The sequence below is a fragment of the Oncorhynchus gorbuscha genome, linkage group LG20, assembly GCF_021184085.1.
Source record: "Oncorhynchus gorbuscha isolate QuinsamMale2020 ecotype Even-year linkage group LG20, OgorEven_v1.0, whole genome shotgun sequence".
NCBI classification, from domain to species: Eukaryota; Metazoa; Chordata; class Actinopteri; order Salmoniformes; family Salmonidae; genus Oncorhynchus; species Oncorhynchus gorbuscha.
The window spans coordinates 11,941,770-12,013,858 of record NC_060192.1 but is presented as its reverse complement, the minus strand read 5'-3'; the positions used below and the strand labels follow the sequence as shown (position 1 = coordinate 12,013,858).

General features: G+C 43.1%; 1 protein-coding gene across 1 annotated transcript; it reads right to left on the bottom strand.

Moving 5' to 3' along the window:
* Positions 1-23,291: 23,291 nt before the first annotated feature.
* Positions 23,292-68,687, bottom strand: LOC124007392 (neuropeptide FF receptor 2-like). The gene is made up of 5 exons (XM_046317903.1): positions 68,636-68,687; positions 65,014-65,379; positions 53,957-54,056; positions 53,719-53,839; positions 23,292-24,083 (listed from the first exon to the last, which is right to left on the bottom strand). Exons 2-5 carry the CDS (start codon positions 65,369-65,371, stop codon positions 23,292-23,294), a joined length of 1,371 nt encoding a protein of 456 aa, XP_046173859.1. The 5' UTR covers positions 65,372-65,379; positions 68,636-68,687.
* Between the last annotated feature and the right edge of the window lie 3,402 nt (positions 68,688-72,089).

Here is a 72,089-nt window from a genome sequence, read left to right as displayed (position 1 = left end):
CCATGCTACTTATCCAGCTAATTGTTTCAATGCACCTTCCAAATGAGAAATTATAAGACAAAGCCTCTTACAGTACCTAAAGATGTTCCACAATGTCTTGTTGTGACTGAAGCTAGCTACCAGTGGGCTAGTTCCGTTAGCCAGTAGTGCTAGTCAGTAGTGCCTCTTCATAGCCAGCTAGTTACTAGCTATCTAACCTACCTACTAATAGCTCCTTGTGTCCCTTCCACTGCGATAGAAAAATGAGCCAGCTATTTCAACGGATGTATAACTGTGAAGCATCTGGATGGCGTTTCCACTCACTACTAAATATGTTGATGTGAGGAAGCCCAGAGGCCACCAGTGGAGAAGATGGAGCGAGATGGATTTTGGCTGACATTCTGCTAATTTTCTCATTGATTAAACATTTGAAGTAGAATACAGAGTTCTACCCTTTCCCATTGCTAAAGTTTTAAAAAATGGCGTTGCTTACAAGGAGTGAAGGGCAAATTGAGTTATTGCACACGCGCACTTCACTGAATAGGCATTCCTTAAAACCTCTTGATTCTAGCCATCCCGGATCCGGGATCGTGAATACAGCCTCAAGCTCATTACCATAACGCAATGTTAACTATTCATGAAAATTGCAAATGAAATGAAATAAATATGCTAGTTCTCAAGCTTAGCCTTTTGTTAACAACACTGTCATCTCAGATTTTCAAAATATGCTTTTCAACCATAGCATAACATTCAGCATGAAACTTTTCACAAAAACAAGAAAAGCATTCAAATAAAATAATTTACCTTTGAAGAACTTAAGATGTTTTTCCAAAAAGATTATTTGTTTAGGACAAATCGCTCCGTTTTGTTCATCACGTTTAGATACGAAAAAAACCTGTATCCAGGAGTATAATTATCCCCGCAAGCTCATTAGCATAACACAACGTTAACTATTCATGAAAATCGCAAATGAAATGAAATAAATATATTAGCTCTCAAGCTTAGCCTTTTGTAAACAACACTGTCATCTCAGATTTTCAAAATATGCTTTTCAACCATAGCAAAACAAGCATTTGTGTATGATTATTGATAGCTAGCGTAGCATTTAGCGTAGCATTGAGCGTAGCATTTAGCGTAGCATTCAGCGGGCAACATTTTCACAAAAACAAGAAAAGCATTCAAATAAAATAATTTACCTTTGAAGAACTTCGGATGTTTTCCATGAGGAGACTCTCAGTTAGATAGCAAATGTTCAGGTTTCCTGAAAGATTATTTGTGTAGGAGAAATCGCTCCATTTTGTTCGTCACGTTTGGCTAACAAAAAAAAACGAAAATTCAGTCATCAAAACGCCAAACTTTTTTGCAAATTAACTCCATAATATCGACTGAAACATGGTAAACGTTGTTTAGAATCAATCCTCAAGGTGTTTTTCCCATATCTCTTCGATGATATATTGTTCGTGGAAGTCTGCTCTCTCCTCTGAATCACATGGAAGAATGCTTGCAGCTGGAGATTACGCACCAATTTCGACAAAGGACACCGGGCGGACACCTGGTAAATCAAGTCTCTTATGGCCAATCTTCCAATGATATTATGCCTACAAACACGTCACAATGCTGCAGACACCTTGGGGAAATGGCAGAAGGTGTAGGCTCGTTCAGGACTTATTCACAGCCATATAAGGAGACAATGGAAAACAGCGCCTCAAAAATGTTGCTCATTTCCTTGTTTGAAGTTTCATCTTGGTTTCGCCTGTAGCATCAGTTTTGTGGCACTCACAGATAATATCTTTGCAGTTTTGGAAACGTCAGAGAGGTTTCTTTCCAGAGCTGTCAATTATATGCATATTTTATTTATTTTTTATTTATTTTATTTCACCTTTATTTAACCAGGTAGGCTAGTTGAGAACAAGTTCTCATTTGCAACTGCGACCTGGCCAAGATAAAGCATAGCAGTGTGAACAGACAACACAGAGTTACACATGGAGTAAACAATTAACAAGTCAATAACACAGTAGAAAAAAAGGGGAGTCTATATACATTGTGTGCAAAAGACATGAGAATAATTACAATTTTGCAGATTAACACTGGAGTGATAAATGATCAGATGGTCATGTACAGGTAGAGATATTGGTGTGCAAAAGAGCAGAAAAGTAAATAAATAAAAACAGTATGGGGATGAGGTAGGTGAAAATGGGTGGGCTATTTACCAATAGACTATGTACAGCTGCAGCGATCGGTTAGCTGCTCAGACAGCAGATGTTTGAAGTTGGTGAGGGAGATAAAAGTCTCCAACTTCAGCGATTTTTGCAATTCGTTCCAGTCACAGGCAGCAGAGTACTGGATCGAAAGGCGGCCAAATGAGGTGTTGGCTTTAGGGATGATCAGTGAGATACACCTGCTGGAGCGCGTGCTACGGATGGGTGTTGCCATCGTGACCAGTGAACTGAGATAAGGCGGAGCTTTACCTAGCATGGACTTGTAGATGACCTGGAGCCAGTGGGTCTGGCGACGAATATCTATCGAGGGCCAGCCGACTAGAGCATACAAGTCACAGTGGTGGGTAGAGTGTTGGAAGCAATTTTGTAGATGACATCGCCAAAGTCGAGGATCAGTAGGATAGTCAGTTTTACTAGGGTAAGTTTGGCGGCGTGAGTGAAGGAGGCTTTGTTGCGGAATAGAAAGCCGACTCTTGATTTGATTTTCGATTGGGGATGTTTGATATGAGTCTGGAAGGAGAGTTTACAGTCTAGCCAGACACCTAGGTACTTATAGATGTCCACATATTCAAGGTCGGAACCATCCAGGGTGGTGATGCTGGTCAGGCGTGTGGGTGCAGGCAGCGAACGGTTGAAAAGCATGCATTTGGTTTTACTAGCGTTTAAGAGCAGTTGGAGGCCACGGAAGGAGTGTTGTATGGCATTGACACTCGTTTGGAGGTTAGATAGCACAGTGTCCAAGGACGGCCGGAAGTATATAGAATGGTGTCGTCTGCGTAGAGGTGGATCAGGGAATCGCCCGCAGCAAGAGCAACATCATTGATATATACAGAGAAAAGAGTCGGCCCGAGAATTGAACCCTGTGGCACCCCCATAGAGACTGCCAGAGGACCGGACAGAATGCCCTCTGATTTGACACACTGAACTCTGTCTGCAAAGTAATTGGTGAACCAGGCAAGGCAGTCATCCGAAAAACCGAGGCTACTGAGTCTGCCAATAAGAATATGGTGATTGACAGAGTCGAAAGCCTTGGCAAGGTCGATGAAGACGGCTGCACAGTACTGTCTTTTATCGATGGCGGTTTTGATGTCGTTTAGTACCTTGAGAGTGGCTGAGGTGCACCCGTGACCAGCTCGGAAACCAGATTGCACAGCGGAGAAGGTACGGTGGGATTCGAGATGGTCAGTGACCTGTTTGTTGACTTGGCTTTCGAAGACCTTAGATAGGCAGGGCAGGATGGATATAGGTCTGTAACAGTTTGGGTCCAGGGTGTCTCCCCCCTTTGAAGAGGGGCATGACTGCGGCAGCTTTCCCAATCCTTGGGGATCTCAGACGATATGAAAGAGATGTTGAACAGGCTGGTAATAGGGGTTGCGACAATGGCGGCGGATAGTTTCAGAAATAGAGGGTCCAGATTGTCAAGCCCAGCTGATTTGTACGGGTCCAGGTTTTGCATCTCTTTCAGAACATCTGCTATCTGGATTTGGGTAAAGGAGAACCTGGAGAGGCTTGGGCGAGTAGCTGCGGGGGGGGGGGGGGGCGGAGCTGTTGGCCGAGGTTGGAGTAGCCAGGCGGAAGGCATGGCCAGCCGTTGAGAAATGCTTGTTGAAGTTTTCGATAATCATGGATTTATCGGTGGTGACCGTGTTACCTAGCCTCAGTGCAGTGGGCAGCTGGGAGGAGGTGCTCTTGTTCTCCATGGACTTCACAGTGTCCCAGAACTTTTTGGAGTTGGAGCCACAGGATGCAAACTTCTGCCTGAAGAAGCTGGCCTTAGCTTTCCTCACTGACTGCGTGTATTGGTTCCTGACTTCCCTGAACAGTTGCATATCGCGGGGACTATTCGACGATATTGCAGTCCGCCACAGGATGTTTTTGTGCTGGTCGAGGGCAGTCAGGTCTGGAGTGAACCAAGGGCGGTATCTGTTTTTAGTTCTGCATTTTTTGAACAGAGCATGCCTATATAAAATGGTGAGGAAGTTACTTTTAAAGAATTACCAGGCATCCTCAAATGACAGGATGAGGTCAATGTCCTTCCAGGATACCCGGGCCAGGTCAATTAGAAAGGCCTGCTCACAGAAGTGTTTTAGGGAGTGTTTGACAGTGATGAGGGGTGGTCGTTTGACTGCGGCTCCGTAGCGGATACAGGCAATGAGGCAGTGATCGCTGAGATCCTGGTTGAAGACAGAGGAGGTGTATTTGGAGGGCCAATTGGTCAGGATGACGTCTATGAGGGTGCCCTTGTTTACAGAGTTAGGGTTGTACCTGGTGGGTTCCTTGATGATTTGTGTGAGATTGATGGCATCTAGCTTAGATTGTAGGACTGCTGGGGTGTTAAGCATATCCCAGTTTAGGTCACCTAACAACAAACTCTGAAGCTAGATGGGGGGCGAATGGTGTCCAGGGCACAGCTGGGAGCTGAGGGGGGTCGGTAGAGGCGGCAACAGTGAAAGACTTATTTCTGGCGAGAGTAATTTTCAAGATTAGTAGTTCGAACTGTTTGGGTATGGACCTGGAAAGTATATGACATTACTTTGCAGGCTATCTCTGCAGTAGACTGCAACCCCTCCCCCTTTGGCAGTTCTATCTTGGCGGAAGATGTTATAGTTGGGTATGGAAATCTCAGAATTTTTGGTGGCCTTCCTGAGTCAGGATTCAGACACGGCAAGGACATCAGGGTTAGCAGAGTGTGCTAAAGCAGTGAGTAAAACAAACTTAGGGAGGAGGCTTTTTAATGTTGACATGCATGAAACCAAGGCTTTTTCGATCACAGAAGTCAACAAATGAGGGTGCCTGGGGACATGCAGCAGGGCCTGGGTTTACCTCCACATCACCCGCGGAACAGAGAAGGAGTAGTATGAGGGTGCGGCTAAAGGCTATCAAAACTGGTCGCCTTGAGCGTTGGGGACAGAGAATAAGAGGAGCAGGTTTCTGGGCATGGTAGAATATATTCAGGGCATAATGTGCAGACAGGGGAATGGTGGGGTGCGGGAACAGCGGAGGTAAGCCCAGGCATTGGGTGATGATGGGAGAGGTTGTATCTCTGGACATGCTGGTTATAATGGGTGAGGTCACCGCATGTGTGGATGTGTGCATGTGTGGATGCATCTTTTCGTGACAAAATATCCTGTTTAAAACGGGAATGTTTTTTCATCCAAAAATGAAATACTGCCCCTAGTGTTCCAAGAGGTTAACCTCTTGCTCCTACCTGACACTCAGGCGTCCCATCTAGACATCTGGAAATGCAAATGCGCTACGCTAAATGCTAATAGTACTAGTTAAAACTCAAACGTTCATTAAAATACACATGCAGGGTATTGAATTAAAGCTACACTCGTTGTGAATCCAGTCAACAAGTCAGATTTTTTAAATGCTTTTCGGCGAAAGCATGAGAAGCTATTATCTGATAGCACGTAACACCCCAAAAGACCCGCAGGGGACGTAAACAAAATAATTAGCATAGTCGTCGCTACACAAACCGCACAAATAAAATATAAAACATTCATTACCTTTGACCATCTTCTTTGTTGGCACTCCTAGATGTCCCATAATCACTATTGGGTCTTTTTTTCGATTAAATCGATCCATATATAGCCTAGATATCGATCTATGAAGACTGTGTGATAAACGGAAAAAAATTGCGTCTTATAACGTAACGTCATTTTTTTTTAAATTAAAAAAGTTGACGATAAACTTTCACAAAACACTTCGAAATACTTTTGTAATGCAACTTTAGGTATTAGTACACGTTAATAAGCGACCAAATTGATCACGAGGCGATGTATATTCTTTACCTGTCCGTCTGGAAATAATGTCCGGGTAAATCTCAACCAAAATATCCGGTCGGAGACCTGAATAAATGGCTTGTCTCTTCTTCGTTTGACCAAGAAACAAAGCCTAGGCAAATGACAAGACTGTTGACATCATGTGGAAGCTGTAGGTATTGCAACCTCAGCCCCATTTATTGTGGTTCGCCTTTATCAATGGGTTGAAGTGGCGGATGGATATATATTTCCATTTTCAGTGATCAGATTTTCCTGCGCTTTTCGATGAAACGCACGTTCTGTTATAGTCACAGCCGTGATTTAACCAGTTTTATAAACATCTGAGTGTTTTCTATCCACACATACTAATCTTATGCATATACTATATTCCTGGCATGAGCAGCAGGGCGCTGAAATGTTGCGCGATTTTTAACAGAATGTTCGAAAAAGTAGGGGGTAGGAGTAACAGGTTAACAGAAATATGCAAATAAATGCTAGAACGCGCCAATAGGATCTCGCTAGCTCGTGCTTGGCTCTGCCCACCTCCTTGCTTGTTCTGCCCACTATGATTCATTTGCTCCCTCCCATTGGAAAAGACAGACCAGAGCCTATCTTTAGGTTAGTTATAAAAATCTTTGGATTTATAGTCCTCTCCTGCAAACTCCTCGCACACACACTGGCTGATGGTTCTTCTTATTCTTCTGTGGGGTTTCACACTGGCTGTTGTTGCCAGGACAGTCTAAAAACAGGCCACATCGATACAGCTACGACCTTACGTCACTGTTGCTTTCCAGGATTCTTGGGATGTCCCTACCCATTTGAAGTTGTAATTCAAATGGTTAGGGTTAGGTAAGGGTTATGGTTAAGGTTAGTATAAGGGTTAAGTGTCACGTCCTGACCTTAGTTCCTTTGTTATGTTTCTTGTTTAGGTTGGTCAGGGCGTGAGTTGGGGTGGGCATTCTATGTGTTGTTCTAGTTTTGGTTTTCTATGTGTTTGGCCTGGTATGGTTCTCAATCAGAGGCAGCTGTCAATCGTTGTCTCTGATTGAGAACCATATTTAGGTAGCCTGTTTTCCCACTTGATTTGTGGGTAGTTGTTTTCTGTTTAGTGTATGTCACCTTACAGAACTGTTTCGTTTCATTCACCATTGTTATTTTGTTTAGTGTTCTCTGTTTAATAAATATGAACATGGACACGTACCACGCTGCATATTGGTCCGATCTCTCCTACTCCTCCTCAGACGAGGACGACGTAAAGACGAGGACGACGTCGTCAGCAACATGGGGAAACACCTGGGCCCGGGTGTGTCCCAGAATAAATAGACCTCTTCCACATTCATTGGGAGACTCTCTCCACGCAGACACACTATTGTTTATTTGTATATAGGTTACCTTGGTTAATATATTTTGTTATTCCTTATCTCTACGTTGTCTCCCTTTTTGTTATGAACTTTGAGCCGGTTCATGACACAACCCATTGGGTATATCACCACACCCTTATATGCCAGGTCTTGACATATGCAGATAGATGGATTAAAAGTAACTTACATTGTGAAACTTCTGATAGTCAGCTTTCTAACGCTCCCCATAACTTGTGGACTTTATAGCACTCCCAGAAGGCATGAATTATTGAGTAATTTTTAGATGGAACATTGACTCTGCTATTGTGCTGTAGAATTTGTGAATTGTCTCTTGTATAATAAATTATATACATTAGTTTATACTGGACTAAGCATACAGTACATTTTCGTTAACTCATTGTGTTATGTTCCAACACTCTCTTCATCTTGTGGCAATATCAGTATTTTTTAAGTCTTAGTTCCAATAGTTTATATATTTTTTTATATAAGAGATTGTCAGTTGTATAGGCTCTCTGCAAGGTTCTGTATATCTTATATGAGCATCTTTTTCTGACTCAAATAGGATTCCCTCAACATTGCTCTGATGTCCAAAATCTTTCAGGTCAAAATTTCGAGAAACTTAAATTGCATATATTTGAAAATGTCTACATTGGTCAGTTCAAAATTGTTGTCTTATCTCATGGAACTAATTGTATTTCCAATTACCACATCTTTTACTGTTTCTATGCTTCTAATTTTCCATGCGGGCCAATTTATCGGTGAATTCTGAAAAGCTATCCAGGGATTATTTTATAAGGGTGTGATATTGGTTCATGTACAATCTGTAATTTTCTTCCATACTGTTAGTGTTCTTAACTATTAAGTTGTTAATGCTCTTGGCTTTATCATTTGAAAATAGACACATGAAAAGATTCTGGGGATGAGTACGCGCATCTTCAAAATAAATATATTATATGTTTTTTAGTCTTTTACTTTTGTATATTTTTTTCTATGATCACTTCATTGTTGGGAAAGAGCTCTCAAGGTAAGAATTTCACTGTGCTGACACCTGTTGTATCCTGTGTATGTGGCTAATAAACTTTTAATGCTTTGAAGAAATCATCAGACATTCTAACAATTCTAGGAATCGTTTGAACACTACTCCACTTCTCTGTGGAACATTGTCTTTGTATTTTCAGGGTGAAAAGTCAGGTACCCAGTAAGGAACCAGGCTCCGAGAGGTGGCACGTCCTCTTCTGGATATGCTGGGTGGAGATTATAATACAATTTTATTCATTACATGATTCGTAAACATTATCATGATGTAATAAACAAAACTTGGCTATATACACAGGGTACCAGTACCTGAGTCGATGTGCAGGGGTACAAGGTAGATACAGATAGATACAGTATTTACATATAACTAGGAATAAAGTGAGATAATAAACAGTAGCAGCTTCGTATGTGATGAGTCAAAAAGTTTGTGCAAGAAGGGTCAATGCAGATAGTCCAGGTAGCTATTTGGTTAACTATTTAGCAGTCTTTTGGCTTGGGGGTAGAAGAAGCTGTTCAAAGTCCTGTTAGTTCCAGACTACGCTTTACAAACGTTTGTGATATTTCCGTTACAAAGTTCCAGTGTCTTATCATTTCTTGTCGGACAGTTCACATATTGGTGGAAATTAGTTGCCCAGTATGAATTTAGGAATGTTAGGTGATACACTGTCCAGTTTGGCAACATGGTCAGTTTAGCAATATAAAAATGTGCATTAGGATGGATGTACACCACTATGATGAAGATTGTACCAAACTCTCTGCGAAGATTTAATGGCCTAAGTGTAACGATCTGAGTGTAATGGGTGAGGAGTCAAGCGCAGGAAGCAGAGAGTTCAGGTGAGTGCTATTCTAATGCACCGACAAACGGCGAACATAAGCCAACCCTCACGAACACACAGGGCGTAATGAACACACAAATGCCCCCAAACAGGGGGACTTAAACAGCCTAGGGAAAACCCACAAAATGGGAAAAACACAAAACCCATAGACGTGCACACAAGTGCACTAAAACAGATGGTCACAATACTTAATCCCGCACAAGGAACTCTGCGGGCCGGCTGACTAATAAAGCCTACTACCTAATTCAAAACAGGTGCACTCAATCAACACATAAGGAGGGGGAGGAAATAATCAGTAGCAGCTAGTAGGCCGGCGACGACGACCGCCGAGCGCCACCCGAATGGGAAGGGGAGTGTCCTTCGGTCGGAGTCGTGACACTAAGCGACACGGTCAGTAGTTCTATGTTGTCTACAGAAAGAGAGTCTCTAATGACGTAGTTGTTGCACCAGCCCTCATTGATGTGACACACACCCCTTCCTAGTGATTTCCCCGTGGTTTGCTGATCCCTATCTGTTCTTACCGAACATCCAAAACCCTGAAGTGAGATTGTTGTCCACAGAATCTTTAAGTCAGGTCTCGGTAAAGCATAGCAGGCAACTGTCTGTATTCATATAGACATTTCACACATGACTGGAGTTTGGTGAATTGCTTTGGTAATGAGTGCATGTTTGTTTGCAAGATTGTAGGTAGAGGTGGCCGGTTCTACCTCTCATGGATGCACTGCCATAACCCTCCTTTCTTACCTCATCTGCATCTCATTTTCCTGGTGCACTCCATTGGGAAGATCCAACAAACCACATCTTGGTTAGCAAACATACAGAGTTGTAGAAGATCATTTCACTCGTAGACCAGTACATCCCCGTAGAGTTCTCCCTGGGTTAATGCTTTTACTGGTGCTCCTGCTCCAATGAGAACAGACTCCAGGTATGTTGTATGAGTAGCAGGAGAATCACGACTGTTACCAGCTGTGATCACAAATCAAACCAAATGTTATTTGTTGCATACTTCGTAAAAACAACAGGTGTAGACTAACAGGGAAATGCTTACGTGCCCATCCCAACAATACAGAAACTAAGAAAATAGAGAAATAATGGAAAAGTAATGAGTAAGGATAATTTGGCTATATACACAGGGTACCAGTGTAGAGTCGTTGTGCAAGGATATGAGGTGATTGAAGTAGATACAGTATGTACATATAATTAGGAATAAGGTGAACCAGCTGTGATCTCAAATGAAATGTTATTTGTTACATACTTTGTAAAAACAGGCGTAGACTAACATGGGGTAATTGAGGTAGATACAGTGCCTTGCGAAAGTATTCGGCCCCCTTGAAATTTGCGACCTTTTGACACATTTCAGGCTTCAAACATAAAGATATAAAACTGTATTTTTTTGTGAAGAATCAACAACAAGTGGGACACAATCATGAAGTGGAACGACATTTATGGGATATTTCAAACTTTTTTAACAAATCAAAAACTGAAAAATTGGGCGTGCTGTGCGGTATCAGGGAGAACAGTCCATGACTTGGGTGTCTGGAGTCTTTGACAATTCTTAGGGCTTTCCTCTGACACCGCCTAGTATAGAGGTCCTAGATGTCAGGGAGCTAATACGCACTACCCTCTGTAGCACCTTGCGGTCAGACGCCAAGCAGTTTCCATACCCACCGGTAATGCAGCCAGTCAAGATACTTTCTATCGTGCAGCTGTAGAATCTGAGGGCGCATGCCAAAGCTTTTCAGCCTCCTGAGGGGGATAAGGCATTGTAGTGCCCTCTGTTGGTGTATGAGGACCATGATAGATCCTTAGTGATGTGGACACAGAGGAACTTGAATCTCTCGGCCCTCTCCACTACAGCCCAGTCGAAGTTAATGGAGACGTGCTTGGCCCTCTGTTTCCTGTAGTCCATGATCAGCTCCTTTGTCTTGGGAGAGGTAGTTGTCCTGCCTCCACACTGTCAGGTCTCTGACCATCTATCTATAGCTGTCTCATCATCGTCGTGTCATCAGCAAACTTAATGATGGTGTTGGAGTTGTGTGTGGACACGCAGTCATGTGTGAACAGGGAGTACAGGAGGGGATTAATCACGCACACCTGAGGGTCCCACGTATTGAGGGCCAGCATGGCAGATGTGTTGTTGCCTACCATCACCACCTGCAAGTGGCCCGTTATAAAGTCCAGGATCCAGTTGCAGAGGGAGGTGTTCAGTCCCAGGGTCCTTAGTTTAGTGATGAGCTTGGAGGGCACTATAGTGTTGAATGCTGAGCTGTAGTCAATGAACAGAATTCTCACATAGGTGTTCCTCTTGTCCAGGTGGGAGAGGACAGTGTTGAGTGCAATAGAGATGGCTTAATCTGTGGATCCATTGGGGCGGTATTCGAATTGAAGTGGCTCTAAGGTTTCTGGGATGATGGTGTTGATGTGAATCATGACCAGCCTTTCAAAGCATTTCATGTCGACAGATGTGAGTGCTACAGGGCAATAGTCATTTTGAGACGTTACCTAGATGTTCTTGGGCACAGGGACTATGTTGGTTTTCTTGAAACATTTAGATATTACAAACTCGATCAGGGAGAGGTTGAAAATGTCAGTGAAAACACTTGCCAGCTGGTTAGTGTATGCTCTGAGTACGCATCCTGGTAATCTGTCTGATTGTTAACCTGTTTCAAGATCTTACTCATATCTGCTACAGAAAATATGATCCTGCAGTCATCTGGAACAGCTGGTGTTCTCATGCATGTTTCAGTGTTGCTTGCCTCGAAGCGAGCATAGAAGGCATTTAGCTCGTCTGGTAGGCTCACGTCACTGGGCAAATCGTGGCTGCGATTCCCTTTGTAATCCGTGATCGTTTGCAAGCTCTGCCACATCCAACGAGCGTCAGAGCTTGTGTAGTAGAATTTGATCTTAGTCCTGCATTGACACTTTGCCTGTTTGATGACTCGTCGGTGGTCGTAGCGGGATTTCTTTTAAGCATCCGGATTCTTGTCCCGCTCCTTGAAAGCGGCACATCCTATCCTTTAGCTCAGTTTGGATATTATTAATGCACTTATTAATGAAGCCGTTGACTGATTTGGTAAACTCCTCAATGCCATCAGATGAATTCAGGAACATCTTCCAGTCTGTGCTAGCGAAACAATCCTGTAGCGTTGCATCTGCTTCTGTGTTGAGCGTGTCACTGGTACTTCTTATTTGAGTTTTTATTGTAAGCAGTAATCAGGAGGATAAAGTTATGGCCAGATTTTCCAAATAGAGGGCAAGGGAGAGCTTTGTATTATTTCTGTGTGGAGTAAAGGTGATCCAGAGTTTTGTCTCTTAATTGCACAGGTGACATGCTCGTAGAAAGTAGGCCAAATGGATTTCAGTTTCTCTGCATTAAAATCACTGGCTACTAGGAGCGCTGCCTCTGGATGAGCATTTTCTTGTTTGCTTATGGCCTTATACAGCTCAATGAGTGCGGTCTTAGTGCCAGCATCTGTTTATGGTGGCAAATAGATAGCTACAAAAAAATATGGATGAAAACATTCTTGGTTGACAATATGGTCTACAGTTTATGATGAGGTATTCTAACTCGGGCGAGCAGAAACTTGAGACATTCTTAATAATAATAATAATAATATATGCCATTTAGCAGACGCTTTTATCCAAAGCGACTTACAGTCATGTGTGCATACATTCCACGTATGGGTGGTCCCGGGGATCGAACCCACTACCCTGGCGTTACAAGCGCCATGCTCTACCAACTGAGCTACAGAAACAGCGCACCAGCTGTTGTTAACAAATGCTGCCGTTCGATCCTGCCGATGCACAGACAAAACAGCTAGATGTATTTTATCCATGTCCTTGTTCAGCCACGACTCCAGTAAGCACAGGATATTAGTTATTCAAGTCCCGTTAGTCCCGATAGTCTTGAACAGAGCGTAGAGGGCACTGGAGTACGATGAGGACGGGAACTGCAGGAACAGAGCAAATGGAATGGCATCAAACACATGGAAAACATGTTTTTGATGTAACATGGTACCGTTCCACAAATTCCGCTCCAGCCATTACCATGAGCCATCCTCCCAAATGAAGGTTTCACCAACCTCCTGTGGTAGAGGCGGTTTACTTACTCACCGACGTAGTTTCGTCAGGATGCCTGCATGTCGACCTCAATATCTCTTATTTTTCAGAGTCTCTGGGATTAGGGCTAGGTCCGGGGTGAGCAGTATGTCCTGCACCGATGACTCGCTGAAATAGAAATCTTCATCAAAAAGGGGATTTGAGATTGCTGTTCTAATGTCCAGAACTTTTTACGGTCATAGGAAACGATGCCGGAAACATTATGTACAAAATCAAAAGAAGATCAAAGCAAAAATAGAAGAATTGGTAAGGAGACCATAAAACGGCAGCTATCCATTGCAGCACCATTCTGCTCTCTATACTTGTTTACTTATACATCAAACTGCTACAGAGAAAATATATTCTCCTTCTCCTATGAGCCATTCCGGCTTGCACAAAAGCCAAGGCTCATGCAAGGCTACTTAACCGCACATACCCAAAATGGTAAGGGCTACAACATTTTAATACAGTAATGCTAATTCTCTTGTGGCCAATAATAATGCCTGTGAAATGTGTTGCCAACAACAAGGACAATCTGGTGATGTCCGTCTAAATATGGTGGAGCCCTTGTCTAATATAATATAACTTTATAGATCTCCAAGAGGGCATTAAGATGGACTTACTTTTGAAGTACTTCTGTATTTGCTAAATGACGACTAGCCAACACTCTGAAACTCTGTTTGAGCAAACTGACAAGCATGGCTCTCTAAAAACCAATGGGACTCTATACTCCTCTTTCGTAAGTTTAAAGCACACTCCAAATCTCACTGCAGACTTGTTATACTTCTCACAATCTTTTTCATTTTCAGACATAACCTAACATTAGGTGTCTCGATTTTGTCTCGATTTTGTCCCTGAACAGAACATTGATATATTGAAAAAATTTGATCAAACTCAAGTCTAAATTCATGTTGATTTTGCAAGTCCATCAAAGCATACATTCATTCACAAAGTCAGACTCAACAACTGAGCTTCCATGAAGATTTTTTTAACATGTTTATTTTGAAGCACCACTGTTCTCCTCCATCAGAAATGACAAGCTCACACAGCATTTACATTGTTTACACAGAAGCCCAGTAACACAACATAACATAGTACAGCCTTTGACATCCTCTTAACTAATTATGTATTAGGTTTACTACGCAGAAGAAATATGGTCTTATCTGCTTGTCTGTAACAGTTCAATCTCAGAGGGTGGGTGGACTACTCTTGCACCAATAAGCTGAGGTATGTATTTTTTATGGTGCACATTTCTTGAATGAGACAATCACAACACCGCCATATACACACACACACACATCCAGTAATTTATTGGGTCGGCAATAACTCAATAAATTACTCAGAGTTTATAGACATAGAGTGTCTATAACGACTCTATTTAGTATTTTATAGCTTACAGTTTATTCGCCATTACTCAGCACCTCTATACAAAATAATTTTCTCTGGGTGTTCACCAGCTCATGCTTTTTATTTGAATGATAGACAACCTATAATAACATTTCATGACATTTCATGACTTCAACAGACATGATACAGTTCATAATATATTTACACCGCAAACCGTTTCCTGGAGAGCTGCCGTCCTGTACGCTTTTGCTCCAACCCTAATTTAGCGCACCTGATTCAAAATATTTGCCGGTTGATAAACTGAATCAGGTTAGCTACAACTGGGGTCGGAGCGAAAACCTACAGCAGGGTAACTCTCCAGGAACAGATCCATAAACGCCTGTCAACAGTGTCAGTGGCTGTGGCCGAATAACCATACTAGTGTACTACTGTTCATACTTAAACTGCATACTGTACTCATTGTCGCATCGTCGCGTTTAGTAAAAAAGTATGCAGTATGCCTCGGCCGCAATGCAGTAGGCTGAGTAGGTGGGGCGGGGCTATTTAACCATTTTATTTGAAAACAATCACAGTAAGTCTATAAGACAGAGATAGGCAACCCTGGTCCTGGAGTGCTGTAGGTACTGTATTTAATGTCTTTGATTTAACCGACCTGGAAGACCAGATGTTTTGAATTTAGGCAATCACCAAAATGATCAATTAATTAAGTTTCTCAGTGTGCTGCCTCGTTGGCACACCCTTGCTCTAATAGCTTTGCACACCTAGATTATACAAAATGTGCACATTATTCTTTTTGAAATCGTCAAGCTCTTTCATGTCGGTTTTCAAGATTTTCAAGATTGCCATAGACTGTAACTAGACCGCTCAGGAACATTCAACTCCAGTGTATATTTGGCCTTGTGTTTTAGGTTATTGTCCTGCTGAAAGGTCTATTTGTCGCCCAGTGTCTGTTGGAAAGCAGAATGAAGTTTTCCTCTAGGATTTTGCCTGTGCTTAGCTCTATTCCATTTATTTTTATCCCCCCCCAAAACTCCCTAGTCCTTGCCGATGACAAGCATACCCATAACATGATGCAGCCACCACCATGCTTGAAAATATGAAGAGTGGTACTCAGCGATGTGTTGTGTTGTATTTGCCCCCGACATAATGCTTTGTATTTAGGATAAAAAGCTAATTTCTTTGCAAACCTTTTTGCAGTTTAACTTTATTTAGTACCTCATTGCAAAAAGGATGCATGTTTTGGAAATGTTTAGTCCGTACAGGCTTTGTTCTTTTCACTCTGTCATTTAGGTTAGCATTATAGAGTAACTACAATGTTGTTGATCCATACTCAGTTTTCTCCTATCACAGCCATTAAACTCTGTAACTGTTTAAAAGTCACAATTGGCTTCATGGTGAAATCCCTGAGCAGAAACTGGTTAGGGAGAAAACCTGTATCTTTGTAGTGACTCAGTGTATTGACACATCATCCAAAGTGTAATTAATAACCTCACCATGCTCAAAGGGAGATCCAATGTCTGCTTTTTAATTTTTCCCATCTACCAATAGGTGCCCTTCTTTGCAAGGCATTGGAAAACCTCCCTGGTCTTTGTGGTTTAATCTGTGTTTTAAATTCACTGCTCAACTGAGGGACCTTACAGATAATTGTATGTGTGGGATACAGAGCTGAGGTAGTCATTAAAAAATCATGTTAACCACTGTTATTGCAACTTATCCATGCAACTTATTATGTGACTTGTTAAAGCACATTTTACTTGCCATAACAAAGGGGTTGACTACTTACTGACTCAAGACATATGAGCTTTTCATTTTTTTATTAATTTGTAAACATTTCTAATAACATAATTCCACTTTGACATTATGGGGTATTGTGTATAGGCCACTGACACAAAATCTAAATGTAATCAATTTGAATTCAGGCTGTAACAAAACAAAATGTGGAAAAAGTCAAGGGGTGTGAACTTTCTGCAGGCGCTGTAATTGTTACCCGGACATGATTTGATATTGAGATAAAAACAGCTGCATTGGACCTTTAAGTGTGCAGTAGCAGGAGGCATCACCCAGCCCCGCATGATCTATTGGATTGTTCTGATCTGGTGTCAGTCCCAAGGCAATTGAATAGACTCGGCCTCAGCTCTGAGTGACATCCCATTTGACTGTCATATTGTAATGACACCCCCGGCCAGTATTAAGAAGCTACCAGCATCCTCTCACCCCCATTTTTGGCTTAGTACTCTATTGTCCATCTGTAAGGCTGAACCCACGCATATCATCTGTGACATTCAATACTTATTTAGTGTGAGATGTCCTCCTTAAATGTCACCCGTCAGTAGGGTTGCAAAGCTACCAGTAATTTACTAAAGTAACCGGAATCTTCTGTAATTTTGTTAATTAACAGGTAATCTATGATAATTTATACTTGAATAACTTCATATTATTAATTTCCTATATCTCTGTCCATAGTGTACATTCATTTCTAGTGGATAGACCATATAGTTCAAGAGAAAATAACCTAATTAATGAAAAAGGCAACTAATCAACAATTACATTTTTCTATTAGCAAAACATTTACAACATATTACTATTGACATAGTAAAAAAAGATAAAGTATATTTAATACTGAAACCCTCATATTAAACACCAACATTATTCACTAAGTTGATGGTTTATACAGATTTGTCATTTGATTTAAAAATAAAATAAAATGACATGTATTTTATGTGATAAGGCCACACAGAGGGACAGTGATAATTACAGATCCCTCTGATAATCTGAAATATCCAAAAAGGCCACCAGATGTCACCTGATAAAATTCCACATAAACCTTTAAGCTACCAAAATTCTGATAATTTACGGCTAAATCTTGAACGTTTCCAGTAATATACCCTCACTTTGCAACCCTACATGTAAGTCATGACCCTAAATAGCCATGTGGAAATGGATGTCTATGTGCACGGCTAAAGGAAGGAAGTGCACCTTCCTTTGTGACACTAAGTGTCTCATAGGTCATATAAAATCTGCAGAAGGAAGAGAAAGTTGAAGAACAAGATGTCCTAGACATGGTTTTCAATACAGAACAGGTACGGAATTGAAAGATGATATCTTTGGTTTGCAAGCAAATGGAATGCAATCATTGAGACCTCTTAATTAAATAAAAAAACACATGGATTTCATGTATGATTTTATGTGAAGTTAATGCGATAACATGAGAGCACGTGAGAATGTGATCTCGTGAAATAAACATGATAACGCAACATTTCAGCATGTACTAACATGAAACTACACGTGACATCATGTGAGCACGTTTTTAAAAAAATAATACAATTGCAAACATTTCTAAAAACCTGTTTTTGCTATGTCATTATGGGGTAGAGTGTAGATTGATGAGAAAAAAATATTTAATTCATTTTAGAATAAGGCTTTAACGTAACAAAATGTGGAAAAAGTTAATAGTTTCCGAATGCACTGGCTAAACATATATTGCACTTGCCCTAATGTATATAGAACAACTTGAAGATGTTATGTCTATAAAATCTAATCAAACTTGATTTGTCACATGGGCCGAATAAAATAAGTGTACACCTTACCATGAAATACTTAAAAGGCCCTTTTAACCAACAGTGCAGTTGCAGTATGCTGCTGTATTATAATTTCAATTTGTGTAAAAAATCTGGTACGTTGACCACACTTGGGTTTCAGCCTTAACTGGGATTTGAACTTATAACCTCTGTTACTAGCAACCTGCAATGTCCTGCTACACCACCAGGTCTACGAGCATAAAAAAAGATATGGCCACAGACTTATTGGTAAGAAAACATTTCTGGACTTTGCTAAAAGCTGCCCCGAATCAAGTAAATAATTATAAAATTATCACCACCAACATACCATCCACTTGAAAGTGCTCAAGGATACTTGACATAGACTATACATGAATGCTTTGAGGATTTAAACTGGCATCCTCTTGGTTGAGTGCATTGATGTTTCTGCAGTGCCACCAGGTTCATACTTATTGCTTGCCTTGGAACCTGCATTAACGCCCCAAAAAATAAGGGCATGGTTATGGTACAGTGGAAGCGTTGTATCAGTGTTTGTGTTTAATGGTCATGCCAATGCAAGGTGATTACCACCTTTGACATTGTCTGTTCTATAAACGTTGTAAGAGCATATTATCTGTGGGGGTCTTTCACATGTGAAATCATGTATTTTTGGAACTCTTCACAATTTCCGTTTTACATGTGAAAACATGTGCAAGTGAAATTTCACATATGAAATCATATGCAAATGTGTTTTTGGAACACTTCACATGAGATCACGTTTCCACATGTGCTTACATGTTGTCACATCTTCTCACGTGTAGTTTCATGTTATCACTATGCTTTACATGTTGTCACATTGGTTGCATTCCCTTGCTCAGACATTGCATGCATCAACCAATGATTTCGTGCCACTTCATCGACAGTGTTATTGGGTACCAGACTGCTATAGCATATGATGTGGTTATCTGATAAAATACCTATCCCGGCATTGAAGATCTGGCATGCATCAGACACGCCTGGGCAGAGGAATGCGCCCATTAACTGCACATAAGATTACATGGGATCACTGAAACACGTTATTACGTGAAATTCATGTGGTTTTTCCGTAAGGTTGAGGACCACGTTGGGATGTTTGTAAGATGTTCTCATGATGTTTGTTATCAATCGCCAGGACTTCACATGATGGCCCCAGATGGTCTCAAATCATTCCAAACCATTGTAAGTAAAAGTACTGAAATGTATGGTGGTATGACGGTTTTAAAGTAAGTTGTATGCGGTTCAGCTAAAATATCACCCCACCTGGGATTTGATCTCACATCCGGTGAATTTTAGCTGCACCACAAAGTCTGTTTCAGTCCCTTACACCTTAATTACCTATACATCTCTGCACTATTTTAGTTATCAGTTAATTAATATGACAATTCTCTTATCATTGATTTTATTTACTTATTTTTGCAATTTCAGGGTTTTCTGTATAGTTGTCTAATGATGATGGGGCATATTATTCAGTTTCAATGATATTCCTGCATTACTATGATAAATATAATAGTTTTTCTTGAGTGTATTTTCAATAAAACTGAGATTTACTTTGAAAGCTAAAGTGTGTGAATACAGGAGACACCAGTTATTGACACAGATGTGGTGGCGTAGCAGAAATATTGGAGTAGAGTTAAGAAAATATTGACTAAATACACTAAAGTAAAAGAATGTAATAAAAATGAAAATTACATAACAATAACGGGGCTATATACAGGGGGTACAGGTACCAAATCAATGTGCGGGGGTACAGGTTAGTCAAGGTCATTTGTAAGGTAACTATGCATTGATAATAAACAGAGAGTAGCATCAGTGTAAAAACACTGTATATAGTCCGGGTGGCCATTTTATTAATTGTTCAGGAGTCTTATGGCTTGGGGGTAGAAGCTGTTAAGGAGCCTTTTGGTCCTAGACTTGGCATTCCGGTAGCGCTTGCCAATCAGTAGCAGAGAGAACAGTCTGTGACTTATGTGACTGGAGTCTTTAACAATTTTTGGGGCCTTCCTCTGACACCACTTAGTATATAGGTCCTGGATGTCAGGAAGCTTGGCCCAAATAAGGTACTGGGTCGTACACACTACCCTCTGTAGTGCCGTACGGTCAGATGCAGAGCAGTTGCCATACCAGGCAGTGATGCAACCGGTCAGGATGCTCTCGATGGTGCAGCTGTATAACTTTTTAATGATCTGGGGACCCATGCCAAATATTTCAGTCTCCTGAGGGGGAAAAGGTCTCTTCACAACTGTCTTGGTGTGATTGGACCGTGACAGTTCGTTGGTGATGTGGACACCAAGGAACATGATGGGGGTCTGTTCGGCCCACCTTTTCCTATTGTCCACGATCAACTCCTTAAACATGCTCACATTGCTCACACCACACTGCCAGGTCTCTGACCTCCTCCCTATAGGCTCTCATCGTTGTTGGTGATCAGGCCTACCACTGTTGTGTCGTCAGCAAACTTAAAGATGGTGCTTGGCCATGCAGTCAGGGAGGACAGCAAGTACAGTAGGGGACTAAGCACGGGCCCCTGTTGGACCTCAGTGTCAAGGATCAGCGTGAGTTAAAAACCCAGGTGAGGACATGTTGAATAATAATTACTGTATAAATAAACATCGTGATTTTCCACACGTTAAATCATGTCTTTTTTCTGTAAGATAAGACTATCAAAGTGCAGTATAATACAAGATGATGCTGAAATCAAAATGTATTGTTAATGTTGTAGTTTCCAATCAGACTTCTCCCCATATACAGATTGGCATATAATATAACATACACAATTCTTTATTATCTATCAGGGTTTGGAACCTAAGTTATTTTCCAATCGTTTAGTTCTGAGCAGAACCAACATTTTTTTTCTACCTTTCCACTGTCCCGATCAGCATAATAAAGTTCCGAACCGGTTCAAACCAGAATAAAGTACCATTTTTTATCATCCCTTTATGTTCCTTTTTTAACTTGTGACATTTAACCCCCCCCCCCACCACCACATACCTCGAGGGCCCCCATCTTGACAGTGGAGAGTATTTATTTTGTGGAGTTAATATCCTGCAATTTTACACATTTTCCATGGGGTGTAGTGAAAAAGTTGCCGTTTTAAAGCAAGTTTGCTGCAATTCTATACATTTTGCCATGGGGTGGAGAGAAGATTTAGAAATGTTATAAGTAATATACTGCAATTCTACTCATTTTGCAATCACATTTTGCCATGACTTATGCCATGTTAAAGTAACTGTAACTGTCTCACTTTTAAAAGTTAACATATTCTGTTAACTCATACCCAGGAAATGTTGATGACTCGTCCTATATTTTGTGGCCAAAGCATAAATTGGAGAAAAACCCCAACTCAAAACTTTTTACAATGCTTGCTATATGATGTCTTACACCTGATTAGGATGAGCTGGCCAATCAGTGGTCTACTCGCATGAATATTATTAATGACACCATTCTGATGTTGAGGTATGCTACACCATTCCAACACAAGCAGCTTTTTAACATACTTCATTAAAAAATTCATTAAAACTATTTCACTCATATTGTAAGTAATTATAGGACATATTCACTGAAATATGATATCTGAGTGACTAATAACATCAATGACTAAGTTTGGATGGCTGGTTAGACTAACTTACCAAGTTTACGGGGCACTAAGTGTTCACTTATGTGGCTTATGCCTAAGGCTGGCCCTGATTAACGGACAGACAAGTGTAGGGAGCAAGATGCGACTCAAATTTTAGCGGGGTGTGGAGAGAGAGAGAGAGCGAGAGAGACAGGTGGACATGGAGGACGTTTTAAGAGTTAATATGGAGGAACTGTGAACATCCGAGACTTGGCTCAACAACGAGGCTAGCTCAACGCCCTGGACCAGAGCTAGCTGACATGTATGTGTGTGCAGCAACACCAGAATTTAAAACACATCTAACCTTAAAGTTGATAATAAATCCAATGTGAAACTTGATAACTAGAGTATCATTAACTACCCTAGAAAACTAGCTGGCAGGCAGACAGACAATGTGAGGAGACGTTTCTGGTTGACAGAGTGAGTGCTTTGCATAGATGTCATTGATGTCATTTTTTTGTGGGACTGAAGAAAAAATGCTCGGAATGTAAAATAACGTTAATAACCAGTTCCCAATGATTTTAAATCATGGTTGTTTCAGAACACTATAGATCACTTTCGTAACCGGTTCCATTTCTGTTCTTCAAAAAATGACATTATTTTTCAGTTTTCGTCTCTGTTCCCTGAACCGAGTCCAACCCCTTATAACTATGCATTAGTCATTTATTTTGCAGAAGGCAAATTAATTATTGTAAATGTAAAAATCAGGAAAGCAAGAAAACAATTCACTAGTAATCATCTTCCCTGTTTCCACAATCAGTCTCTCAATGGTCTCAAAATATGTACTTTCAACTTTCAGAATCAAAAATATACCTGATTTCAACGTCTGGAAAATACGTCTTTTCTACTTTCCTTCAGAATAGAAAATGAGCCTGATTTTAAAGTCCAGAAAATAAGTTTTCAATGTCAAGAAAATACGTATTTCCAACACCTGAAACATACGTATTTTCACCTTTCATTCAGAACCTAAAATTAACATAACGTCAACTTCTGAAAAAGAAAAAGTATTTTAGATGTGTTTCCAATGGAATTTTGTTACTGGGATAGTACATGCTTATGCTATACCAAGATGTGAATGGGTGACTAATCACATAATAAACCAACAAAACAAGATATTGTGCTGTGGGGAAAGAATCATATTTTAAAATATTCCTAAAGAGTCAAGTTTACCCTCAAGGGCCTCTCTCTATGTGGTTGGTTTGACTCTCTGATATAATACCTTCACAGCGTTTGCGTCCCAAATGGGCCCTGGTAAAAAGTAGTGCAATATGGTGCGATTTGGAACACCCACCGCCTGTGTCCTCTCTGTGTCCTTAATGTATATTGCACAATATAGGTACATTACATGTATGTGTATTACAGTGCATGCAACAGTACAAATGTTTAACTGTAATTTTTAAATATGGGATACAATCTCCAGGTTATCTGAATACATGTCCCAATGGCACATACAGTATGACATGTTTAAATCTGGGATACCTTCTCCAGGTCCTCCATGATCAGATCATGCTCCTTCATGTTGCTCCCCGACGACCTCTCGCCTGACGTCCGCCCGACAACTTCCTCCCGGCCCAGCCCCTTCCCGTTCACCAAAGCCAATCCTGACCCTGCCGAGCCGGGCCTGGTGGGCAGATGCAGGTTCTCAGGTAACACTGCGTTGCCTTGGATACGACGCGAGTAGATCATCTGGCGCTCCATGTAGGCGACGCACAGCTGGAACTTAAACGCGGCCTCGAACCCCCGGCGGAAGTTCTCATTGAAGAAGCCGTAGATGATGGGGTTGACGGAGGAGTTGAAGAAGGCCAGCCAGTGGGCCAACGGGTACACGTAGATGTTGATGACACGGTGCTGGCTCGCTGTCAGGCTGGCGTAGTCACTCAGCATCATCAACGTCCAGAGCGGCAGCCACGACAGGATGAAAAGCAATGCCACCATCAGCAGCATCTTGATCACCCTCTTCTTCTTCTTCGACACCGTCTGACGGTGGTTGTCCAGGCCGGGCTTCGTCCCACCGCTGCTGCCACTACTGATTCCACGGCCCGAGGCGGGTACAGCCATCTTGAAGAGTGTGAATCCGATGCGGACGTACATGATGACAATGAGTGACAGTGGGGCTAGGTAGATGTTAGCAAAGAGGACGGTGGTGTAGATCTTCCTCATTTCCTGATTGGGCCAGTTCTCACGACACCAGTAGATTGGGCGTGTGCTGTTGTAGCTGTCCCCCAGTAGAATCAGGACACGCTGCTCCTTGGTCACCTTGGATAAGATTAGATTTTTTTAAACTAGATTAATTTAATTTAAATTGACTTTAATGTCCTCAATGAGGCAATTTGGCCAGTAATTTTGCAGCATACAACACACTATAATACATACAAAGTGACAGTCACACAAAAAATAAATTGCTCTGATGCCTACTCAAACACCTTAAAGACCATGTTGCAAGGTAAATTTGGTTTAAATGTGCCAATAAACTATAATACACACTCCTTGTAGATTGGATTGCAATACTCCCAAAGAAGGTAAAACAATTCCCCACGGACTGCTAGAGAAAAAAAATGTGCGTTCGTAAGCAACGCCCCTCAAGTGCATGACAGAACCTGTAATTTTGCCTGTGACGTTACACCAGGTGAAGGCTCTGGATCTGACTGGGGCAACTCAGCTGGGAAACATGTCTGTAGAGGACAGACAGCTTTGGTGGGGGGGGGACTTTAAGCAATTTTAGAATAAGGCTGCAATGTTACAAAATGTGGAAAAAGTCAAGGGCTCAGAATACTTTCCGAATGCAGTGGATTGAAGTGGATTTGAAGTGGATTGAACTGATTGAAGTGGATTTAACAAGTGACATCAGTAAGGGATCATAGCTTTCACCTGGATTCAGCTGGTCAGTCTGTCATGGAAAGAGCAGGTATTTTTTATGTTTTGTATATTCAGGGTATATATTGGGATGCAAACTCTATATCTGACATTGTACAGGTGTCTTTTTTAAGGCCATAACCATGTGTGTGAGGTGTATGCTTTCATTTCAAAGTAGATTTGTTTAAGACTACCAATAAACACTGTGTGACCCTGATTTAGCCCACTGCAGCAGAAGGTTAATTGCACCCCGGATAGCACGGACCTAGAATTCATTGGGTCAAACTAACAACTAAAATGAACCAGTCACTCAGAAAAACGAATCATGACTCTCAAGTCAGTAAAAAGAGTCAAACTGCACATCTCAACTTCAGTGGTACCGGAAGCAAGGGCTTTACCTGGGAGTACGACAACAGTCTCTGTCACAACCATTCTGTCAAAATGTATTGTATGTAACCACTCAAATTCATGCGAACTGATATGGACGCAAGCACTAACATATTTTCACAGTGCGGACCAACCAAATTGGGTCTTGTTTGGGGTCAGAGCTCATTAGAATAATAGCCAGTGTGTAGAATAATACCAATAGATGCAGTGGATGATATTGCATATTTCTACCTTTGTGTACCTATTTAGGATACATCACCATGAAGAGAATGACATTAATATCCATAATTATGCATTTCAATGTAGTACAGATCAGGGACCCATAATGTAATTCCGTTAACGGGTATAAATCCACTTCAATTACTGTAATTCAATAACTAAAAACGTTTTTTTTTCTAACTCAAGGTGTCATGTCATAGCTGACACCCCATTCTTCCTGCCGATGTATTTGCATCTTAATTCAGAGCAGATAGTTTTTGGAGAAAGTGGACACAAAAAACAGCATGAGCTGTTTATTGTGAAGAAAATTTGCCAGGGCACAAGCACCTGAATGCACTCAAGACTCCTTTCTATGCGCACTAAAATAACAATCTGAATTTTCCTCTGGAATCCTAACACAGCAAGATCGTATTTTATAATTTAACTCGTCATGTTGGCAATTCAACAAGCATTCAAATCATGCCACCTTACCCAGATTGCGATTTATAATGTGTGATGGGGTGGATGCAGGGTTGTGTTCCAAATGAAACATCTACCAGTGTGCTTGCTCTTGTTTCTCAACGGCACCGCTAGAAGAGCTCAAAAAATGACCTTATAGTTGAAGACTCTTCTTTGAGTCATAAAAGTGCATTGATTTCAATGATTAAGAACTGTGCACATTTTGGAGAGATGTGTGGCCACTTGGAGACACCAGTTAGTCATCAAGCTTTTATTATTAGAATCAGCTGTGTAGTACTAGGGCAAAAATACGAGTTTGGAAAATGCTGGACTAACTGGTGTCTCCAAGTGACCACACATCTCTCCAAAATGTGCACAGCTCCATCCTGTGAAATTCCTTCTCAGCATCCAGTGAAACCAGCAGGACAGGGGTCTTTGGTGCGTTTTCTTGAGCTATAATATCAAAAAGACAGTGAATGTTATCAGCAGAGTACCTATCTCTAATAAATCCAGTTTGGTCCACTTTTATTATTTTGGGAAGATTGGTCTTTTGGCGAGCAATTTGGTAATTATTTTGTAGTCGAAATCCAACAAGCTTATGGACCAGAAAGATGAGCAGGATAGAGGGTCCTTGTCTTTTTTGAGCACATAGAGTCTGGGAGTGCTCCGCTTTAAAAAAAAATCATTCAGCATTGGCATGAAAATAGGGCTAAGCTGGGGCAAAAAAAGTTTTGTAGAACTCTGGGAAACAATTGCCTCTAGGACCTCCTCAAGAGGGAAGGGGGAATTGAGATCTTTTTGGTCGGTCTCTGATCGTTTTGGTAGCGAGATTCCCTCTAAGAAGGAATGGAGTTCTGCATACATATGTTTTCTCTCAGAAGGATATAATTTGCAGTAAACATCATGAAAAGTTTCATTTATCTTATTTGGATCATATGTGACCTCATCATCTGCTGTTTGGATGGCCATGACTGATCTTTTTTTAATTGGTATGCAAGAAATCTGCTAGGCCTATTGCTAGGCTTATTGTTATACTCATGGTATTAATTAAAGAAAACTTGTTTTTTATCTCCCAAGTAGTTTTGCTTTTTTAAGTTGACTCCAGGAGGTGCTGTCTGGGGAGTGTTTATCTACTTTTTCATAGAATTCCAGCTCCCTCTCAAGATCTAACCTGTGTGCTTCCATTGCTTTTTTCTTAGAGAAAGCAGATGCAATTATTTTACCAGGCAAGTCAGTTTAAGAACAAATTCTTATTTACAATGATGGTGTACCGGGGAACAGTGGGTTAGCTGTCTCGTTCAGGGATAGAACAACAGGGTACAGGAGTCGATCCAGCAACCTTTCGGTTACTGGCCCAAAGCTCTAACCACTAGGCTACCTGCCGCCACACTAAGAGGTCAGTCAGTTGACCTCTTAGTGTGGCTTTGGCAGCATCCCATATTGTGGCCGGAGATACAGGAGTCTTTGTTGTCTTGTGTGGAGTTGTCTATCCATGTAGTAACCAATGTATGGAATGATTTGTTTGATAACATGGAGGTGTTGAATTTCCAGCTCAGTACGTTTTTACAGAGGTCAAAGCGGAGGCGGACAAAGGTGTGATCTGAAAGTGCTATGGGTCCGATTGTACAAGTGGCAGAATTTACGAAAATCTTTGGGATAAAAATGTAATCTATCCGAGAGTAGGAGTTATGGACTTTGGAGTAGTATGTATCGATGAGCTATTTGTCTCTCCAGATATCTATCAGTCCCATGTCTTTAGTAAGAGAGTTCAACATCTTTGCCGATCTAGGGTTTGTGGTGGGGACTTGAGATTTAAGGGTTAAGTTAAGGGTACAATTAAAATCTCCAGCCAGCACTCCAAAGGAAACACAATGCTTGTTGAACAGGGTTATCTTTTTTGACATGAAAGCAGGAGTATGTTTTAAATGCATATACACTACTCAAAAAAATAAAGGGAACACTAAAATAACACATCCTAGATCTGAATGAATGAAATATTCTTCTTAAGTACTTTTTTCTTTACATAGTTGAATGTGCTGACAACAAAATCACACGAAAATGATCAATGGAAATCAAATGTGTCAACCCATGGAGGTCTGGAGTTGGAGTCACACACAAAATTAAAGTGGAAACCCACACTACAGGCTGATCCAACTTTGATGTAATGTCCTTAAAACAAGTCAAAATGAGGCTCAGTAGTATGTGTGGCATCCACGTGCCTGTATGACCTCCCTACAACACCTGGGCATGTTCCTGATGAGGTGGCAGATGGTCTCCTGAGGGATCTCCTCCCAGACCTGGACTAAAGCATCCGCCAACTCCTGGACAGTCTGTGGTGCAGGGAGCGAGACATGATGTCCCAGATGTGCTCAATTGGATTCAGGTCTGGGGAACGGGCGGGCCAGTCCATAGCATCAATGCCTTCCTCTTGCAGGAACTGCTGACACACTCCAGCTACATGAGGTCTAGCATTGTCTTGCATTAGGAGGAACCCAGGGCCAACAGCACCAGCATATGGTCTCACAAGGGGTCTGAGGAGCTCATCTCGGTACCTAATGGCAGTCAGGCTACCTCTGGCGAGCACATGGAGGGCTGTGCGGCCCCCCAAAGAAATGCCATCCCACACCATGACTGACCCACCGCCAAACCGGTCATGCTGGAGGATATTGCAGGCAGCAGAACGTTCTTCATGGCGTCTCCAGACTCTGTCACATCTGTCACGTGCTCAGTGTGAACCTGCTTTCATCTATGAAGAGCACAGGGCGCCAGTGGCAAATTTGCCAATCTTGATGTTCTCTGGACGTCGTGCCCTCATACCACCCTCATGGAATCTGTTTTTGACCGTTTGAGCAGACACATGCACATTTGTGGCCTGCTGGAGGTCATTTTGCAGGGCTCTGGCAGTGCTCCTCCTGCTCCTCCTTGCACAAAGGCGGAGGTAGCGGTCCTGCTGCTGGGTTGTTGCCCTTCTACGGCCTCCTCCACGTCTCCTGATGTACTGGCCTGTCTCCTGGTAGCGCCTCCATGCTCTGGACACTACGCTGACAGACACAGCTCGCACAGTCTTGCCACAGCTCGCATTGAAGTGCCATCCTGGATGAGCTGCACTACCTGAGCCACTTGTGTGGGTTGTAAGACTCCGTCTCATGCTACCACTAGAGTGAAAGCACCACCAGCATTCAAAAGTGACCAAAACATCAGCCAGGAAGCATAGGAACTGAGAAGTGGTCTGTGGTAACCACCTGCAGAACCACTCCTTTATTGGGGGTGTCTTGCTAATTGCCTATAATTTCCACCTGTTGTCTATTCCATTTGCACAACAGCATGTGAAATTTATTGTCATCAGTGTTGCTTCCTAAGTGGACAGTTTGATTTCACAGAAGTGTGATTGACTTGGAGTTACATTGTGTTGTTTAAGTGTTCCCTTTATTTTTTGAGCAGTGTATATTTATGATAGTAATTATCTGCCCATACAGTAACCCAGTTATCAGAAATAATCACCCCTCTGGATCACATATGTTTTTGTCAATTATGAATCGAACATGCTTATGGATAAGTATGGCTGTGCCTCTACTGTTAGATTTGAAAGATAAGAAATATACCTGTCCCACCCAAGATCTGCGGAGTTTAGCATGTTCTGCATCATAATTTTGTATTCACCAAGATGGCATAGCAGTCAGACGTCCTTTGTCCTCGTCTTGTCGTGTCCCATATACATATATATATTTACAACATTCTTCGCATACCTTTTTATATATATTTTTTTTCTTTTCCATAAACTCATCTTCAAAACACTCTCCTGCAACCCGCATCACCAATTTATATATACCGCAAGCTCTGGACATTTATACCTGGGTCTTGCAGCTAGCTAGCTGCTATCCGTGTGACTATCGGCTTACGTCGACCCCGGAGCAAACATCAATTATTCCAGAGCTAGCCAGCTGAAGAGTCCATCAACCACACCTTGGCTACAATTACCTATCCGGACCCTTTTTACTGCCAAAGAGGAGCCCCACCGGGCCTTCACAACTGGACTACAGACATTATCTGCCCGAGGGAGTTATCCAGCTGGCTCCTCCGTCGCGACGTTACCTGAATGCCCATCTGCGGCCCACTAATCGTTAGCTGTCTTAATCGGCTGCTCACACAAATTATCAATGAACCTACCAAGTACCTCCCCAAAGCCGTAAACATGGGCACCCTCCAACTTGCCCTCTAAATACACGTCTGCTGTCTTCAAACAAGATCTCAGCGATCACTGCCTCATTGCCTGCATCCGTAATGGGTCAGGAGTCAAACGACCTCCACTCCTCACTGTCAAATGCTGCCTGAAACACTTCAGCGAGCAGGCCTTTCTAATCGACCTGGCCGGGTTATCCTGGAAGGATATTGATCTCATCCCGTCAGTAGAGGATGCCTGTTTTTGTTTTTTAAATGCCTTCCTAACCATCTTAAATAAGTATGCCCCATTCAAGAAATGTAGAACCAGGAACAGATATAGCCCTTGGTTCTCCCCAGACCTGGCTGCCCTTAACCAACACAAAAACATCCTATGGCGTTCTGCATTAGCATCGAACAGCCCCCATGATATGCAGCTTTTTAGGGAAACTAGAAATCAATATACACAGGCGGTTGGAGCGAGTGGTCGCATCTGCACGTCGCTCCAACGGGTAGTATAACTTTTTCATTATATTTCATTATATCACAACGGTTTGATTTGTCTTATCCTAGCAATTTCCTCTCAGCTAGCTACATAGCCGTCTTTGTATCAAAGATAATTGCGTAATTATCGTATTTCGCCGTCCTAACGTAGTCTACTGTATCATTCAGCTAACGTCCACTGATTAGCTGCACTGGGAAAACTATTACACTCAACTGAACGACTTGATTAGTTTAGTGTTAGCTAGCTACATAGCTGTCTTTGCTGTCTTCGTATCATCGTATCCAAGATAATTGTGTTGTTTAGGTTTAGTGTGTAGTCTTAGAGTGATTATCTTAATTTACCGAGGTTAGCTAGCCCGTCCTTAACGTAGGTGACTCTGCTAGCTAGCCAACAGCTAGCCAACGCTAGCCAACGTCTTCTGTATAGCATTCACAGGTTGTATCACATTTTCACTTCATTTCATTACAGTACAAACGTCCACTGATTAGCTGCACTGGGAAAACTATTACACTCTGAACAACTGAGTCCACTTGATCTCCTTTGCATTAGTTTAGTGTCTAGCTAGCTGGCCGCGGCCACCCTACTCTGGTGGTAGCTGTCTTTGCTGTCTTCAACAAGGCAGAGTTATCATGCCTCCCTCCGTATGGCACCGGAAAAGATAATTGTGTTGTTTAGGTTTAGCGGGGTGTGTAGTCTTAGAATTCCATGCTGTCACAGTGATTATCTTAATTTACCGATGCCTTGGCTCCTTTTAGCTAGCCAGCTTTGATTTGTCTTTTGACCTCACCCTCTCACCTTCCTACTAACGACCTCATCTTTACTAGGTGACTCTGCTCCAAGTCTCCGACCACTGCCTTGTAGCCAACAGCTAGCTACTCTCTCCTCTTCCATCCAACGCTCAAACCTTCTCCCACCTATCTATTCTGCTCAACGTTGACTTCTGTATAGAACTCAACTACCCGGTCGCATTCACAGGTTGTATCACATTTTCACTTCATTTCATTACAGTACAACGGTTTGATTTGTTTGATCGTAGCTAGCTACTTAGCTAGCTACATAGCAGTCTTTGTATCAAAGATAATTGTGTAGTCTAGAGCGATTTTCTAGGTTCGCTAGCCTACACTCAATAAGCATTCCTACTGCCAGCTTAGCAGTACTGTATCATTTTAATCATTTTAGTCAATAAGATTCTTGCTCGTAGACCTCTGAACATTCGAGACGTGTAGTCCACTTGTCATTCCAATCTCCTTTGCATTAGCTGCCTCTTCTGTAGCCTGTCAACTATGTGTCTGTTTATCCCTGTTCTCTCCCTCTGCACAGACCATACAAACGCTCCTCACCGCTTTCCACCCTACTCTGGTGGTCCCAGCGCGCACGACCCACGTGGAGTTCCAGGTCTCCGGTAGCCTCTGAACTGCCAATCTGCGGTCAACAAGGCAGAGTTCATCTCAGCCTATGCCTCCCTCTGCCTCACTGACGGAAACATGGATCACCACAGACAACACTGCTACCCTACACCGTCTGGTCAGCGGGGTGGTCCAAGTCATTCTCTTTCTCCTCTTACCCATCTGTCTATCCCTCCAGTTACTCAACCCTTTCCAAGCTTAACATCCTTATCATTTATCGCCCTCCAGGATCCTCCAGGCCGATGCCTTCCCTAAGCTCCTTTCCTGAGGACGGACTCACCTTCCTTTAACCTCCCCTGCGGTCTACCTTTGACTCTTTCCTCTCTGCCTCCATTTTCCTCCTCTGTCTCTCTGCCTCATCACCTAGATGCTGTTCTTCCACTAACCTCATTGCAACTCCCTCCTCCAAGTCTCCGTCTCATCCAACACCTCCCACACCATTTTGAAAAGATGGTCGACGACATCCGATCCTCGTTTCTAAGTCAAACTCCACCGCTTCTGCTCACACTTCCCTATCATCTGCTCTTCCCTCCGCTCAAACCTTCTCCCAGATCTTGATTTGGCCTCAACAACCCTCTCCTGACCTCTGCATCCCTCCTCTCTTTCTCCGGAGACCTTCTCCCCTACCTCATCATCAACCATCCCTGAGTTCACTTGGCTCTGTCACTCGATCCCTCCGATGTCAACAATTACAGACCAGTATCCCTTCTTTCTTTTCTCTCCAAAACTCTTGAATTGCCAGCTCTCCCGCTATCTCTCTCTGAATGACCTTCTTGATCCAAATCACAGGTTTCAAGACTAGTCATCTAGGAGACTCTCTCCCTTTCCGGAGGCCCTCCGCACTGCTAAAGCTAACTCGCCTCCTCTGCTCTCATCCTTCTAGATCTATCGGCTGGATACTGTGAACCATCAGATCCTCCTCTCCACCCTCTCCGAGTTGGGCATCTGTCTGGCAGATTGCGTCCACCTGACAGGTGCTCCTACCAGGTGGCGTGAATCTGTCTCCTCACCACGCACTCACCACTGGTGTCCCCCAGGGCTCTGTTCTTGGCCCTCTCCTATTCTCGCTATACACCAAGTCACTTGGCTCTGTCATAACCTCACATGGTCTCTCTTATCATTGCTATGCAGACGACACACAATTAATCTTCTCCTTTCCCCCTTCTGATGACCAGGTGGCGAAGCATCTCTGCATGTCTGGCAGACATATCAGTGTGGATCGGATCACCACTCCCGGGCTGAACCTCGGCAAGACGGAGCTGCTCTTCCTCCCGGGAAGGACTGCCCGTTCCATGATCTCGCCATCACGGTTGACAACTCCATTGTGTCCTCCTCCCAGAGCGCCAAGAACCTTGGCGTGATCCTGGACAACACCCTGTCGTTCTCAACTAACATCAAGGCGGTGGCCCGTTCCTGTAGGTTCATGCTCTACAACATCCACAGAGTACGACCCTGCCTCACACAGGAAGCGGCGCAGGTCCTAATCCAGGCACTTGTCATCTCCCGTCTGGATTACTGCAACTCCCGCTGTTGGCTGGGCTCCCTGCCTGTGCCATTAAACCCCTTCAACTCATCCAGAACGCCGCAGCCCGTCTGGTGTTCAACCTTCCCAAGTTCTCTCACGTCACCCCGCTCCTCCGTTCTCTCCACTGGCTTCCAGTTGAAGCTCGCATCCGCTACAAGACCATGGTGCTTGCCTACGGAGCTGTGAGGGGAACGGCACCTCAGTACCTCCAGGCTCTGATCAGGCCCTACACCCAAACAAGGGCACTGCGTTCATCCACCTCTGGCCTGCTCGCCTCCCTACCACTGAGGAAGTACAGCTCCCGCTCAGCCCAGTCAAAACTGTTCGCTGCCCTGGCCCCCCCAATGGTGGAACAAACTCCCTCACGACGCCAGGACAGCGGAGTCAATCACCACCTTCCGGAGACACCTGAAACCCCACCTCTTTAAGGAATACCTAGGATAGGTTAAGTAATCCCTCTCACCCCACCCCCCCTAAGTTTTAGATGCACTATTGTTAAGTGACTGTCCCACTGGATGTCATAAGGTGAATGCACCAATTTGTAAGTCGCTCTGGATAAGAACGTCTGCTAAATGACTTAAATGTAAATGTAAATGTAAAAGCAAAGGCTAGCTTTTTCAAGCAGAAATTTGCTTCCTGCACCACTAACTCAAAAAAGTTTTCGGACACTGTAAAGTCCATGGAGAATAAGAACACCTCCTCCCAGCTGCACACTGTACTGAAGATAGGAAACAGTCACCACTGATAAATTCACTATATTGAGAACTTCAATAAGCATTTTTCTACAGTTGGCCATGCTTTCCACCTAGCTACCCCTACCCCGGTCAACAGCACTGCACCCCCCCACAGAAACTCTCCCAAGCCTTCCCCATTTCTCCTTCTCCCATATCCACTCAGCTGATGTTCTGAAAGAGCTGCAAAATCTGGAACCCCTACAAATCAGCCGGGCTAGACAATCTGGACCCTTTCTTTCTAAAAATGATCTGCCGAAATTGTTGCCAGCCGTATTACTAGCCTGTTCAACCTCTCTTTCGTATCGTCTGAGATTCCCAAAGATTGGAAAGCAGCTGCGGTCATCCCCCTCTTCAAAGGGGGGGGGACACTCTTGACCCAAACTGCTACATACCTATATCTAAGGTCTTCGAAAGCCAAGTCAACAAACAGATTACTGACCATTTCGAATCTCACCATACCCTCTCTGCTATGCAATCTGGTTTCAGAGCTGGTCATGGGTGCACCTCAGCCACGCTCAAAGTCCTAAACGATATCTTAACCACCATCGATAAGAAACATAACAGCACAGCCGTATTCATTGATCTGGCCAAGGCTTTCGACTGTCAATCACCACATCCTCATCGGCAGACTCGACAGCCTTGGTTTCTCAAATGATTGCCTCGCCTGGTCTACTTCTCTGATAGAGTTCAGTGTGTCAAATTGGAGGGTCTGTTGTCCGGACCTCTGGCAGTCTCTATGGGGGTGCCACAGGGTTCAATTCTTGGACCGACTCTCTTCTCTGTATACATCAATGATGTCGCTCTTGCTGCTGGTGAGTCTCTGATCCACCTCTACGCAGATGACACCATTCTGTATACTTCTGGCCCTTCTTTGGAAACTGTGTTAACTACCCTCCAGGCAAGCTTCAATGCCATTACAACTCTCCTTCCGTGGCCTCCAATTGCTCTTAAATACAAGTAAAACTAAATGCATGCTCTTCAACCGATCGCTGCCTGCACCTGCCCGCCTGTCCAACATCACTATTCTGGACGGCTCTGACTTAGAAGACGTGGACAACTACAAATACCTAGGTGTCTGGCTAGACTGTAAACTCTCCTTCCAGACCCACATCAAATATCTCCAATCCAAAGTTAAATCTAGAATTGGCTTCCTATTTTGCAACAAAGCATCCTTCACTCATGCTGCCAAACATACCATTGTAAAACTGACCATCCTACCAATCCTTGACTTCGGCGATGTCATTTAGCCTCCAATACCTTACTTAACAAATTGGATGTAGTCTATCACAGTGCCATCCGTTTTGTCACCAAAGCCCCATATACTATCCACCATTGCGACCTGTACACTCTCGTTGGCTGGCCCTCGCTTCATACTCGTGGCCAAACCCACTTGCTCCATGTCATCTACAAGACCCTGCTAGTTAACCTCTTGCTCCTACCTGACACGCAGGCATCCCATCTAGACATCTGGAAATGCAAATGGCTACGCTAAATGCTAATAGTACTAGTTAAAACTCAAACGTTCATTAAAATACACATGCAGGGTATTGAATTAAAGCTACACTCGTTGTGAATCTAGGCAACAAGTCAGATTTTTTAAATGCTTTTCGGCGAAATCATGAGAAGCTATTATCTGATAGCATGTAACACCCCAAAAGACCCGCAGGGGACGTAAACAAAATAATTAGCATAGTCGTCGCTACACAAACCGCACAAATAAAATATAAAACATTCATTACCTTTGACCATCTTCTTTGTTGGCACTCCTAGATGTCCCATAATCACTATTGGCTCTTTTTTCCGATTAAATCGGTCCATATATAGCCTAGATATCGATCTATGAAGACTGTGTGATAAACGAAAAAAAATTGCGTCTTATAAAGTAAAGTAATTTTTTTAAATGAAAAAAGTTGACGATAAACTTTCACAAAACACTTCGAAATACTTTTGTAATGCAACTTTAGGTATTAGTACACGTTAATAAGCGACCAAATTGATCACGAGGCGATGTATATTCTTTAGCTGTCCGTCTGGAAATAATGTCCGGGTAAATCTCAACCAAAATATCCGGTCGGGGACCTGAACAAATGGCTTGTCTCTTCTTCGTTTGACCAAGACACAAAGCCTAGGCAAATGACAAGACCGTTGACATCGTGTGGAAGCTGTAGGTATTGCAACCTCAGCCCCATTTATTGTGGTTCGCCTTTATCAATGGGTTGAAGTGGCGGATGGATATATATTTCCATTTTCAGTGATCAGATTTTCCTGCGCTTTTCAATGAAACGCACGTTCTGTTATAGTCACAGCCGTGATTTAACCAGTTTTATAAACGTCTGAGTGTTTTCTATCCACACATACTAATCATATGCATATACTATATTCCTGGCATGAGCAGCAGGGCACTGAAATGTTGCGCGATTTTTAACAGAATGTTCGAAAAGGTAGGGGGTAGGAGTAACAGGTTAAAGTCCCCCCTTATCTCAGCTCGCTGGTCACCACCTGTAGCACACACTACAGCAGGTACAGTGCCTTGCGAAAGTATTCGGCCCCCTTGAACTTTGCGACCTTTTGCCACATTTCAGGCTTCAAACATAGATATAAAACTGTATTTTTTTGTGAAGAATCAACAAGTGGGACACAATCATGAAGTGGAACGACATTTACTGGATATTTCAAACCTTTTTAACAAATCAAAAACTGAAAAATTGGGCTTGCAAAATTATTCAGCCCCTTTACTTTCAGTGCAGCAAACTCTCTCCAGAAGTTCAGTGAGGATCTCTGAATGATCCAATGTTGACCTAAATGACTAATGATGATAAATACAATCCACCTGTGTGTAATCAAGTCTCCGTAGAAATGCACCTGCACTGTGATAGTCTCAGAGGTCCGTTAAAAGCGCAGAGAGCATCATGAAGAACAAGGAACACACCAGGCAGGTCCGAGATACTGTTGTGAAGAAGTTTAAAGCCGGATTTGGATAAAAAAGATTTCCCAAGCTTTAAACATCCCAAGGAGCACTGTGCAAGCAATAATATTGAAATGGAAGGAGTATCAGACCACTGCAAATCTACCAAGACCTGGCCGTCCCTCTAAACTTTCAGTTCATACAAGGAGAAAACTGATCAGAGATGCAGCCAAGAGGCCCATGATCACTCTGGATGAGAGATCTACAGCTGAGATCTACAGCTGAGGTGGGAGACTCTGTCCATACGACAACAATCAGTCGTATATTGCACAAATCTGGCCTTTATGGAAGAGTGGAAAGAAGAAAGCCATTTCTTAAAGATATCCATAAAAAGTGTTGTTTAAAGTTTGCCACAAGCCACCTGGGAGACCAAACATGTGGAAGCAGGTGCTTTGGTCAGATGAAACCAAAATTGAACTTTTTGGAAAAAATGCAAAACGTTATGTTTGGCGTAAAAGCAACACAACTCATCACCCTGAACACATCATCCCCACTGTCAAACATGGTGGTGGCAGCATCATGGTTTGGGCCTGCTTTTCTTCAGCAGGGACAGGGAAGATGGTTAAAATTGATGGGAAGATGGATGGAGCCAAATACAGGACCATTCTGGAAGAAAACCTGATGGAGTCTGCAAAAGACCTGAGACTGGGACGGAGATTTGTCTTCCAACAAGACAATGATCCAAAACATAAAGCAAAATCTACAATGGAATGGTTCAAAAATAAACATATCCAGGTGTTAGAATGGCCAAGTCAAAGTCCAGACCTGAATCCAATCGAGAATCTGTGGAAAGAACTGAAAACTGCTGTTCACAAATGCACCCCATCCAACCTCACTGAGCTCGAGCTGTTTTGCAAGGAGGAATGGGGAAAAATGTCAGTCTCTCGATGTGCAAAACTGATAGAGACATACCCCAAGCGACTTACAGCTGTAATCACAGCAAAAAGTGGCGCTACAAAGTATTAACTTAAGGGGGCTGAATAATTTTGCACGGCCAATTTTTCAGTTTTTGATTTGTTAAAAAAGTTTGAAATATCCAATAAATGTCGTTCCACTTCATGATTGTGTCCCACTTGTTGTTGATTCTTCACAAAAAAATACAATTTTATATCTTTATGTTTGAAGCCTGAAATGTGGCAAAAGGTCGCAAAGTTCAAGGGGGCCGAATACTTTCGCAAGGCACTGTATATCTCTCTGGTCACCCCCAAAACCAATTCTTTCTTTGGCTGCCTCTCCTTCCAGTTCTCTGCTGCCAATGACTGGAACAAACTACAAAAATCTCTGAAACTGGAAACACTTATCTCCCTCACTAGCTTTAAGCACCAGCTGTCAGAGCAGCTCACAGATTACTGCACCTGTACATAGCCCATCTATAATTTAGCCCAAAAAACTACCTCTTTCCCTACTGTATTTATTTTATTGATTTGTTTATTTTGCTCCTTTGCACCCCATTAATTTTATTTCTACTTTGCACATTTCTTCCAATGCAAATCTACCATTCCAGTGTTTTACCTGCTATATTTTATTTACTTTGCCACCGTGGCCTTTTTTTGCCCTTACTTCCCTTATCTCACCTCATTCTCTCACATCGTATATAGACTTGTTTCTACTGTATTATTGACTATATATGTTTGTTTTACTCCATGTGTAACTCTGTGTTGTTGTATGTGTCGAACTGCTTTGCTTTATCTTGGCCAGGTTGCAATTGTAAATGAGAACTTGTTCTCAACTTGCCTACCTGGTTAAATAAAGGTGAAATAAATAAATAAATAAAAATCACAGAGGTGCATCTCTTGTAATAGCGCAATGTCTACTTTTTCCTTTTTGTGAGCACAGATTCTTTTTCAATTTTATTGCATGACATAGGCCATGGCAGTTCCATATCAGTAATTTAAGGTACTAGTCAACGTCATTGAACAGTAATCAAACTATAGCTACATACTTAGGCATAAAATGTACACACTGAGCCTCTCGTTAGCCTGACAATTACGACATATCTACAGACCTATCAGTGGTAAAGGCCTATGTGAAAATTATAAATTACACATAAAAAGTAGGTTATAGGCCTAAAATAAATTGACAGTATCTGATCACTTTGTCTGCCAAGAAGCCTACAGAATATGTTCTACAGACAATATAACAGGCTGTAAATTGTAAATTTTCTCACTTGACATAAAAAAGTAGGCTAAAACGTTAGTAGGCCTGGGTTAGGCTATAGGGCATATCCCTCTCTCAGCTAAACTAAAATGTATAAAAAATAGACGGCTATAATGACATTTAGGGTGGCGGGTGGGTCATTGGATGGTGGCTATATGTTGTCTTACCTCCATTAGTAATAACAGTAATCACGTTCATCCACCTCTGGCCTGCTCGCCTCCCTACCACTGAGGAAGTACAGTTTCCGCTCAGCCCAGTCAAAACTGTTCGCTGCTCTGGCCCCCCAATGGTGGAACAAACTCCCTCACGACGCCAGGACAGCGGAGTCAATCACCACCTTCCGGAGACACCTGAAACCCCACCTCTTTAAGGAATACCTAGGATAGGATAAAGTAATCCTTATACCCCCCCCCCTTAAAAGATTTAGATGCACTATTGTAAAGTGGCTGTTCCACTGGATGTCATAAGGTGAATGCACCAATTTGTAAGTCGCTCTGGATAAGAGCGTCTGCTAAATGACTTAAATGTAAATGTAAATGTTTCAGTTATTGGTCTATTTCTCAGTGGCCAGGATTGTCCTTCAAAAAACGTTTTTCCTCTTTGGGAGTTTTGAAGTGTTGCATGGTCCCACCGTGAATAATCCTGAGCTCGTTTGGGTATTTGAATCCCCTCAAGATGCCTCGGTCAATGAAGTGTTTCTTCACCTCGTCAAACTCTCTACGCTTTCGTCGTATTCCAACTGACTGATTCTGGTGTAAGGTGAGTTTGGCATTACCCACTGTAATGGTGTTGATTTTTGCCGCCCGTAGGACTCATTCCTTGTCGGTGAATCTCGGGAAACTTACTGTGATTGGGCGCGGTGTCATGTTTTGTCATAGATTGTCATGTCTTGTCCCTGTGCTTTCTCTTCTATTTGTTTCCCCCTGCTGGTCTTATTAGGTTCTTTCCCTCTCTCTATCTCTCTCCCTCTCTCTCTCTCTCTCTCTCTATCGTTCCGTTCCTGCTCCCAGCTGTTCCTCATTCTCCTAACTACCTCGTTTACTCTTTCACACCTGTCCCCTATTTTGCCCTCTGATTAGAGTCCCTATTTCTCCCTCTGTTTCCGCTTCTGTCCTTGTCGGATCCTTGTTTGCTGTACTGTGTTCTTGTTCCGTCCTGTCGTGTTTTTGCCTTCATCAGATGCTGCGTGTGAGCAGGTGTCTCTGTCAGCTACGGCCTGCGCCTACCCGAAGCGACCTGCAGTCTGTGGCCGCTTCTCCTGTCCTTCCCCTCTACAGACTAGAGGATTTCTGTTATGGATTCGGGATTTGTCGTTTTCTGTTGTGGACTTGAATAAACTCTGTTTCTGTTAAGTCGCTTTTGGGTCCTCACTTCACCTGCATAACAGAAGGATCCGACCACGAATGGACCCAGCGACTACGGATCCTCGCAACTCAGCCGTCGAGATCCAGGGAGCGATGCTCGGCAGACACGAGCAGGAAGTGTCTGCTGCTCATCATGCCGTTGAGACCCTGGCCGCTCAGGTCTCCGATCTCTCAAGACAGTTTCACAATCTCCGTCTCAAGCCACCAGCTACTTCCTGAGTCTCCGGAACCAAGAATTAATAACCCACCGTGTTACTCTGGGCAGCCCACTGAATGCCGCTCCTTTCTCACCCAGTGTGATATTGTGTTCTCTCTCCAGCCCAACACATACTCTAGGGATAGAGTTCGTATCGCCTACGTTATATCTCTCCTTACTGGACGGGCTCGTGAGTGGGGCACGGTTATCTGGGAGGCAAGGGCTGAGTGTACTAACGAGTATCAGAACTTTAAAGAGGAGATGATACGGGTTTTTGATCGTTCAGTTTTTGGGAAGGAGGCTTCCAGGGCCCTGGCTTCCCTATGTCAAGGTGATCGATCCATAACGGATTACTCTATAGAGTTTCGCACTCTTGCTGCCTCCAGTGACTGGAACGAGCCGGCGTTGCTCGCTCGTTTTCTGGAGGGACTCCACGCTGAGGTTAAGGATGAGATTCTCTCCCGGGAGGTTCCTTCCAGCGTGGATTCTTTGATTGAACTCGCCATCCGCATAGAACGACGGGTAGATCTTCGTCACCGAGCTCGTGGAAGAGAGCTCGCGTTAACAGTGTTTCCCCTCTCCGCATCACAACCATCTCTTCCCACTGGCTCAGGTGTTGAGTCCATGCAGCTGGGAGGTATTCGCATCTCGACTAAGGAGAGGGAACGGAGAATCACCAACCGCCTCTGTCTCTATTGCGGTTCTGCTGGACATTTTGTCTTTTCATGTCCAGTAAAAGGCCAGAGCTCATCAGTAAGCGGAGGGCTACTGGTGAGCGCTACTACTCAGGTCTCTCCATCAAGATCCTGTACTACCTTGGCGGTCCATCTACGCTGGACCGGTTCGGCAGCTTCCTGCAGTGCCTTGATAGACTCTGGGGCTGAGGGCTGTTTTATGGACGAAGCATGGGCTCGGAAACATGACATTCCTCTCAGACAGTTAGGGGAGTCCACGCCCATGTTCGACTTGGATGGTAGTCCCCTCCCCAGTATAATATGTGAAACACTACCTTTAACCCTCACAGTATCTGGTAACCACAGTGAGACCATTTCTTTTTTGATTTTTCGTTCACCTTTTACACCTGTTGTTTTGGGTCATCCCTGGCTAGTGTGTCATAATCCTTCTATTAATTGGTCTAGTAATTCTATCCTATCCTGGAACGTTTCTTGTCATGTGAAATGTTTAATGTCTGCTATCCCTCCTGTTTCTTCTGTCCCCTCTTCTCAGGAGGAACCTGGTGATTTGACAGGAGTGCCGGAGGAATATCATGATCTGCGCACGGTCTTCAGTCGGTCCAGAGCCACCTCCCTTCCTCCTCACCGGTCGTATGATTGTTGTATTGATCTCCTTCCGGGGACCACTCCCCCCCGGGGTAGACTATACTCTCTGTCGGCTCCCGAACGTAAGGCTCTCGAAGATTATCTGTCTGTTTCTCTCGACACCGGTACCGTTGTGCCTTCTTCCTCTCCCGCCGGAGAGGGTTTTTTTTTTGTTAAGAAGAAGGACGGTACTCTGCGCCCCTGCGTGGATTATCGAGGGCTGAATGACATAACGGTTAAGAATCGTTATCCGCTTCCCCTTATGTCGTCAGCCTTCGAGATTCTGCAGGGAGCCAGGTTCTTTACTAAGTTGGACCTTCGTAACGCTTACCATCTTGTGCGCATCAGGGAGGGGGACGAGTGGAAAACGGCGTTTAACACTCCGTTAGGGCATTTTGAATACCGGGTTCTGCCGTTCGGTCTCGCTAATGCTCCAGCTGTCTTTCAGGCATTAGTGAATGATGTACTGAGAGACATGCTGAACATCTTTGTTTTCGTTTACCTTGACGATATCCTGATTTTTTCACCGTCACTCGAGATTCATGTTCAGCACGTTCGACGTGTACTCCAGCACCTTTTAGAGAATTGTCTCTATGTGAAGGTTGAGAAGTGCGCCTTTCATGTCTCCTCTGTCACATTTCTCGGTTCTGTTATTTCCGCTGAAGGCATTCAGATGGATCCCGCTAAGGTCCATGCTGTCAGCGATTGGCCCGTCCCTAAGTCACGTGTCGAGTTGCAGCGCTTTCTCGGTTTCGCGAATTTCTATCAGCGTTTCATTCGTAATTTCGGTCAAGTGGCAGCCCCTCTCACAGCCCTTACTTCTGTCAAGACGTGCTTTAAGTGGTCCGGTTCCGCCCAGGGAGCTTTTGATCTCCTCAAGAAGCGTTTTACATCCGCTCCTATCCTTGTTACTCCTGACGTCACTAAACAATTCATTGTCGAGGTTGACGCTTCAGAGGTGGGCGTGGGAGCCATTCTGTCCCAGCGCTCCCATTCTGACGATAAGGTCCATCCTTGCGCGTATTTTTCTCATCGCCTGTCGCCGTCGGAACGCAACTATGATGTGGGTAACCGCGAACTGCTCGCCATCCGCTTAGCCCTAGGCGAATGGCGACAGTGGTTGGAGGGGGCGACCGTTCCTTTTGTCGTTTGGACTGACCATAAGAACCTTGAGTACATCCGTTCTGCCAAACGACTCAATGCGCGTCAAACTCGTTGGGCGTTGTTTTTCGCTCGTTTCGAGTTCGTGATTTCTTATCGCCCGGGTACTAAGAACACCAAGCCTGATGCTTTATCCTGTCTCTTCAGTTCTTCTGTAGCTTCTACCGACCCCGAGGGGATTCTCCCTGAAGGGCGTGTTGTCGGGTTGACTGTCTGGGGAATTGAGAGACAGGTAAAGCAAGCACTCACTCACACTCCGTCGCCGCGCGCTTGTCCTAGTAACCTTCTTTTCGTTCCTGTCTCTACTCGTCTGGCTGTTCTTCAGTGGGCTCACTCTGCCAAGTTAGCTGGCCACCCCGGCGTTCGGGGTACGCTTGCTTCTATTCGCCAGCGGTTTTGGTGGCCTACTCAGGAGCGTGACACGCGCCGTTTCGTGGCTGCTTGTTCGGACTGCGCGCAGACTAAGTCAGGTAACTCTCCTCCTGCCGGTCGTCTCAGACCGCTTCCCATTCCTTCTCGACCATGGTCTCACATCGCCTTAGACTATATTACGCAGTCTTTCTTTTCGAAAACCCTGCGTCTTGGGCAGAACAGCTCCCCTGGGCAGAATACGCTCACAACTCGCTTCCTTCGTCTGCTACCGGGCTATCTCCTTTTCAGAGTAGTCTTGGGTACCAGCCTCCTCTGTTCTCGTCCCAGCTCGCCGAGTCCAGCGTTCCCTCCGCTCAGGCTTTTGTCCAACGTTGTGAGCGCACCTGGAGGAGGGTCAGGTCTGCACTTTGCCGTTATAGGGCGCAGACTGTGAGAGCCGCCAATAGACGTAGGATTAAGAGTCCTAGGTAGTGTCGCGGTCAGAGAGTGTGGCTTTCCACTCGTAACCTTCCCCTTACGACAGCTTCTCGCAAGTTGACTCCGCGGTTCATTGGTCCGTTCCGTATTTCTCAGGTCGTTAATCCTGTCGCAGTGCGACTTCTTCTTCCGCGACATCTTCGTCGCGTCCACCCAGTCTTCCATGTCTCCTGTGTCAAGCCTTTTCTTCGCGCCCCCGTTCGTCTTCCCCCCCCCCCCCCGTCCTTCGAGGGCGCACCTATTTACAGGGTACGGAAGATCTTGGACATGCGTTCTCCGGGACGTGGTCACCAGTACTTAGTGGATTGGGAGGGGTACGGTCCTGAGGAGAGGAGTTGGGTTCCATCTCGGGACGTGCTGGACCGTTCGTTGATCGATGATTTCCTCCGTTGCCGCCAGGGTTCCTCCTCGAGTGCGCCAGGACGCGCTCGGTGAGTGGGGGGGGGTACTGTCATGTTTTGTCATAGATTGTCATGTCTTGTCCCTGTGCTTTCTCTTCTATTCGTTTCCCCCTGCTGGTCTTATTAGGTTCTTTCCCTCTCTCTATCTCTCTCCCTCTCTCTCTCTCTCTCTATCGTTCCGTTCCTGCTCCCAGCTGTTCCTCATTCTCCTAACTACCTCGTTTACTCTTTCACACCTGTCCCCTATTTTGCCCTCTGATTAGAGTCCCTATTTCTCCCTCTGTTTCCGCTTCTGTCCTTGTCGGATCCTTGTTTGCTGTACTGTGTTCTTGTTCCGTCCTGTCGTGTTTTTGCCTTCATCAGATGCTGCGTGTGAGCAGGTGTCTCTGTCAGCTACGGCCTGCGCCTACCTGAAGCGACCTGCAGTCTGTGGCCGCTTCTCCTGTCCTTCCCCTCTACAGACTAGAGGATTTCTGTTATGGATTCGGGATTTGTCGTTTTCTGTTGTGGACTTGAATAAACTCTGTTTCTGTTAAGTCGCTTTTGGGTCCTCACTTCACCTGCATAACACGCGGTGGTTGTCTGGCTATTGGTGGAGTTCTGAGGGTTCTGTGAGCTCTCTCGAGTTCTATGGGCCTGTCAGTGGACAGGTGAAACCACTCGAGACTTTGTCTTGCAGGTAGCGGATCAGTGGCATGTTTCGGCCAGGTTTAATAGAACAGTTAGTCCTTCGCCCCCTTATTTCCAGGTCCTCTGTTTTCTCTTCTCGATGCTCTATTTTCTTTTTAGCAGATGCTATTGTTTTCATGGCATCGGTCAGCGAGTTTTCCATGGATATGATTGGCTCGTCTGCCTCATCCGGACCCCCCATGTTGTTGTTGATATCAGGCAAGGCATTTTCCAGTGTTGTCACCTTGCCCCCTATCGCACTGAGCTGAGAGTTAATGCCATCTACTGTAGTTTGATGTTGAGTTCTGTACATTGGGTTCTCAGCTCAGAAGAATGTCTTAGAGGATGAGGTTGACTGTTATTGGGCCTTGGGGACCTTCAATGCTGCAGAAATATTTTGTTACAATTCTCCCGAACTGTGCCTCGGCACAAACCTGTGTCGGAGCTCCACGGAGAATTACTTTCACCTCATGTCTTGGTTTTTGACATGCAATGTCAACTTTGGGACCTTATATATAGACAGGTGTGCGCCTTTCCAAATCATGTCTAATCAATTGAATTTACCACAGGTGGACTCCAATCACGAAACATCTCAAGGATGATCAATGGAAACAGGATTTGTGCTTTTTGTGACTCCTCTCTTTGGCTGGAAAATGACTGTTTTTTTTCTGTGGTGACCTAACATAATCGTTTGTGGAGCTTTCGCTGTAAAGCATTTTTGAAAATCAGACACTGTGGCTGGATTAACGGGAATTGTATCTTTAAAATGGTGCCTAAAACTTGTATGTTTGAGAAATTTGATTTATGAGATTTCTGTTGATTTGTATTTGGTGCCCTGAAATTTAATTGGCTGTTGGCGAGGGGTTACGCTAGAGGAACCCCGTTCCCAGACAGGTTAAGCTCGAGACACTGGGTCTCGACCCTGCCCTGTGCAACTGGATCCTGGAATTCCTGTCGGGCAACCCCCAGGTGGTGAGGGAAGGTAACAACACCTACATCCCGCTGATGCTTAACACTTGGGCCCCACAAGGGTACATTCTCAGCCCTCTCCTGTACTCCCTGTTCACCCATGACTGCGTGGCTATGCACGCCTCCAACTCAATCATCAAGTTTGCAGATGACACAACAGTGGTAGGCTTGATTACCAACAACGACGAGACGGCCTACAGGGAGGAGGTGAGGGCCCTCGGAGTGTGTTGTCAGGAAAATAACCTCACACTCAATGTCAAATAAACAAAAGGAGATGATCATGGACTTCAGGAAACAGCAGAGGGAGCAGCCCCCTATCCACATCGACAGGACAGTAGTGGAGACATCTGTATGGACATTTGTCTATTTTTTACACATCACGGACAAACTGAAATGGTCCACCCACACAGACAGCGTGGTGAAGAAGGTGCAGCAGCGCGTCTTCAACCTCAGGAGGCTGAAGAAATTTGGCTTGTCACCAAGATAACTCAAACTTTTACAGATGCACAATCGAGAGCATCCTGTTGGGCTGTATCACCGCCTTGTACGGCAACTGCTCTGCCCACAACCGTAAGGCTCTCCAGAGGGTAGTGAGGTCTGCACAACGCATCACCAGGGGCAAACTACCTGCCCTCCAGGACACCTACACCACCCGATGTCACAGGAATGCCAAAAAGATCAAAGACAACAACCACCCGAGCCACAGCCTGTTCACCCCGCTATCATGCAGAAGGCGAGGTCAGTACAGAAATTGTTAGATTAGAGTACTTGTTAGATATTACTGCATGGTCGGAACTAGAAGCACAAGCATTTCACTATGCTCGCATTAACATCTGCTAACCATGTGTTTGTGACAAATCAAATTTGATATCAAGACAAATATAAAGGGAGGGAGACAGCGGAGAAGAGAGATGAATGTGATTGAAAGAACCAGAATTTTCATCTGGATATTTTCTGTTTTTATTTGTCAGCTTTAGGCCTATGTATTTTACATACTTGATGATGGAAGTTATAGGCCTACTGCTGCATTGGCCTATAGTCAATGGATCACAGTGTATCAATGTGTTCATATGGCATAGGCTAGTGCTCTTGTCATAGTTGAATTTTTACTTTTATAATTTTATTTTAGATTTTTATGATTAACCACGTGACATTGATTTTGAGAAACAAAAACGTTATTCCATGAAAATGTACATATACAAAGATTCATAACTGGCATGCAAATCGGTGCAAATTGCAAGCCTCCCGAATGTTTTGAGCCCCACCTGTTTTGCATGTTAATTTGGCATTAATACATGTCAATTTTTTAAAAAGCAGCATACAAACATAGTCTCTTTTTTGCCGTCTTGAGTGAGGCAGCTCTAAAATGCAGGTGTTTCAAAATGCAGCCAGCGGAAAATACGGAGCGTAGGGGTTGGTATAATGTTCTCTAGTTCCCCCGCGATTGGCTTACTGTTCTGTCACTCATGTGGACACTATGTCACCACTAAATCTACGGGTAGAGCTCGAAAATTCAAGCCCCTTGGGTGCTGCCATAGAGTTACATTAGAAGTGCCCATCCAAGAAGGCTCATGTGAAAACATGTTATATCTACTGTAGCATTGTCAACATCATATTTTCAAAATCTTAGCTAGCAATCATTGGACATAAACATTACACAACAAGTTGGAAATCGCAAATGATTTGGAAGGAATAGTAGCTAACTGCAAGCGTTTAAAGGTAATCACTAGCCTGTGGGTGTGTGGTCCAAGTCTGGGTTTAAGGTCTCTATTCCAAGCTTAAAATTATGAACATTCATCACCATGGACCATAAAAGGTTGAATACATTGGCTATGCTGTCAATTCAGTATGACCTCTACCGCATTCAAAACAACTGGAAACTCAGAACTGGGAAATCTCAGACTTCAGTGAGTTCAAGACAAACTAGCTACGACTGGGAAAATATGGTCATCCAACTCGGAATTCCAAGTCAGGAACTTGAGCCTCTTTCTAGAGCTCCGATCTGATGATCACTGATGTCAAGATTCAACCTTCAGAGTCCCAGTTGTCTTGAAAGCACCATAAATCCAGAGAATGCCAGACTTTCATGACAAAGTTTGATGACAAAATGTACGCATGAAGGACCGCTGCGCCACCTTCCTCTTCAAGTGAGCACAGCAAAACATGTGATAATATAATACAGTATATGCAATTTGGCAGATATCCAAAGCAACTTGCAGTGCAGTGAAGGTGTCTGAAAACGTGTCCTGTATGTGGTTTGACTGGGGAAGTCACTACCAGAGCCAGCCAGGGAAGAGCTCCAGGGGCTCTGAGCATGGGTAGTATGTAGACAGCCAAACAGCCAGTCATTGGCACCTACTGCCAGGACGGCTAGAGTCCTTGACCATTTTTAGGGCATTCCTCTGACACCGCCTGTGCTCTGCAGCGCCTTGCAGTCGAATGCCAAGCAGTTGCCATACCAGACAGCGATGGAACCAGTCAGGATCCTCTCGAAGGTGCAACTGTAGAACTTCTTGAGGATCTGAGGACCCATGCCAAATCTTTTCAGTCTCCCGAAGGGGAATAGGCGTTGCCGTGCCCTCTTCACGCCTGTCTTTGCGTGTTTGGACCATGATAGACTGTTGGTGATGTGGACACCATGGAACTTGTAGCTCCTGACCTGCTCTACTACAGCCCCACCGATGTATATGGGGGTGTGTTTGACCCTCCCTTTCCTGTAGTCCACGATCAGCTCCTTTGTCTTGATAACAAAGAGGAGAGGTTGTTGTTCTGGTACCACACTGCCAGGTCTTTGACCTCCTCCCTAGGCTGTCTTATCATTGTCGGTGATCAGGCCTACCACCGTTGTGTCGTCGGCAAACTTAGTAATCGTGTTGGAGTCGTGCTTGGCTGCAAACACAGTTGTGGGTGAACAATGAATGCAGGAGGGGACTAAGTATGGACCACTGAGAGGCCCCAGGTGTTGAAGATCAGTGTGGCAGATAAGTTGTTCCCTACCCGTACCACCTGGGGGTGGCCCGTCAAGAAGTCCAGGATCCAGTTGTAGAGGCAGGTGCTTAGTCCCAGGGTCCTTAGCTTAGTGATGCGCTTTGAGTGTTGACCTATTTAAAGGTCTTAGTCACATCGGCCACAGAGAGCATGATCACACAGTCGTCTGGAACAGCTGGTGCGCTCATGCATGCTTCAGTGTTGCTTGCCTCAAAGGTTAGTGTCCCACTCCCTGAAAGCAATTCTACTTTTTAGCTCAGTGAGGATGTCACCTGTAATCCATGGCTTCTGGTTGGGGTATGTATGTATGTACAGTCACTGTGGGGATGACGCCATCAATGCACTTAGGAGAGCTTCCTCTGGATGAGCATTTTCTTCTTTGCTTAAGGCCCTATACAGCTCGTTGAATGTGGTCTTAGTGCCAGCATCGGTGTGGTGCTAAATAGATAGCTACAAAAAAATAGAGATGAAAACTCTCTTGGCAAATAGTGTGGTCTACAGCTTATCATGATGTACTTTACGTCAGGCAAGCAAAACCTTGAGACTTCTTTGATATCAGATTTTGCTCACCAGCTGATATTGACAAAAAGACAGACCACCACCCATCTTACCGGAGGTAGCTGTTCTGAAAACCCATCCAACTGTATATTATCCATGTCATTCAGCCACAACTCGGTGAAACATGAGATATTACAGTTTTTATAGTTCCATTGGTAGGATAGTCTCGAACGGAGTTTATCCAGTTAATCCAGACACTAACGTACTTGTCCTCTTGCTCAGTTGTGCACTGGGGCCTCCCACTCTTCTTTCTATTCTGGTTAGAGACAGTTTGCACTGTTCTGTGAAGGGAGTAGTACACAACGTTGTAAGAGATCTTCAGTTTCTTGGCAATTTCTCGCATATAATAGTCATTTCTCAGAACAAGAATATAGACTGACAAGTTTCAGAAGAAAGTACTTTGTTTCTGGCCATTTTGAGCCTGTAACCACACCCACAAATGCTGATGCTCCAGATACTCAACTGGTCTAAATAAGGCCAGTTGCATTTCTTCTTTAATCAGCACAACAGTTTATCTGTGCTAACATAATTGCAAAAGGGTTTTCTAATGATCAATTATCCTTTTAAAATTATAAACTTGGATTAGCTAACACAACGTGCCATTGGAACACAGGAGTGATGGTTGCTGATAATGGGCCTAAGTAGTTTTTCCTAAGTAGTTTTTCCATTAAAAAATAATCAATTTCCAGCTACAATAGTAATTTACGACATTAATTAAGGAGGCTGTTAAAAATCGCGCAAAATTTCAACATCCTGCTACTCATGCAAGGAATATAGTATATGCATATGATTAGTATATGTGGATAGAAAACAATCTGAAGTTTATAAAACTGGTTACATCATGTCTGTGACTATAACAGAACGTGTGTAGCAGGCAAAATTCCAAGGAAAACTGTTCACAAAAAAAATAAAATCCCTCCGCCAGTCTCTGTATTGTTTATGGCAAGGGAAAATAGATGGCGACCCTTTTAGAATAGCTACAGCTTCCACACGATGTCGCCAGTATTGTCATTTGCTTTGAAGTTAATCCTTGGTCAGATGAGAAATAGGCACTTCCTGTCATCAAGTACACAGCAGGAAGTTTTGAGAGAGAGAAAATGGACCATCATTTCAAAACGTGCTGCTATTGAATACTATTGATTATTAAAGTTTACTAATACCTAAAGTTGGATTACAAAGGTAGTTTGAAGTGTTTTGTCAAACTTTATAGGCAACTTTTTTAATTTAAAAAAATGACGTTGCGTTTTTGAAAGCAGTTTTTTCCTGATCAGACGGGCTTCATAAATGGACATTTTGGGTATACATGGACGGATTTAATCGAAAAAAAGAACCAATTGTGATGTTTATGGGACATATAGGAGTGCCAACAAAGAGGCTCGTCAAAGATAATGAATGTTTTATATTTTATTTCTGCGTTTTGTGTAGCGCCGGCTACGCTAATTATTCTGTTTACGTCCCCTTTGGGTATTCCGGGGGTTGCATGCTATCAGATAATAGCTTCTCATGCTTTCACCGAAAAGCATTTTAAAAATCTGACATGTTGGCTAGATTCACAACGAGTGTAGCTTTAATTGAGTACCCTGCATGTGTGTTTTAATGAAAGTTTGAGTTGTATCGAGTACTGAAATTTCCACTGATGTTGATCCCTGTACAGGGACACTATATCTGATCAATTTGATGTTATTTTAATGAACAAAACATTTGCATTTCTTTCAAAAATAAGGACATTTCTAACTGACCCCAAACTTTTGAACGGTAGTGTACCTCCACACAAACTATCGTTGTATCATAGTATCAATGCCCCCTCCCCCCTTACTAACACGCTTTTTTCTAGCACTAACTCTCACACTTGTCTTTTGTTACTAGCACTGACTTTGCTAATAGCTACTTTACTGTAGCAAAATGCACTCACAGTACTATGACTGTGATATGTGGTTGTCTCAAATAGCTACCGTATGATGAATGCAGTACCTGTAAATTGGATAAGAGCTTCTGCTAAATGTAAAATGTCTAACTCCCTATATTGGCTGACCCTCATCAACTGCCTCACTTTTTGAGAGCCACTCTGAAGCATGTCATTTCTCATGTCTAACTATTTTTCCCCAATGCTACAAGGAGTTCATTCCCCTCAAGGAGGTGACCTTTGCTTGCCTCAGTGACAACATCAGGGAGCCCTTCTTGGCTGACATGTGCCAAATTTGGTGGAAATTTTCACCAGCACCAGGGGAGAGCTAAGGACATGGCCAAACACCTCTCAAGTGCAACATTGTTCATGCTCAGCTGGGTATCAAAGGTATCAAATGGCTTCATGTATGTGTATATTTTCTTTCAGTATTTAATTTTGTGAGTGAAGGGAAAAAATATGAGATTAATACTGAATCTTAAAGGTGTTTTATGGAAACATTAAATATTACTGTACTCCATATCCATACACCCCAGGCTCCACTGCTTCCTCCCAGGGAGGAGGAACACCCCTCGCTCTGGTACTCCATTCTCACAGGCTATATGTTGCCAGGTCAGTCTTGTGGGTGACCCTGTTGGGGTGACATTTTAGTCTTTGGAAGATTATTTAAAAATTATAATAGCATGAGGTCATGGCATACCAGCTCAGATAGAGTTGAGCAATTATCCAGGTGCTTGTTATTATAAAAAATATTTTTATATTCATTAGGATCGCAATAATCAATGTGGCAACTTTTATTATCTAAACCCTCTTTCTGTCATTGTGTTTCTGTCAGACATGTTGGACACCGCGCTGGGCTGTTGACCAGCAATGGCTACCCTCCCCAGGACATGTTGCTATCTTGCGGGTTCTAGCTTATTTTTCCTAAGAGATAAAAATTGGGTTGTTATGTTACCTAAAAATGCATATGGTCCTTTTCTTAGCTGGATGTTTGTAGAATTTTGACCCATACAACATTTTTGGTCCTCCACTCTGACAATTAAGCCACAGATGAAAGGGACAACCTAGCCAGTTTTTGGTTTGTTTCTTTGATTCATCTCACCTTCTTACTTTCACCACTAAGGGTAGTCACCAGATTTCTGTGGGTCTTTACTCCCACAGTTGTGCTTGCAAGTAAACTTCTGCTCTGTTAGCTAGCAGTTTTCTGCTGAAGGCAGTTCTTTGTGATGATAAAATGGGATGATTGCCATCATTTTTTGGAGTCATTACTGAATTATTTAAAGTATAAAACAAACATTAAAATGCTGTTAAGAGGTAAAGTAAAAATCTAAACCAGCCTGTGAAAAATACCTGTATATAGTTATCTTTTACAGTTTACCACCCAGCCAATGTATTCTGTGCATATGACAAATAGACTTGACTTTGATTTTGTGATGTGTATAGCCAGGAAACTTCAGCGACACTGTATGTTATCGGGTAAGTTCACTGGAGTACTCAACATGATCATGCCACGTGAATAGACCTATAAACGTGGCTTGAACACCAACCTGTGTTTCCCATCATATCCGTGGGGTGTGCCAAAGTCATGTATCTGTGACACGGCGTCAAAAACTCCCAAAAACTGTCCGTTTGCGGAAAAGTATGCTGGAATTTTCAACCCAGAAACGTGTATTTTCATGCAGTGATGTCAGATTGATACATACAGTACCAGTCAGAAGTTTGGACGCACCTACTCATTCAAGGGTTTTCTTTATTTTTACTATTTTGTACACTGTAGAATATTAGTGAAGACAACAAAACTATTAAATTACACATATGGAGTCATGTAGTATCCAAGAAAGTGTTAAACAAATCTAAATATATTTTCTATTGGAGATTCTTCAAAGTATCCACCCTTTACACACTCTGAACCACATTCACGAGGAATGCTTTTCCAACAGTCTTGAAGAAGTTTGATGTCTACACTACTTTTCTACAACGTAAAAAATCGTCAAAATAAAGGAAAACCATTGAATGAGTAGATGTGTCCAAACTTTTGACTGGTAATGTACTGTATATGCACTGTATTGTTTTGCTTTTGTGAAAGTGAAATATGGCCTTTATAACATTGATGTTGAAACTGACATTTGAATAATAAAACCTGAGCTGTACCAGCATTAGACAGTACCTGGAGCATGACCCCTGAAGGACACATGATGGAGATAGCCAGGACCCAGATGATGACAATGATCAGCTTGGAGGTGGAGATGGTCAGCTTCTGCTTGAAAGGGTACACGATGCAGCGGAACCTGTCATAGGGAGAGGAGAGAATGGATTGTTCCTTAGTGATCATTTTCAACACGCACACTTTTGTTTCACAAACACACAGCTTAATTCATGATTTCATCAGTTGAAAGAAACCTCACCTGTCCACAGCTATTGCCACCAGAGTAAAGACTGAAGCTGACACTGATATGCCTTGAACCATCCCACTCAGCTTACACACTACACTTCCAAAAGGCCAGCCTGTCAAATAAGACAAAGACGTGATATGTAGAATATACAATGAAAGAAGATATCTGGGAAAAATAATGAGTCAGTAGTGGATACTTAGCTTGAATATTTTTCTTAAGAAAAAGGTACACTCTTAGAAAAAAGGTGCTATCTAGAACCTTGAAGGATTCTTTGGCTGTCACCATCGGTGTAACGGCTGTTGGAAGGAGTGGAGGACCAAGGTGCAGCGTGGTATGTGTTCATCTTTATTATTTGAACTGAACACCGATTAACAAAAAAACAATGAAGAGAACGAAACAAAACCAAAACAGTTCTGTCTGGTGCAGAAAGACAAAACAGAAAACTACCCAAAAAACACAGGTGGGAAAAGGCTACCCAAGTATGGTTCTCAATCATAGACAACAATAGACAGCTGCCTCTGATTGAGAACCACACCCGGCCAAACATACAGGAATAGAAAACATAGAACACAAAAACTTAGAAAGCCCACCCCAACTCACGCCCTGACCAAACCAAAATAGAGACATAAAATGGATCTCTAAGGTCAGGGCGTGACAGTACCCCCCCCTCCCAAAGGTGCAGACTCCGGTCGCAAAACCTAAACCTATAGTGGAGGGTATGGGTGGGCATCTATCTGAGGTGGCGGCTTTGGTGCGGGATGTGGACCCGCACATCCTTAGGCTTGGCCCACTTAGATGGCACATCTGGAGAGGGCACCCTCGCCGCCGACCCCGGGCCTGGGGACCCTCGCAGCAGGCCCCGGACAGGAGGGAGACTCGCGGCAGCTCCGGACAGGAGGGAGACTCGCGGCAGCTCCGGACAGGAGGGAGACTCGCGGCAGCTCCGGACAGGAGGGAGACTCGCGGCAGCTCCGGACAGGAGGGAGACTCGCGGCAGCTCCTTGACAGGAGGGAGACTCGCGGCAGCTCAGGACAGGAGGGAGACTCGCGGCAGCTCCGGACAGGAGGGAGACTCGCGGCAGCTCCGGACAGGAGGGAGACTCGCGGCAGCTCCGGACAGGAGGGAGACTCGCGGCAGCTCCGGACAGGAGGGAGACTCGCGGCAGCTCCGGACAGGAGGGAGACTCGCGGCAGCTCCGGACAGGAGGGAGACTCGCGGCAGCTCCGGACAGGAGGGAGACTCGCGGCAGCTCCGGACAGGAGGGAGACTCGCGGCAGCTCCGGACAGGAGGGAGACTCTGGCAGCTCTGGACAGGAGGGAGACTCTGGCAGCTCCGGACAGGAGGGAGACTCTGGCAGCTCCGGACAGGAGGGAGACTCTGGCAGCTCCGGACAGGAGGGAGACTCTGGCAGCTCCGGACAGGAGGGAGACTCTGGCAGCTCCGGACAGGAGGGAGGCACTCGACTCACCAGGCTGGGGAGACCTACTGGAGGCCTAGTCCGTGGAGGAGGCACAGTATAGACCGGGCTGTGGGGGAGCACTGGAGATCTGGTGCGTAGCCTTGGCACCACTCTTCCAGGCTGAATGTCCACCCTAGCCCAGCAGGTGCGGGGAGATGGAACAGGCCGCACTAGGTCCTCCTGGCGAACTTGGGAAACCGTGCCTAGAGCCGGCGCAGGACTCACCGGGCTGTGGAGGCGCACTGGAGGTCTGGAGCATCAAGCTGTCACAAGACGTGCAAGGCTGGGGAGGCGCACAGGAGGCTTGGTGCGTGGGGCTGGCACAGTCTTCACCAGACGGCTAGCACGCACCTCAGGACCAGTATGGAGAGCTGACTCAGGTGACATCAAATCGAGGACACACTGTTGCACGGATGTCGTGCCTCATGCACCAACACAGCAACTCTCTCATTACTCTCTCCTCCAATCTCCCCATCAACTCCTTCACTGTCTCTGCTTCGGACAAATTCAATTTCACCCCGACTGACTCTGGTTCCATCCTCGGCTCCTTACGGTAAGCACGGGGAGTTGGCTCAGGTCTGAATCCTGACTCTGCCACACTCCCTGTGTGCCTCCCCCCAAAACAAATTTGGGGCTACCTCTCATGTCCGGTTCGTTGCCGTGACTCCTGGTAGCGACGTTGTTCCTCCCTTACTACTTCACCTTGTTTCCATGGCAGGGTCTTGTCCCCTGCCATCACCTCCTCCCATGTCCACGATGTCCTCCATTCTCTCTTCTCCTGGGCCCAGGATCCCTGCTCCTCCTGGCCACGCTGCTTGGTCCTTTGGTGGTGGGTAGTTCTGTAACGGCTGTTGGAAGGAGTGGAGGACCAAGGTGCAGCGTGGTACATGTTCATCTTTATTATTTGAACTGAACATTGATTAACAAAAAAAACAACAAAGAGAACGAACGAAACAGTTCTGTCTGGTGCAGAAAGACACAAAACATAAAACAACTACCCACAAAACACACAGGTGGGAAAAGGCTACCTAAGTAAGGTTCTCAATCAGTGACAACGATAGACAGCTGCCTCTGATTGAGAAACACACCCGGCCAAACACACAGAAATAGAAAACATAGAACACAAAAAATAGAATGCCCACCCCAACTCACGCCCTGACCAAACCAAAATAGAGACATAAAAAGGATCTCTAAGGTCAGGGAGTGGCAATCGGAGAACCATTTGAATATCCCTTTTTGGTTTGAGTAGAACCCCTTTTGCATTCTACATGGAACACAAAACAGTTCTACCTGGAACCAAAAAGGATTTCCTATGAGGATAGCCGAAGAACCCTTTTGGAACCCTTTTTTCTAAAAGTGTAGATAACATGCAATTTCATAAGCATGAACAAAAATGAATAGGGACTGAGTGAGGGAATATGTGGAAAGACAAGTAGAGTGATTGGAAACTGTGTAATAGACATTGGGTCAAAGTAGATAGCACTAAGCACTCTAAGCTCATGACTGTGCCACTTACAGTAAGTTCTGTATAGAAGCAGCCACGGTTGACAGTCTTAGACTGATTTTGTCCATTAGACCTATCAGTTGTCAGAATATAACCATTACAGTAAACACAAACATTCAGGAAAACAACCCCAGTACCACCAACAACATAACAGAGGTAACCGGGTGCTAACCAGGGGTTGGAACCAGTTCAGAGAGCAGACATGAAAACCGGAAAATAACAAACATTTTCAAGAAACAGAAACAGAACTGGGAACTGTTCCAGAATCATTCTTTTTAAAGCACGGGAATCGGTTAATAACATTATTTTTTGTTACACAATAAAACCAACAAAGCGCCTGTCACTCAGAAACTTCTTCCAGTGTCTGCCTGCCAGCTGAAAATCTGTCCGTGGGTGTGTGTGTAGCCTACCTCCCCTCCCCCTCTGAATATTTATTTTTTTATTAGAGAAGAATGGATTCACTTTTTCAATGCTAGTTAAAGATACTATTGTTTCACATTGGACTTATTAACTACAAAAAGGTCATTTTAAATGTTGGTGACGATCTGCACACAGAAGCTTGTTAGCTAGCTCTGGTCCAACGTTAAGCCAATCAGAAGTTCAGAGAAATTCAAAGTTCCTCCACAGAAGCCGCTCCTCCCGAGATAAAATTCTGTAGGTATAAGTCAGATAATGCACGTCATAACATAATACACTAGAACAAGGGTGCTAGCCTTGGCATGCAAGGGTATTTGCCTTAGCACGCCAAGGCTTTTTTAAATTATTATTTATTTGCGTGGCTTGCCAAGCCTTGGCTTGATTTTTATTATCTCACTTATTTTAAGCAGGTAATTTATTTTTATAGACTGGACAAAATTTGTGAAATTGCATGCATTGGTTTCGAAATTGCATTGATATTCACCGCAATGTTGTAGTTATTACCAAGGTATGTCAACCTGATTAGCCAATGGGTTTTCATGATTTTGCAGGAGATTAATATTATTAGTTCAGCGCAAGCCTCTCCCGCCAAATTCAAAACCAAGGCAGCACTGAAGATGAGAGATTCGTTTTCACTTGGCTATGAGCTAGCAAGCTTTCTTTTGTTATTTAAAGTGGTTCAGACCGCAAAATCTCATCAGCAAAGAAAAAATAAGGCAGATTTCCACTCATGTATTGCCTCTTGGACAACCGAATATGGATTCTCTGTTGTAAAACTGTTGTTTGTTGGACGTCAAGTCAAGTGCACAGTGTCGTTTTGAAACGAGACATGAGAAAAACTTCAAGAATGAGGCGGGCAAGCCTGAATGAATTAAGATGGCCGTGTCCAGGTATGAAAAGCAAAGAAGTGTGTTTAAAAAATCTACATGCAGTCAAAAATCAAGCAACAGAGGGGAGCTACAAAAGTTGCGCAGTGCACTGCTAAACATGGAAAACCATTTACTGAAGGGAAATATATCAAGGAGTCTTTCCTGAGTAGTTCGCAGGCTTTATTTGATGTAATTGCCTAACAAAGACACAATCATCTCAAATATAGAATACATGCCTGTGTCTGCCATAACTGTTGAAAGGCGCATTACTGAGATGGTTGAAAATATAAAGGAGCAGCAAACTATAGCGTTAAAGTGTGGCTCTTGATGAGAGTGTGGATGTGAATGACATTCCACATCTGTCAGTTGTTGCAAGATACTGTGACTCAGAGCAGGTACGCGACAAGCGCCTTTGTCTAAACACCATGCATGGTACTACTAAAGGGGAAGATGTAGCAAAACCCTTCACTGATCATTTAAAGGAGAGAGGTGTCGATATTAAAAACATATTCTCTATTACAACTGACCGTGCCCCCGCTATGGTGGGGAAACAAAGGATTCGCAATGCTGATAGCAGATAAGATTGGCCACCCCTGTGGTTAATTTTCACTGTATTATTCACCAAGAGAATATGTTACAATATTTCAAATTCCGATTTAGGCACCGTGTAGTTAAAATTGGGAATTTCTTTGTTGCTCGCTTATCTTTGACACAGACAGTTTGACACTGCTGGAAGAGATGGAACAAATCCTCAAAGGCTTGCCTCTTCACTGCAGTTTCAGGTGGTTAAGTGGACGGAAGGTTCTGGAATGGTTTGTGAAGTGTTTGGATACAGTTAAAGCTTTTTGTCAGAAAAGGGCCAAAACTACCCAAAGCTTGAGGATGAGGATTGGCTTGTAAAATTGATGTTTCTCACTGATATAACAGGTCACCTCACTGAGCTCAACCTGCACCTGCAGGGTGCAGAAAAATTTCAGCAAGTACTAATGTAAACGTGTGTGTATTTGTGTTGCAGGGGATTTGGAATAAGACGGGGGAGATGGAAGACGGAGTAGGCTACAATTCTCAGCAACAGATATAGAGTTGATAATATGGAAATAAGATTATTTTTTTTTACATTCAGTTCATCTTAGTTGTTTATTTTTATTGAACCTTGTATTTTTTAATCACATGTATTATTTGACCTTTGTAGTTATGTAGCCTATTTTGTAATGGGACTGTTCCACAAAAACACATGAAAGAGGAGCAATTTATACACATTATTATTATTATTATTATTTTAAACAAAGATGCATAAATCATCTTTCCAAGTGTTCCAACAAAATGTTCACATATAAACAATTGAATTGTCTGATAAATGCAATTAAAAACAGTAGAAGACACTTGAATCGAAATCTGGATTCTATCTAGATAAAACATATCCAAGGAATATTATCCATAAATCAAAACCATAAAACTACCATTTAGACCGCTTAAGGAAACATAATATACATAAAGCCACTCCTATCAAGTCACAATAAGACCGAATTCAAATTAATACATCAAAATGAAAATGACCATAGCATTAAAACTGCTGACCACAACTGCATGTCAGACAAATACACATAACGCAATGAAATAAGAGGCATAACATCAAAGGAATTACTTACAATCATCAAGGACGCTTGCCAAACAATATCGACCAAACAATGTCGAAAATCAGGAAGTACAATACAAAGATCTATAGATGCGTTTGAAAAGGAGCGAAGACGGCGCCGGATTCAACAACTTGGACATAGCCTTGGTGCGGCATTGCTCATCTGATGCAGGTAGGCCTTTAGTGGAGCTGGGTTGTGCTAATGGACAGCACCTCCGTTTAGCGAGCTATGGAATGCATCTGTGTGTCCACAATTAGACATAAAACAAACACAATTAGTTATAATATACATAGAAAATCATAACTGGCATGCAGATCGTTTGAAATGGTAGGATAAATTGTGAAATGGCACTCCACACAAAAAAAGGTTGCCGGCCCCTGCACTAGGAGTACCCTAGCTCTATAGGTGGTAAATCATTTCATCTGAATAATTTGATTCAATGCAATTTCCTCTTTGAGGACTGCAACTGTAGAAAAACAATTTATTTATGCCTATTAATATGCCATTGTCAACTTCCTGTCTATGGTTATTTTGCTCACTGTCAATTGCTCGCTGTCCAGTAAATTAGTATTATGATTAATGCAGTCAGTCTACCGATTCAAAATTGGCCTACAAACGCTCCTTTGCATTATGGCAGCTAAATCTCCCATAGTAACCATGCCATTCCAAACACAAAAACAAAACAACAGCAAAATATAGTGTCCAGTGGTATATAAGAGGACAACGCTCTTCTTTTGGACTTAAAATCGCTTACCGTGTCATAATATAGATTATCAATTTATTTTCCTGTGTCTATTTTCTTCCTTAGTTGTCTGTCAATGTTGTACAATGTTATAGCTATAGCAAATGCTTAAGAATGAATGATTTGCCATTTACAGTATAATGGTTGATATCCAACCGTTGGATCAAGAAGTGATTGTAAGGGCTATGCGCTGCAAATGAGCGTAAACTAAACCATAATGGTGCCATGCATCTGACTTGACTGTTAGTGATTGAATGTGTTTAAAAATATATATAAATACATTGTTTTAATTCATTTATTTGCTAGGGACAGATACAATGATTCAATGTTTTAATTGTATATATCCCAAACATATTAGCCTATTATTATCTACTTATGTATTATCTATACTGCCTAAAACTTTTATAAACCATCTAATAATAAAAAGTTAGTCATAAAAGTTTTAGTTAAAAGACCATCTTTTTTTATAGCTCCTGAACAGTTATTCTGATTCCCATGTAAAAGTAGCCTTTTGAGTGACTATTTTGGGGGGATAGAAACGCTCACAATTTGAGAAATTGTACTTATTCTCTCATGGCTGACTACCAGGAAGTTAGAAAAGACAGGCTAAGTGGGCAGAGAGCTTGTATTCATGAGCTCACCTTTATTGACAGCTCCTATGTCAAGTAACTTGGATGCAGTGAGCCGTGTTGAAAAAAAATGATCTCAAGAAAATTTCAATTTAATCAATTATGTAAATTATTTATATATCTCCCATTTTTCTCTTGTGTCACAGCAACACCGATTGATATGTTGAAATGACAACTGGTAGAGTTTTTAACAACCCTTCCCCGCCTTTTGAAGACCTAGCTAGACAGTAACTAGCTCACATCAGATACAGATGAAAGGAGAGACATTTAATTATCTTTGCCATGGATTGATAGTGTAAACTTTTAATTATATTTGCTGACACCCTACAGTAAATTTTTGGCACCAGTAGAGTAGCTATCTAGTTATATAAACCACGCCTCTCCACAAACACACCTTCTTCAATGTTGGTTACTAGGTGGTACTTATTCAAATGAGGTAAGAGAATATCATGTTACCATTGGTGTATTCAAATGAGAGAGTTAGGGCGATGTCACCCTAGCCCCTTAATAATCCTGCCTCCTGAAATCAAGTGTTTGACATGGGGGAATGGACCAGTAACGTTATGATTAAACTTAATTCATGTACAGTGGGACAAAAAAGTATTTTGTCAGCCACCAATTGTGCAAGTTCTCCCACTTAAAAAGATGAGAGAGGCCTGTAATTCTCATCATAGGTACACTTCAACTATGACAGACAAAATTAGAAAAAAAATCCAGAAAATCACATTGTAGGATTTTTTATGAAATTATTTGCAAATTATGGTGGAAAATAAGTATTTGGTCAATAACAAAAGTTTATCTCAATACTTTGTTATATACCCTTTGTTGGCAATGACAGAGGTTTGCTAATCCCTGCTGCAGACGTTCTTACTAAAAAGCAGCGGTTTGATCAAACAAGGACTGACTCAGTTTGAGTACTGGCCATCGCAATCAGATAGGGTCCCGCAGGTGGCCTCTCTTGTCTTTCAATGATAAAAAAATATTCAGAAGTGGTTCCAGAGGACCATGGGTACCAACTCTGTATTTATAGTCACAAAACCAATTATGCTTTCGGGGAATCTCAAATTGTCTTGTCGGAAGAAGAATTTGACTGGCTACAGCGCTTCCACCAAATCCACCCCTCTCTAAGCGGTTATTAGGGATCATCCGATACATTTTTGTCGGGGCAAGGCGTAAGCGTGGGAGAAAATATTTGAAGAGTATGGGCTGTGATGTGACGTTTGGAAGTCTAAGGTGTTCAATTTTCAACATTCAATTTCACCCAAGATAGCTTCACAGATCAAGGAATTGTTAATTACATTTTGGGTACACAGAATCGTTATTAGAATTCGGTCAGGTTGCCCAGAAAACGAAGAATGCTGATTCAAAATAAATAGAGAATAAATTATAATTGTACATCATTTTATTGAGTTTGTGTCCTTAATCGGATGGTCTTTATTTGGTCTGCCCCAGCCTTCCCTGGCCCCGGATCTTTCATTCATTTTTAAGGGTGGGTTACCATGTGCAGGGCTGAACTGTGAACAACAGTGTGGAGCTCCATAGGGTAGGCTTAGGGAGTAGGCCATGGTCTCAGGCCCAGGGAGAGGTCAGGCAAGAGGGCAGGCAGGTGGATTGGCAGGGCAGGCATGGAGGGCAGACTTCGAGTGTAGGCCTAGAGCTCTGGGCTTAGGCTGTGGAGCTCCAGTGTAAGGCGTGGAGCTCGAGTGGGTGAGGCAGGAGTGAAACGCAGGAAGTGGGTACCCCGAGGGGGGCAGAAGTCACCATGTCAGTGGGAGCCTGTCTGGAGCTCCATAGAGGGCCAAGGGAGAAGGTTGAAAAGTGGGTCTGTCATTTTTCAGAGTGCTCCTATTGATTTGTATTGGGTGACCAGGTATTGGGTGCCCTTGGTTAACTGCTCTGAAACGGCCAGTGGCTCCCCCCAGTGACTGACCCTGGGTAGGGGCCTTGGTCTTCCCAGTCGGGGTCCCCCCCAACAAAGCCATGGACACCCAGCACACCCTTGGTGGCCCCTGGAGCTTTCCCCCTATGCCGCTCGGATACCAGGTGCATGGATCCAGTGTGCGGTTCCAACTAAAGTAAATCGCTGATATTTATATGCTTGTATCTCTCCCAATACAGACTTGTTCAGGGTCGATTGGGGGTCGCTGGTGAACCGGGTCTTACCAACTTTCTCTCCCAAAATGGACCTGTTGGTTCCCATCGCCTGGATTTGCCTATAGGGAGAAGCTCAGGGAACTGGCAGTGTGGTGCCAGGAAAATAACCTCTCCCTCAATGTGAGCAAGACAAAGGAGCAGACTACAGGAAAAGGCTGGCTAAACAGGCACCCATTAACATCAACAGGGCTGTAGTGGAGCGGGTTGAGAGTTTGAGAGATCACCAATGATCTACCATAGTCAAAACACACCAAGACAGTCGTGAAGAGGGCATGACAAAACATTTTCTCCCTCAGGAGGCTGAAAAGATTTGGCATGGGTCCCCAAATCCTCAAAAAGTTATACAGCGGCACCATCGAGAGCATCCGGACTGGTTGCATCACTGCCTGGTATAGCAACTGCTTGGCGTCCTACCGTAAGGCGCTACAGAGGGTAGTGCGTACGGCCCAGTACATCACTGGGGCCAATTAATCAAATGGCCACTGGACTACTACATTTACACCCTTCCATTTGTTTTGTACACTACTGCTATTCACTATTAATTATATATGCATAATCACCTCACCCCTACCTAAATATACAAATTACCTCTAACCAGTACCGCACACTGACTCGGTACATGTACCCCCTTTATATAACCTCGTTATTGTTATGTTATTGTGTTACTTTTTATAATTTTTTACTTTAGTTTATTTGGTCAATATTTTCTTAACTCTTTCTGAACTGCACTGTTGGTTAAGGGCTTGTAAGTAAGCATTTCACGGTAAGGTCTACAATTGTTTAATTCGGGGCATGTGACAAATAAAGTTTGATTTGATTGTGCCAGACTGGCTCTCCCCCTTGCTCTGTCTAGCCACTAGCCTCCGCATAAAAACAAAATGGTGAAAACACCTTGCTGCCCCAGGTTACCCCTGGGGCTACGCCTTTCTGAGGGTTGCTTTGCATCAATCGGAAACCCCCGGATTTTCACAGTTGGGGCAGTAGCAGGCCTCCTCCATGTGGCCTTCGTCCTCCGAAGTGTAGACCAGGACGACTCGGTGGAAAGACAGGGGGTCTCGCCTCTCTCCCTTCTCCCCCGTGCACTCCTCCTTTCCCTTCCCGTCTCGGAGGGAGGCACCCACCTGACTCTGCGTCCCGGCTCCCCGCATCTCACCATTTTGCCTGGGTTGCACCCAACTGACTCTCTCTGTTTCCCTCGTTATGCACGGCATCAATGCTGCATCTGAAGAGGATGGGGGTTACTGGTGAACCAGGTATTCTCATTTGTTTCCCTGTTGTACTCTGCTAAGCACTGCCTAATTCAAACCTCTGCTGTTGGCAGTGTAGTGCAGTGCAGTGTGTCTCACTCCTACCGCCTCTCTATCCCTTGGCTCAGGGAGCTCGTGGTCGGGAGAGGGCTTTGGCTCTGACTCTGCACCCTGGCACCCCATATCCCCCCATTTGTTTTAGCAGGTGTCCCATAAGGACAGAGAGAGCTAGTGCGTCCACGTCCTTACCAACCACTGCCTGTTGATTGCCTGCCCAGGTACCCTCCACAGCTGTGGGCAATCCTGCAATTGTGTAGGGTTAAGGTTGAGCCAAAGTTTGGACATGAAACTATGGTTAGTGTTGTGGTTGAGGGGTAGGGTCAGGGTTCGGAGGCATTTGAGTACTAACCTGTTATGATGTTGTCCACCAGGGTAGTGGGCATACAGAATATGCCAACCAACAAATCACTAATAGCCAGATTGAGTATGAAGAGGTTGGTGACTGTCCTCATATTCTTGCTACGCAGCACGATGAAACACACCACACCATTCCCCACCATACAGACCAGGAAGATGAACAGGTAGGACACAATGAAGACTACCGCCACCGAGGGCTCGTGGAGGTACAAGTCCACATAGGTGACATTCTGTTGGGTGTAGTGGTAGGGTGGGTATTGGAGGCATTGGGGGTCCCTTGAGGAGTTGAAGTAAAAGGTGTTCCAGTCTTCTGAGCTGTTGGAACAGTTGGGATCCAGAGTCGGTGTCATGGTGGAATCTGAGGAGGGATTGGGGGGGTGAGGGAAAGAAAGAGAAAGAGAAAATGGGAGGGAGAGTATGACGGCGAGATGGTGGTTTTAGATTGTGGGTTTCTTTGTTCTGTACAGATAGTGAAATGATTCGTCACGTTGGACACCTTGTGAATATACTATAGTGGTTGACAAAAGAAAAGTTCTGGTAGAAATGATGTGCAACAGCCTGGCTATTTTCAGATTAAATTTTTTCTCCGTCAAAAGCCATCTTTCTATTGTGGCGTTGAACCTTGAAGGGACTTACCATTGACATACAGTACACCATATGTGATAAATATTATATTGTGTGTACTGTAGGTCTCTATGGATGTGTGTGTGTGGCAGTGAGTGGAGGGAGGCGTAAACAGGGCTGTAGTGGAAGGTAACAAGTAAATACCGTTTACAAACCTTTTTTATTTTGCTCAAGCGTTTACCCACCTTTTGCGGGAAAATGCATTAAAAGTATAGGGAGCATTACTTCTTTAAACAATCCTGAATGGCTATCAGCATTCACCCACCTACTATTTTACCACTACATCACTGGGTGTAACCATTTCAACCTTTCAAGTCATTCAGATTTAAATTACCAGGACCGTGTGCTGAGACTATGTTAGAAACATCCTATTTACAAAATCATCCAATCAAGAAAGCCCATACTCAGAAAGGTAAAAGCCTTCACAATCTACAGGTAATAAAAGGCAATACCACACTCACATGAAGTGGATAGTGATTGGTCACCATTACATACAACATACATAACCTAGTCTCCAGAAATCAACTAGAACCATTTTTCTTTCTTGATGATTCCGTCAAGTGTATGCTGTCTCTCAACTTCACTCACATGCACACGCACACGCACACGCACACGCACACGCACACGCACACGCACACACACACACACACACACACACACACACACACACACACACACACACACACACACACACACACACACACACACACACACACACACACACACACACACACACACACACACAGACAGAGACAGAGACAGACAATTAAAACATGAGCTTGAGTGAAAAATTCCAACGTATTTTTTATGGTGATATTCTGCTGGCATGCTGGTACCCCTCTGTGCACCAAGGCATCAAAACGATCAAATCACTTCAAAAAATTGGCAAATTTCTCAAATATTTGACTGGAGAGAATTATCCTTGATATCAAGCTCTTTTCTCTCTGAAGTTCCAAACTGCAAACGATTGATAAGTACACTCCTTTAGGCTGTTGTTAACTTTCACATATGACATTTTAACAGAGTTGACAAGTAGTTTTGAAGTACTCTTTTCTAGCTAAATATACTTCACATACCACCTGTGGGCACTTTCATCCTTACTTTACTCTTTACTTCTAAAGAAAGGTAAGTGAAGATTTTCAATTGGATTTAGAAAAAAACTCCACCAACATGAGAAATGATCCGATCAGACTGACTTCCAGATTCTGTCAGTTCACCTGCAGCACTTCATTACTTAAGCCACGGGTGATACCCACTGATGGAATTTACCATATAGCAATCATTCTGAATTTCAATCAGCATATTCTCTAGGGCCCTCTCCTGGGCAGATCTGGGTTTTAGACATTGACCATTTGACCATTTGACTGCCTGGAGTGCCAAGTGGGGTTTTCTCTAGTGGTTTATTTAATTGGTTGCATTGCACCAGGCAAGCTCAATCAAGTACAGCTAAATTATTTGAAAGATCACAAATACTAATAGAATCCAGTCTAAACACAGATAAACTGATCTGTAATCCTCTACAACCTCCAGTCAACAACTGGACATGACCAAAACCAAGATCAGCAAGCAGAATTAATGAGAAGCAATTAGTCACCCTATGCACATACACAGAATGCCAGATGTGAAGAAATCAAGGGAGATTTAAGAACCTTTTTATGGAAATAATTCAAATTGAACTCATGTAGATGTTAGAATTCAATATGTAATAAAATATCTATATTTAATTACATTCACACAAACTCAATTTCAGTTCCTGAATTATAAACTTAATTGTGCCAATCTCTAGCTGAAATTAGATGGATGGGAGTGGGTGGACTGCTATACCACCTGCCATTGATGAGAAAGACAGTCGTATACACTGTAGGCCATCTACTCACTGAACTTTGACACTACAACTTAAATATGTAGTTGTAGAGTATCAATTAAGGTCAGTCATATAATTAGGTTGATTATGGACCATGTGATGGCTGTCGTCATCTCGCTTTGAAAAGTGACAATTTGTATGCGTAAAAAAAAGGCAAAGTCTTTTTTAAATGGATAGGCATAATGCTTTGATGATTTATCATTACTTTCTAACATTTAGATTTTTTTTTTTTAATTACTTCACACCTAGCGTCATAACACATTATGACATGGTCATAACCTGTAATAATATGGTCATAGCTGTCATGACCCATATATTTACACATGTTGTAACATATATTGCATTATTTTATGGCTAATTGTGATAACTACATAAGTGTCAAAACCCACATGTATTCACATTTTTTTCCCCTGCCAAGAAGCTTCCTTTTGTTTGACAGTGTGTTCCTTAAATCCTTTATGGTAACTTGTCATGCATTTTTTACAGTCATGTTTTTTTCATCAGATTTTAAAGAACTTGTAGAAAATACACTTTATGACACTGTCAATAAGCATTATAAACATCAGAATCGTGTAAGCCAGATAGGCCTACCAAAGTACAGTCAGTCAGTCATCAGTTAAAAAGAGGATGTCTTGTCCTGCTCCTGAAATCTGCTCTTGCATTCATCAGCAACAGAGCTTTGTTGTGGGTGTATGTGTGACATCAATGTGTACACAATTACCATTTAATATGGTCAATTTCAGAAAATGTGATATAACATAAAAATAATGTTGACAAGTATGCTATGGTGTAATGGAATGTTTTGCTTTGTGTGGTAGGTTTTGAGGGTCTTGAACCTCTTTACGCAGGTTTCATAACCAGCCATACAATAACTACCGTGGTAGGTTTTGTGGGTTTGGACACTTATGTAGGTGTCATAATCAGCCATAAAATAACGCAATATATGTCACAACCGGTCTAAAAAAATGTGTCATGATCATATTATGACAGGTTATGACAAGTTATGCCAGCTGTTATGACATATTATATGACATTATATGACATATTATGACCATGTCATAATGTGTTATGATGCTAGGTGTCAACTAAAGTGTTACCAAAAAAAATAAGAAAGATCTTGCCTTACCTTAAGAACTTCATAAAATGTCCAACTGATAATATTTCCTTCCAAAAGGTGATGTAGAAAACTAGAAGAGGAAGACTCAAAAGTCCAAAGAGATAGATGTGCTCACTGCTGAATGAGAGCACTGCTTTGAAGAAGATCTGTACATAGCAACGACCGAGAAGAGAGACACGGACTGACTGTTGTCGCTCCGCGCGCTTTGGCACAAATAAATCCAATAACAAGCACAAGAGGCGCAGTATTGCAGGGCGGGTAGGTAAAGTGCATGCTGCTGTTATGATGCTGATGTTTTTTCGAGATGGATGGTTTGTTTATATGGTTGAGGCTACCAGCACTGCTCTTTGGAAAATATGAAATACCAGCACTGCTCTACTGTAAAATATGAAATGCCCCCTCATAGAATTAACTCTAAATAATGTTTATGATCACAAATAACAATAACTGTAGGACCCTGTTTATAAATGTGGTTGTCGACATTGGCACGTTCATGATTTTCTGGCACAGTAAATGCCGCACAAGGCTACGGGCCAGAAGGTTAAGGGTTCGCTGACCACCACAGACAAATCTACCTGACTGTTTTATTATGCCTAAACTAAAAAATCTAATCAAATCAAATGTATTTGTCACATACACATGGTTAGCAGATGTTAATGCGAGTGTAGCGAAATGCTTGTGCTTCTAGCTCCGACAATGCAGTAATAACCAACGAGTAATCTAACCTAACAATTCCAAAACTACTACCTTTACAAGTGTAAAGGGATAAAGAAAATGTACATAAAGATATATGAATGAGTGATGGTACAGAACGGCATAGGCAAGATGCAGTAGATGGTATCGAATACAGTATATACATGAGATGAGTAATGTAGGGTATGTAAACAAAGTGGCATAGTTTAAAGTAGCTAGTGACACATGTATTACATAAAGATGAAGTAGATGATATATGCATATACATATGAGATGAGTGATGTAGGGTATGTAAACATTATATTAAGTAGCATTGTTTAAAGTGGCTAGTGATATATTTTACATACATTTCCATCAATTCCCATTATTAAAGTGGCTGAGTTGAGTCAGTGTGTTGGCAGCAGCCACTCAATGTTAGTGGTGGCTGTTTAACAGTCTGATGGCCTTGAGATAGAAGCTGTTTTTCAGTCTCTCGGTCCCTGCTTTGATGCACCAGTACTGACCTCGTCTTCTGGATGATAGCGGGGTGAACAGGTAGTGGCTCGGGTGGTTGTTGTCCTTGATGATCTTTATGGCCTTCCTGTGACATCGGGTGGTGTAGGTGTCATGGAGGGCAGGTAGTTTGCCCCCGGTAATGCGTTGTGCAGACCTCACTACCCTCTGGAGAGCCTCACGGGTGTGGGCGGAGCAGTTGCCGTACCAGGCGGTGATACAGCCCGACAGGATGCTCTCGATTGAGCATCTGTAGAAGTTTGTGAGTACAATCAAAGCACGGCTGCAGACAATGATCAGCTAGGGGGAAATCAGATTTTCAACATTTTGATGCCATATTTATAATTATATAATATATATGAAACAAATTTTCCACCAACAGGTTTCTGTGCCAACTCTCCACACAACCAATAATCAAAGCATAACGACTTCGGGTGTTTCAATATCATGGTTTGCCTTTTTCAACACCACAATAAACAGACTTTCAATAGTGTCTAAAATGTCGGACCCCACAATTGTTTTTATAAAATTATTGACAAATAAAATCAATCAATCCAAACTGTACACCGGCCATTTTATAAATGGAAAGAGACATCTATATCACAAAACGATAAAAGGTTTAATGACATTTGGAGATTGTCAAATCAGGCATTCGACACTTGGTAGGCCTAGAAGGTAGGAAGGGATGTATTTTCTGTTTGTCGAGATTGACTTAAAGATGAGCAATAATGACTGTATAAAATAAACAATTAAAATACTGAGCTATATTGTATACACATTTCTTTTTTTGGGGGGGGGTTATATTATTTTACAATTGCTCAGAGAAAGACATGTTTTTTCTCAAGAAGGTAGGTGTCAAAAGTATTTACACCCCTAAAGATTAGTCTAGTTTAGTACTTGGTCCCACATTCCTGGAACACAATGACTACATCAAGCTTGTGAATCTCCACATTTGTTGGATGCATTTGCAGTTCGTTTTGGTTGTGTTTCAGCTTCTTTTGTGAATGGTAAATAATGTATTGTGTCATTTTGTTTCACTCACTCAGAGTCAATCGTCTCAGGGCATAAATCTCGCCTTCTCCAAATATCCTGTATGAATCCGTAGCTAGTCATTGTTCAAACAAGTTATTTTCTGTAGACTTTGCTGATGCCATATGGTTGTTTTTGTCTGTCTACTTGGCATTGTTTAGTAGGCCTACTATGTCTGTCCGTATAATTACTCCATTGCTGATGACGTCTGTCATTATGTCGTGAGCCAAGCCCATGCGTCTTGCTATTATTATTTATTCTAGGCCAAGAATGTTTAACGAGCAACAGATCATTATAACATCTAATTATAAATGCAGATAGTTTATTTTGATTGTACAAATGTTGTGACATAAGAGACAGGAGGAAAAAGCAAAATTAGCCTACCTTCATCTAATGTCTGTAATAAATTCAGGCCGTAGTAGCCAGCCAGGCATAGGGTATTTATTAGCCTATTTCTTTGATAATTGAATACGACTAAGTAAGTAAATGGCCCTAATTTGCATTTTCATCTGTCGGGGTCGTTTAACTTTGAGCAATGTTTGTGAATGAGTGAATGAACATAATGATTCGCACTGCGATGCACTCTGAGCGTGCACTTTCCGGCATTTAAAGCACACTTCCGGGTTTGCCCTTCACCAGTAAATCCGATTATGAGTATCAAGTGTAATTAAACGGATATTATTTAGAGATCGGCACACCCCTATAGCATCCACATTAATGTAGAAGTGTTTAGAAACATATTCTATTCTTATTCACAATAAACGTGACTACAAAATTACACAATATATTATTTACCATTAATTTATTTTGGGCCCAAAATCATCTGAAACAACCAAAACGAACAGCAAATGCATCCAATAAGTTTACAGAGTCACAAACTCGATGTAGTGATTGTGTGCTAAGAATATGGTCCGAAAACTACTAATCGTTTTGCAAAGCAAACGCTCAAAGTATTTGAGTATTTGAACCCAGGTGTATGCTGTGTTCTCTAACCAAGATGCTTGCACATGAAAGTGCAAGCCATTACATGGTCAGCACATGAATGCAGGAGGTCTTTACTGAACATTACAGAGGAAGATGGCACCATGTGGTTCATGGAACACAAATCCATGTCAAATGCTTCATCCTCGGTCCCTAACTGAAGGGGGCAGTATTGAGTAGCTTGGATGAATAAGGTGCCCAGAGTAAATTGCCTGCTATTCAGGCCCAGATGCTAATATATGCATATTATTGGTAGATTTGGATAGGA

Bases quoted from the DNA above. Each gene is read 5' to 3' on its own strand.
- LOC124007392 (XM_046317903.1), bottom strand. From the start codon at position 65,371: ATGACACCGACTCTGGATCCCAACTGTTCCAACAGCTCAGAAGACTGG. The intron at 54,057-65,013 runs GTTAGTACTCAA...CTTATTTGACAG, and splicing joins GGTGGACAACATCATAACAG to GCTGGCCTTTTGGAAGTGTA. The intron at 53,840-53,956 runs GTGAGGTTTCTT...TCCCTATGACAG, and splicing joins GTGGCAATAGCTGTGGACAG to GTTCCGCTGCATCGTGTACC.